We start from the raw sequence: 69,804 nt of genomic DNA on the forward strand, positions 1-69,804 counted from the left end.
AGCGATTCTGCGAAGCAATGTGAACACTTCTGCTTCCCAGGCACAGAGAAGGTGCAGCAAGGAATTCTCTGCCTGCCTTTCCCCAGTGCTCTGCAAGCTCTCCAGGACAACATAGAATCTGGGGCTCTGTGCTTTCTTTCCTTCTGAACAAGTGTTACTGTTTTCTGCACAAAAGCGATTCTTGCGAAGCAATGTGAACACTTCTGCTTCCCAGGCACAGAGAAGGTGCTAGCAGGGAATTCTCTGCCTGCCTTTCCCCAGTGCTCTGCAAGCTCTCCAGGACAACATAAAATCTGGGGCTCTCTGCTTTCTTTCGTTCTGAACAAGTGTTACTGTTTTCTGCACAAAAGCGATTCTGCGAAGCAATGTGAACACATCTGCTTCCCAGGCACAGAGAAGGTGCTAGCAAGGAATTCTCTGCCTGCCTTTCCCCAGTGCTCTGCAAGCTCTCCAGGACAACATAGAATCTGGGGCTCTGTGCTTTCTTTCGTTCTGAACAAGTGTTACTGTTTTCTGCACAAAAGCGATTCTGCGAAGCAATGTGAACAGGCACAGAGAAGGTGCTAGCAGGGAATTCTCTGCCTGCCTTTCCCCAGTGCTCTGCAAGCTCTCCAGGACAACATAAAATCTGGGGCTCTGTGCTTTCTTTCGTTCTGAACAAGTGTTAGTGTTTTCTGCACAAAAGCGATTCTTGCGAAGCAATGTGAACACTTCTGCTTCCCAGGCACAGAGAAGGTGCTAGCAAGGAATTCTATGCCTGCCTTTCCCCAGTGCTCTGCAAGCTCTCCAGGACAACATAAAATCTGGGGCTCTGTGCTTTCTTTCCTTCTGAACAAGTGTTACTGTTTTCTGCACAAAAGCGATTATGCGAAGCAATGTGAACAGGCACAGAGAAGGTGCTAGCAGGTAATTCTCTGCCTGCCTTTCCCCAGTGCTCTGCAAGCTCTCCAGGACAACATAAAATCTGGGGCTCTGTGCTTTCTTTCCTTCTGAACAAGTGTTACTGTTTTCTGCACAAAAGCGATTCTGCGAAGCAATGTGAACACTTCTGCTTCCCAGGCACAGAGAAGGTGCTAGCAAGGAATTCTATGCCTGCCTTTCCCCAGTGCTCTGCAAGCTCTCCAGGACAACATAAAATCTGGGGCTCTCTGCTTTCTTTCCTTCTGAACAAGTGTTACTGTTTTCTGCACAAAAGCGATTCTGCGAAGCAATGTGAACACTTCTGCTTCCCAGGCACAGAGAAGGTGCTAGCAAGGAATTCTCTGCCTGCCTTTCCCCAGTGCTCTGCAAGCTCTCCAGGACAACATAAAATCTGGGGCTCTCTGCTTTCTTTCGTTCTGAACAAGTGTTACTGTTTTCTGCACAAAAGCGATTCTGCGAAGCAATGTGAACACATCTGCTTCCCAGGCACAGAGAAGGTGCTAGCAAGGAATTCTCTGCCTGCCTTTCCCCAGTGCTCTGCAAGCTCTCCAGGACAACATAGAATCTGGGGCTCTGTGCTTTCTTTCGTTCTGAACAACTGTTACTGTTTTCTGCACAAAAGCGATTCTGCGAAGCAATGTGAACAGGCACAGAGAAGGTGCTAGCAGGGAATTCTCTGCCTGCCTTTCCCCAGTGCTCTGCAAGCTCTCCAGGACAACATAAAATCTGGGGCTCTGTGCTTTCTTTCGTTCTGAACAAGTGTTACTGTTTTCTGCACAAAAGCGATTCTTGCGAAGCAATGTGAACACTTCTGCTTCCCAGGCACAGAGAAGGTGCTATCAGGGAATTCTGTGCCCGCCTTTCCCCAGTGCTCTGCAAGGTCTCCAGGACAACAGCAAATCTGGGGCTCTGTGCTTTCTTTCCTTCTGAACAAGTGTTAGTGTTTTCTGCACAAAAGCGATTCTGCGAAGCAATGTGAACAGGCACAGAGAAGGTGCTAGCAGGGAATTCTCTGCCTGCCTTTCCCCAGTGCTCTGCAAGCTCTCCAGGACAACATAAAATCTGAGGCTCTGTGCTTTCTTTCCTTCTGAACAAGTGTTACTGTTTTCTGCACAAAAGCGATTCTTGCGAAGCAATGTGAACACTTCTGCTTCCCAGGCACAGAGAAGGTGCTAGCAAGGAATTCTATGCCTGCCTTTCCCCAGTGCTCTGCAAGCTCTCCAGGACAACATAAAATCTGGGGCTCTGTGCTTTCTTTCGTTCTGAACAAGTGTTACTGTTTTCTGCACAAAAGCGATTCTGCGTAGCAATGTGAACACTTCTGCTTCCCAGGCACAGAGAAGGTGCTAGCAAGGAATTCTCTGCCTGCCTTTCCCCAGTGCTCTGCAAGCTCTCCAGGACAACATAAAATCTGGGGCTCTGTGCTTTCTTTCCTTCTGAACAAGTGTTACTGTTTTCTGCACAAAAGCGATTCTGCGAAGCAATGTGAACACTTCTGCTTCCCAGGCACAGAGAAGGTGCTAGCAGGTAATTCTCTGCCTACCTTTCCCCAGTGCTCTGCAAGCTCTCCAGGACAACATAGAATCTGGGGCTCTGTGCTTTCTTTCGTTCTGAACAAGTGTTACTGTTTTCTGCACAAAAGCGATTCTGCGAAGCAATGTGAACAGGCACAGAGAAGGTGCTAGCAGGGAATTCTCTGCCTGCCTTTCCCCAGTGCTCTGCAAGCTCTCCAGGACAACATAAAATCTGGGGCTCTGTGCTTTCTTTCGTTCTGAACAAGTGTTAGTGTTTTCTGCACAAAAGCGATTCTTGCGAAGCAATGTGAACACTTCTGCTTCCCAGGCACAGAGAAGGTGCTAGCAAGGAATTCTCTGCCAGCCTTTCCCCAGTGCTCTGCAAGCTCTCCAGGACAACATAGAATCTGGGGCTCTCTGCTTTCTTTCGTTCTGAACAAGTGTTACTGTTTTCTGCACAAAAGCGATTCTGCGAAGCAATGTGAACACATCTGCTTCCCAGGCACAGAGAAGGTGCTAGCAAGGAATTCTCTGCCTGCCTTTCCCCAGTGCTCTGCAAGCTCTCCAGGACAACATAGAATCTGGGGCTCTGTGCTTTCTTTCGTTCTGAACAAGTGTTACTGTTTTCTGCACAAAAGCGATTCTGCGAAGCAATGTGAACAGGCACAGAGAAGGTGCTAGCAGGGAATTCTCTGCCTGCCTTTCTCCAGTGCTCTGCAAGCTCTCCAGGACAACATAAAATCTGGGGCTCTGTGCTTTCTTTCGTTCTGAACAAGTGTTAGTGTTTTCTGCACAAAAGCGATTCTTGCGAAGCAATGTGAACACTTCTGCTTCCCAGGCACAGAGAAGGTGCTAGCAGGGAATTCTCTGCCAGCCTTTCCCCAGTGCTCTGCAAGCTCTCCAGGACAACATAGAATCTGGGGCTCTCTGCTTTCTTTCGTTCTGAACAAGTGTTACTGTTTTCTGCACAAAAGCGATTCTGCGAAGCAATGTGAACAGGCACAGAGAAGGTGCTAGCAGGGAATTCTCTGCCTGCCTTTCCCCAGTGCTCTGCAAGCTCTCCAGGACAACATAAAATCTGGGGCTCTCTGCTTTCTTTCGTTCTGAACAAGTGTTACTGTTTTCTGCACAAAAGCGATTCTTGCGAAGCAATGTGAACACTTCTGCTTCCCAGGCACAGAGAAGGTGCTAGCAAGGAATTCTATGCCTGCCTTTCCCCAGTGCTCTGCAAGCTCTCCAGGACAACATAAAATCTGGGGCTCTCTGCTTTCTTTCCTTCTGAACAAGTGTTACTGTTTTCTGCACAAAAGCGATTCTGCGAAGCAATGTGAACACTTCTGCTTCCCAGGCACAGAGAAGGTGCAGCAAGGAATTCTCTGCCTGCCTTTCCCCAGTGCTCTGCAAGCTCTCCAGGACAACATAGAATCTGGGGCTCTGTGCTTTCTTTCGTTCTGAACAACTGTTACTGTTTTCTGCACAAAAGCGATTCTGCGAAGCAATGTGAACAGGCACAGAGAAGGTGCTAGCAGGGAATTCTCTGCCTGCCTTTCCCCAGTGCTCTGCAAGCTCTCCAGGACAACATAAAATCTGGGGCTCTGTGCTTTCTTTCGTTCTGAACAAGTGTTACTATTTTCTGCACAAAAGCGATTCTTGCGAAGCAATGTGAACACTTCTGCTTCCCAGGCACAGAGAAGGTGCTAGCAAGGAATTCTCTGCCTGCCTTTCCCCAGTGCTCTGCAAGCTTTCCAGGACAACATAGAATCTGGGGCTCTCTGCTTTCTTTCGTTCTGAACAAGTGTTAGTGTTTTCTGCACAAAAGCGATTCTGCGAAGCAATGTGAACAAGCACAGAGAAGGTGCTAGCAAGGAATTCTCTGCCTGCCTTTCCCCAGTGCTCTGCAAGCTCTCCAGGACAACATAGAATCTGGGGCTCTGTGCTTTCTTTCCTTCTGAACAAGTGTTACTGTTTTCTGCACAAAATCGATTCTTGCGAAGCAATGTGAACACTTCTGCTTCCCAGGCACAGAGAAGGTGCTAGCAGGGAATTCTCTGCCTGCCTTTCCCCAGTGCTCTGCAAGCTCTCCAGGACAACATAAAATCTGGGGCTCTCTGCTTTCTTTCGTTCTGAACAAGTGTTACTGTTTTCTGCACAAAAGCGATTCTGCGAAGCAATGTGAACACTTCTGCTTCCCAGGCACAGAGAAGGTGCTAGCAAGGAATTCTCTGCCAGCCTTTCCCCAGTGCTCTGCAAGCTCTCCAGGACAACATAGAATCTGGGGCTCTCTGCTTTCTTTCGTTCTGAACAAGTGTTACTGTTTTCTGCACAAAAGCGATTCTGCGAAGCAATGTGAACAGGCACAGAGAAGGTGCTAGCAGGGAATTCTCTGCCTGCCTTTCCCCAGTGCTCTGCAAGCTCTCCAGGACAACATAGAATCTGGGGCTCTCTGCTTTCTTTCGTTCTGAACAAGTGTTACTGTTTTCTGCACAAAAGCGATTCCGCGAAGCAATGTGAACACATTTGCTTCCCAGGCACAGAGAAGGTGCTAGCAGGGAATTCTCTGCCTGCCTTTCCCCAGTGCTCTGCAAGCTCTCCAGGACAACATAGAATCTGGGGCTCTGTGCTTTCTTTCCTTCTGAACAAGTGTTACTGTTTTCTGCACAAAAGCGATTCTGCGAAGCAATGTGAACACTTCTGCTTCCCAGGCACAGAGAAGGTGCTAGCATGGAATTCTCTGCCTGCCTTTCCCCAGTGCTCTGCAAGCTCTCCAGGACAACATAAAATCTGGGGCTCTGTGCTTTCTTTCCTTCTGAACAAGTGTTACTGTTTTCTGCACAAAAGCGATTCTGCGAAGCAATGTGAACACTTCTGCTTCCCAGGCACAGAGAAGGTGCTAGCAGGTAATTCTCTGCCTGCCTTTCCCCAGTGCTCTGCAAGCTCTCCAGGACAACATAGAATCTGGGGCTCTCTGCTTTCTTTCGTTCTGAACAAGTGTTACTGTTTTCTGCACAAAAGCGATTCTGCGAAGCAATGTGAACAGGCACAGAGAAGGTGCTAGCAGGGAAATCTCTGCCTGCCTTTCCCCAGTGCTCTGCAAGCTCTCCAGGACAACATAAAATCTGGGGCTCTGTGCTTTCTTTCGTTCTGAACAAGTGTTACTGTTTTCTGCACAAAAGCGATTCTTGCGAAGCAATGTGAACACTTCTGCTTCCCAGGCACAGAGAAGGTGCTAGCAAGGAATTCTCTGCCAGCCTTTCCCCAGTGCTCTGCAAGCTCTCCAGGACAACATAGAATCTGGGGCTCTCTGCTTTCTTTCGTTCTGAACAAGTGTTACTGTTTTCTGCACAAAAGCGATTCTGCGAAGCAATGTGAACAGGCACAGAGAAGGTGTTAGCAGGGAATTCTCTGCCTGCCTTTCCCCAGTGCTCTGCAGGCTCTCCAGGACAACATAGAATCTGGGGCTCTATGCTTTCTTTCGTTCTGAACAAGTGTTACTGTTTTCTGCACAAAATCGATTCTGCGAAGCAATGTGAACACTTCTGCTTCCCAGGCACAGAGAAGGTGCTAGCAAGGAATTCTCTGCCTGCCTTTCCCCAGTGCTCTGCAAGCTCTCCAGGACAACATAGAATCTGGGGCTCTGTGCTTTCTTTCCTTCTGAACAAGTGTTACTGTTTTTTGCACAAAATCGATTCTTGCGAAGCAATGTGAACACTTCTGCTTCCCAGGCACAGAGAAGGTGCTAGCAGGGAATTCTCTGCCTGCCTTTCCCCAGTGCTCTGCAAGCTCTCCAGGACAACATAAAATCTGGGGCTCTCTGCTTTCTTTCGTTCTGAACAAGTGTTACTGTTTTCTGCACAAAAGCGATTCTGCGAAGCAATGTGAACACTTCTGCTTCCCAGGCACAGAGAAGGTGCTAGCAAGGAATTCTCTGCCAGCCTTTCCCCAGTGCTCTGCAAGCTCTCCAGGACAACATAGAATCTGGGGCTCTCTGCTTTCTTTCGTTCTGAACAAGTGTTACTGTTTTCTGCACAAAAGCGATTCTGCGAAGCAATGTGAACAGGCACAGAGAAGGTGCTAGCAGGGAATTCTCTGCCTGCCTTTCCCCAGTGCTCTGCAAGCTCTCCAGGACAACATAGAATCTGGGGCTCTCTGCTTTCTTTCGTTCTGAACAAGTGTTACTGTTTTCTGCACAAAAGCGATTCCGCGAAGCAATGTGAACACATTTGCTTCCCAGGCACAGAGAAGGTGCTAGCAGGGAATTCTCTGCCTGCCTTTCCCCAGTGCTCTGCAAGCTCTCCAGGACAACATAGAATCTGGGGCTCTGTGCTTTCTTTCCTTCTGAACAAGTGTTACTGTTTTCTGCACAAAAGCGATTCTGCGAAGCAATGTGAACACTTCTGCTTCCCAGGCACAGAGAAGGTGCTAGCATGGAATTCTCTGCCTGCCTTTCCCCAGTGCTCTGCAAGCTCTCCAGGACAACATAAAATCTGGGGCTCTGTGCTTTCTTTCCTTCTGAACAAGTGTTACTGTTTTCTGCACAAAAGCGATTCTGCGAAGCAATGTGAACACTTCTGCTTCCCAGGCACAGAGAAGGTGCTAGCAGGTAATTCTCTGCCTGCCTTTCCCCAGTGCTCTGCAAGCTCTCCAGGACAACATAGAATCTGGGGCTCTCTGCTTTCTTTCGTTCTGAACAAGTGTTACTGTTTTCTGCACAAAAGCGATTCTGCGAAGCAATGTGAACAGGCACAGAGAAGGTGCTAGCAGGGAAATCTCTGCCTGCCTTTCCCCAGTGCTCTGCAAGCTCTCCAGGACAACATAAAATCTGGGGCTCTGTGCTTTCTTTCGTTCTGAACAAGTGTTACTGTTTTCTGCACAAAAGCGATTCTTGCGAAGCAATGTGAACACTTCTGCTTCCCAGGCACAGAGAAGGTGCTAGCAAGGAATTCTCTGCCAGCCTTTCCCCAGTGCTCTGCAAGCTCTCCAGGACAACATAGAATCTGGGGCTCTCTGCTTTCTTTCGTTCTGAACAAGTGTTACTGTTTTCTGCACAAAAGCGATTCTGCGAAGCAATGTGAACACTTCTGCTTCCCAGGCACTGAGAAGGTGCTAGCAGGGAATTCTCTGCCTGCCTTTCCCCAGTGCTCTGCAAGCTCTCCAGGACAACATAAAATCTGGGGCTCTCTGCTTTCTTTCGTTCTGAACAAGTGTTACTGTTTTCTGCACAAAAGCGATTCTGCGAAGCAATGTGAACACATCTGCTTCCCAGGCACAGAGAAGGTGCTAGCAAGGAATTCTCTGCCTGCCTTTCCCCAGTGCTCTGCAAGCTCTCCAGGACAACATAGAATCTGGGGCTCTGTGCTTTCTTTCGTTCTGAACAAGTGTTACTGTTTTCTGCACAAAAGCGATTCTGCGAAGCAATGTGAACAGGCACAGAGAAGGTGCTAGCAGGGAATTCTATGCCTGCCTTTCCCCAGTGCTCTGCAAGCTCTCCAGGACAACATAAAATCTGGGGCTCTGTGCTTTCTTTCGTTCTGAACAAGTGTTAGTGTTTTCTGCACAAAAGCGATTCTTGCGAAGCAATGTGAACACTTCTGCTTCCCAGGCACAGAGAAGGTGCTAGCAGGGAATTCTCTGCCAGCCTTTCCCCAGTGCTCTGCAAGCTCTCCAGGACAACATAGAATCTGGGGCTCTCTGCTTTCTTTCGTTCTGAACAAGTGTTACTGTTTTCTGCACAAAAGCGATTCTGCGAAGCAATGTGAACAGGCACAGAGAAGGTGCTAGCAGGGAATTCTCTGCCTGCCTTTCCCCAGTGCTCTGCAAGCTCTCCAGGACAACATAAAATCTGGGGCTCTCTGCTTTCTTTCGTTCTGAACAAGTGTTACTGTTTTCTGCACAAAAGCGATTCTTGCGAAGCAATGTGAACACTTCTGCTTCCCAGGCACAGAGAAGGTGCTAGCAAGGAATTCTATGCCTGCCTTTCCCCAGTGCTCTGCAAGCTCTCCAGGACAACATAAAATCTGGGGCTCTCTGCTTTCTTTCCTTCTGAACAAGTGTTACTGTTTTCTGCACAAAAGCGATTCTGCGAAGCAATGTGAACACTTCTGCTTCCCAGGCACAGAGAAGGTGCAGCAAGGAATTCTCTGCCTGCCTTTCCCCAGTGCTCTGCAAGCTCTCCAGGACAACATAGAATCTGGGGCTCTGTGCTTTCTTTCGTTCTGAACAACTGTTACTGTTTTCTGCACAAAAGCGATTCTGCGAAGCAATGTGAACAGGCACAGAGAAGGTGCTAGCAAGGAATTCTCTGCCTGCCTTTCCCCAGTGCTCTGCAAGCTCTCCAGGACAACATAAAATCTGGGGCTCTGTGCTTTCTTTCGTTCTGAACAAGTGTTACTGTTTTCTGCACAAAAGCGATTCTTGCGAAGCAATGTGAACACTTCTGCTTCCCAGGCACAGAGAAGGTGCTAGCAAGGAATTCTCTGCCTGCCTTTCCCCAGTGCTCTGCAAGCTCTCCAGGACAACATAGAATCTGGGGCTCTCTGCTTTCTTTCGTTCTGAACAAGTGTTACTGTTTTCTGCACAAAAGCGATTATGCGAAGCAATGTGAACAGGCACAGAGAAGGTGCTAGCAGGGAATTCTCTGCCTGCCTTTCCCCAGTGCTCTGCAAGCTCTCCAGGACAACATAAAATCTGAGGCTCTCTGCTTTCTTTCCTTCTGAACAAGTGTTACTGTTTTCTGCACAAAAGCGATTCTGCGAAGCAATGTGAACACTTCTGCTTCCCAGGCACAGAGAAGGTGCTAGCAGGTAATTCTCTGCCTGCCTTTCCCCAGTGCTCTGCAAGCTCTCCAGGACAACATAGAATCTGGGGCTCTGTGCTTTCTTTCGTTCTGAACAAGTGTTACTGTTTTCTGCACAAAAGCGATTCTGCGAAGCAATGTGAACAGGCACAGAGAAGGTGCTAGCAGGGAATTCTCTGCCTGCCTTTCCCCAGTGCTCTGCAAGCTCTCCAGGACAACATAGAATCTGGGGCTCTGTGCTTTCTTTCCTTCTGAACAAGTGTTACTGTTTTCTGCACAAAAGCGATTCTTGCGAAGCAATGTGAACACTTCTGCTTCCCAGGCACAGAGAAGGTGCTAGCAGGGAATTCTCTGCCTGCCTTTCCCCAGTGCTCTGCAAGCTCTCCAGGACAACATAAAATCTGGGGCTCTCTGCTTTCTTTCGTTCTGAACAAGTGTTACTGTTTTCTGCACAAAAGCGATTCTTGCGAAGCAATGTGAACACTTCTGCTTCCCAGGCACAGAGAAGGTGCTAGCAAGGAATTCTATGCCTGCCTTTCCCCAGTGCTCTGCAAGCTCTCCAGGACAACATAAAATCTGGGGCTCTCTGCTTTCTTTCGTTCTGAACAAGTGTTACTGTTTTCTGCACAAAAGCGATTCTGCAAAGCAATGTGAACACTTCTGCTTCCCAGGCACAGAGAAGGTGCTAGCAAGGAATTCTCTGCCTGCCTTTCCCCAGTGCTCTGCAAGCTCTCCAGGACAACATAAAATCTGGGGCTCTCTGCTTTCTTTCGTTCTGAACAAGTGTTACTGTTTTCTGCACAAAAGCGATTCTGCGAAGCAATGTGAACACTTCTGCTTCCCAGGCACAGAGAAGGTGCTAGCAAGGAATTCTCTGCCTGCCTTTCCCCAGTGCTCTGCAAGCTCTCCAGGACAACATAGAATCTGGGGCTCTCTGCTTTCTTTCGTTCTGAACAAGTGTTACTGTTTTCTGCACAAAAGCGATTCTGCGAAGCAATGTGAACAGGCACAGAGAAGGTGCTAGCAGGGAATTCTCTGCCTGCCTTTCCCCAGTGCTCTGCAAGCTCTCCAGGACAACATAAAATCTGGGGCTCTCTGCTTTCTTTCGTTCTGAACAAGTGTTACTGTTTTCTGCACAAAAGCGATTCTTGCGAAGCAATGTGAACACTTCTGCTTCCCAGGCACAGAGAAGGTGCTAGCAAGGAATTCTATGCCTGCCTTTCCCCAGTGCTCTGCAAGCTCTCCAGGACAACATAAAATCTGGGGCTCTCTGCTTTCTTTCGTTCTGAACAAGTGTTACTGTTTTCTGCACAAAAGCGATTCTGCAAAGCAATGTGAACACTTCTGCTTCCCAGGCACAGAGAAGGTGCTAGCAAGGAATTCTCTGCCTGCCTTTCCCCAGTGCTCTGCAAGCTCTCCAGGACAACATAGAATCTGGGGCTCTCTGCTTTCTTTCGTTCTGAACAAGTGTTACTGTTTTCTGCACAAAAGCGATTCTGCGAAGCAATGTGAACACTTCTGCTTCCCAGGCACAGAGAAGGTGCTAGCAAGGAATTCTCTGCCTGCCTTTCCCCAGTGCTCTGCAAGCTCTCCAGGACAACATAGAATCTGGGGCTCTGTGCTTTCTTTCGTTCTGAACAAGTGTTACTGTTTTCTGCACAAAAGCGATTCTGCGAAGCAATGTGAACAGGCACAGAGAAGGTGCTAGCAGGGAATTCTCTGCCTGCCTTTCCCCAGTGCTCTGCAAGCTCTCCAGGACAACATAGAATCTGGGGCTCTGTGCTTTCTTTCCTTCTGAACAAGTGTTACTGTTTTCTGCACAAAAGCGATTCTGCGAAGCAATGTGAACACTTCTGCTTCCCAGGCACAGAGAAGGTGCTAGCAGGTAATTCTCTGCCTGCCTTTATCCAGTGCTCTGCAAGCTCTCCAGGACAACATAGAATCTGGGGCTCTGTGCTTTCTTTCGTTCTGAACAAGTGTTACTGTTTTCTGCACAAAAGCGATTCTGCGAAGCAATGTGAACAGGCACAGAGAAGGTGCTAGCAGGGAATTCTCTGCCTGCCTTTCCCCAGTGCTCTGCAAGCTCTCCAGGACAACATAAAATCTGGGGCTCTCTGCTTTCTTTCCTTCTGAACAAGTGTTACTGTTTTCTGCACAAAAGCGATTCTTGCGAAGCAATGTGAACACTTCTGCTTCCCAGGCACAGAGAAGGTGCTAGCAAGGAATTCTCTGCCAGCCTTTCCCCAGTGCTCTGCAAGCTCTCCAGGACAACATAGAATCTGGGGCTCTCTGCTTTCTTTCGTTCTGAACAAGTGTTACTGTTTTCTGCACAAAAGCGATTCTGCGAAGAAATGTGAACACTTCTGCTTCCCAGGCACTGAGAAGGTGCTAGCAGGGAATTCTCTGCCTGCCTTTCCCCAGTGCTCTGCAAGCTCTCCAGGACAACATAGAATCTGGGGCTCTGTGCTTTCTTTCCTTCTGAACAAGTGTTACTGTTTTCTGCACAAAAGCGATTCTTGCGAAGCAATGTGAACACTTCTGCTTCCCAGGCACAGAGAAGGTGCTAGCAGGGAATTCTCTGCCTGCCTTTCCCCAGTGCTCTGCAAGCTCTCCAGGACAACATAAAATCTGGGGCTCTCTGCTTTCTTTCGTTCTGAACAAGTGTTACTGTTTTCTGCACAAAAGCGATTCTGCGAAGCAATGTGAACACATCTGCTTCCCAGGCACAGAGAAGGTGCTAGCAAGGAATTCTCTGCCTGCCTTTCCCCAGTGCTCTGCAAGCTCTCCAGGACAACATAGAATCTGGGGCTCTGTGCTTTCTTTCGTTCTGAACAAGTGTTACTGTTTTCTGCACAAAAGCGATTCTGCGAAGCAATGTGAACAGGCACAGAGAAGGTGCTAGCAGGGAATTCTCTGCCTGCCTTTCCCCAGTGCTCTGCAAGCTCTCCAGGACAACATAAAATCTGGGGCTCTGTGCTTTCTTTCGTTCTGAACAAGTGTTAGTGTTTTCTGCACAAAAGCGATTCTTGCGAAGCAATGTGAACACTTCTGCTTCCCAGGCACAGAGAAGGTGCTAGCAAGGAATTCTATGCCTGCCTTTCCCCAGTGCTCTGCAAGCTCTCCAGGACAACATAAAATCTGGGGCTCTGTGCTTTCTTTCCTTCTGAACAAGTGTTACTGTTTTCTGCACAAAAGCGATTATGCGAAGCAATGTGAACAGGCACAGAGAAGGTGCTAGCAGGTAATTCTCTGCCTGCCTTTCCCCAGTGCTCTGCAAGCTCTCCAGGACAACATAAAATCTGGGGCTCTGTGCTTTCTTTCCTTCTGAACAAGTGTTACTGTTTTCTGCACAAAAGCGATTCTGCGAAGCAATGTGAACACTTCTGCTTCCCAGGCACAGAGAAGGTGCTAGCAAGGAATTCTATGCCTGCCTTTCCCCAGTGCTCTGCAAGCTCTCCAGGACAACATAAAATCTGGGGCTCTCTGCTTTCTTTCCTTCTGAACAAGTGTTACTGTTTTCTGCACAAAAGCGATTCTGCGAAGCAATGTGAACACTTCTGCTTCCCAGGCACAGAGAAGGTGCTAGCAAGGAATTCTCTGCCTGCCTTTCCCCAGTGCTCTGCAAGCTCTCCAGGACAACATAAAATCTGGGGCTCTCTGCTTTCTTTCGTTCTGAACAAGTGTTACTGTTTTCTGCACAAAAGCGATTCTGCGAAGCAATGTGAACACATCTGCTTCCCAGGCACAGAGAAGGTGCTAGCAAGGAATTCTCTGCCTGCCTTTCCCCAGTGCTCTGCAAGCTCTCCAGGACAACATAGAATCTGGGGCTCTGTGCTTTCTTTCGTTCTGAACAACTGTTACTGTTTTCTGCACAAAAGCGATTCTGCGAAGCAATGTGAACAGGCACAGAGAAGGTGCTAGCAGGGAATTCTCTGCCTGCCTTTCCCCAGTGCTCTGCAAGCTCTCCAGGACAACATAAAATCTGGGGCTCTGTGCTTTCTTTCGTTCTGAACAAGTGTTACTGTTTTCTGCACAAAAGCGATTCTTGCGAAGCAATGTGAACACTTCTGCTTCCCAGGCACAGAGAAGGTGCTATCAGGGAATTCTGTGCCCGCCTTTCCCCAGTGCTCTGCAAGGTCTCCAGGACAACAGCAAATCTGGGGCTCTGTGCTTTCTTTCCTTCTGAACAAGTGTTAGTGTTTTCTGCACAAAAGCGATTCTGCGAAGCAATGTGAACAGGCACAGAGAAGGTGCTAGCAGGGAATTCTCTGCCTGCCTTTCCCCAGTGCTCTGCAAGCTCTCCAGGACAACATAAAATCTGAGGCTCTGTGCTTTCTTTCCTTCTGAACAAGTGTTACTGTTTTCTGCACAAAAGCGATTCTTGCGAATCAATGTGAACACTTCTGCTTCCCAGGCACAGAGAAGGTGCTAGCAAGGAATTCTATGCCTGCCTTTCCCCAGTGCTCTGCAAGCTCTCCAGGACAACATAAAATCTGGGGCTCTGTGCTTTCTTTCGTTCTGAACAAGTGTTACTGTTTTCTGCACAAAAGCGATTCTGCGTAGCAATGTGAACACTTCTGCTTCCCAGGCACAGAGAAGGTGCTAGCAAGGAATTCTCTGCCTGCCTTTCCCCAGTGCTCTGCAAGCTCTCCAGGACAACATAAAATCTGGGGCTCTGTGCTTTCTTTCCTTCTGAACAAGTGTTACTGTTTTCTGCACAAAAGCGATTCTGCGAAGCAATGTGAACACTTCTGCTTCCCAGGCACAGAGAAGGTGCTAGCAGGTAATTCTCTGCCTGCCTTTCCCCAGTGCTCTGCAAGCTCTCCAGGACAACATAGAATCTGGGGCTCTGTGCTTTCTTTCGTTCTGAACAAGTGTTACTGTTTTCTGCACAAAAGCGATTCTGCGAAGCAATGTGAACAGGCACAGAGAAGGTGCTAGCAGGGAATTCTCTGCCTGCCTTTCCCCAGTGCTCTGCAAGCTCTCCAGGACAACATAAAATCTGGGGCTCTGTGCTTTCTTTCGTTCTGAACAAGTGTTAGTGTTTTCTGCACAAAAGCGATTCTTGCGAAGCAATGTGAACACTTCTGCTTCCCAGGCACAGAGAAGGTGCTAGCAAGGAATTCTCTGCCAGCCTTTCCCCAGTGCTCTGCAAGCTCTCCAGGACAACATAGAATCTGGGGCTCTCTGCTTTCTTTCGTTCTGAACAAGTGTTACTGTTTTCTGCACAAAAGCGATTCTGCGAAGCAATGTGAACACTTCTGCTTCCCAGGCACTGAGAAGGTGCTAGCAGGGAATTCTCTGCCTGCCTTTCCCCAGTGCTCTGCAAGCTCTCCAGGACAACATAGAATCTGGGGCTCTGTGCTTTCTTTCCTTCTGAACAAGTGTTACTGTTTTCTGCACAAAAGCGATTCTTGCGAAGCAATGTGAACACTTCTGCTTCCCAGGCACAGAGAAGGTGCTAGCAGGGAATTCTCTGCCTGCCTTTCCCCAGTGCTCTGCAAGCTCTCCAGGACAACATAAAATCTGGGGCTCTCTGCTTTCTTTCGTTCTGAACAAGTGTTACTGTTTTCTGCACAAAAGCGATTCTGCGAAGCAATGTGAACACATCTGCTTCCCAGGCACAGAGAAGGTGCTAGCAAGGAATTCTCTGCCTGCCTTTCCCCAGTGCTCTGCAAGCTCTCCAGGACAACATAGAATCTGGGGCTCTGTGCTTTCTTTCGTTCTGAACAAGTGTTACTGTTTTCTGCACAAAAGCGATTCTGCGAAGCAATGTGAACAGGCACAGAGAAGGTGCTAGCAGGGAATTCTCTGCCTGCCTTTCCCCAGTGCTCTGCAAGCTCTCCAGGACAACATAAAATCTGGGGCTCTGTGCTTTCTTTCGTTCTGAACAAGTGTTAGTGTTTTCTGCACAAAAGCGATTCTTGCGAAGCAATGTGAACACTTCTGCTTCCCAGGCACAGAGAAGGTGCTAGCAGGGAATTCTCTGCCAGCCTTTCCCCAGTGCTCTGCAAGCTCTCCAGGACAACATAGAATCTGGGGCTCTCTGCTTTCTTTCGTTCTGAACAAGTGTTACTGTTTTCTGCACAAAAGCGATTCTGCGAAGCAATGTGAACAGGCACAGAGAAGGTGCTAGCAGGGAATTCTCTGCCTGCCTTTCCCCAGTGCTCTGCAAGCTCTCCAGGACAACATAAAATCTGGGGCTCTCTGCTTTCTTTCGTTCTGAACAAGTGTTACTGTTTTCTGCACAAAAGCGATTCTTGCGAAGCAATGTGAACACTTCTGCTTCCCAGGCACAGAGAAGGTGCTAGCAAGGAAATCTATGCCTGCCTTTCCCCAGTGCTCTGCAAGCTCTCCAGGACAACATAAAATCTGGGGCTCTCTGCTTTCTTTCCTTCTGAACAAGTGTTACTGTTTTCTGCACAAAAGCGATTCTGCGAAGCAATGTGAACACTTCTGCTTCCCAGGCACAGAGAAGGTGCAGCAAGGAATTCTCTGCCTGCCTTTCCCCAGTGCTCCGCAAGCTCTCCAGGACAACATAGAATCTGGGGCTCTGTGCTTTCTTTCGTTCTGAACAACTGTTACTGTTTTCTGCACAAAAGCGATTCTGCGAAGCAATGTGAACAGGCACAGAGAAGGTGCTAGCAGGGAATTCTCTGCCTGCCTTTCCCCAGTGCTCTGCAAGCTCTCCAGGACAACATAAAATCTGGGGCTCTGTGCTTTCTTTCGTTCTGAACAAGTGTTACTGTTTTCTGCACAAAAGCGATTCTTGCGAAGCAATGTGAACACTTCTGCTTCCCAGGCACAGAGAAGGTGCTAGCAAGGAATTCTCTGCCTGCCTTTCCCCAGTGCTCTGCAAGCTCTCCAGGACAACATAGAATCTGGGGCTCTCTGCTTTCTTTCGTTCTGAACAAGTGTTACTGTTTTCTGCACAAAAGCGATTATGCGAAGCAATGTGAACAGGCACAGAGAAGGTGCTAGCAGGGAATTCTCTGCCTGCCTTTCCCCAGTGCTCTGCAAGCTCTCCAGGACAACATAAAATCTGGGGCTCTGTGCTTTCTTTCCTTCTGAACAAGTGTTACTGTTTTCTGCACAAAAGCGATTCTTGCGAAGCAATGTGAACACTTCTGCTTCCCAGGCACAGAGAAGGTGCTAGCAAGGAATTCTATGCCTGCCTTTCCCCAGTGCTCTGCAAGCTCTCCAGGACAACATAAAATCTGGGGCTCTGTGCTTTCTTTCGTTCTGAACAAGTGTTACTGTTTTCTGCACAAAAGCGATTCTGCGAAGCAATGTGAACACTTCTGCTTCCCAGGCACAGAGAAGGTGCTAGCAAGGAATTCTCTGCCTGCCTTTCCCCAGTGCTCTGCAAGCTCTCCAGGACAACATAGAATCTGGGGCTCTGTGCTTTCTTTCCTTCTGAACAAGTGTTACTGTTTTCTGCACAAAAGCGATTCTGCGAAGCAATGTGAACACTTCTGCTTCCCAGGCACAGAGAAGGTGCTAGCAGGTAATTCTCTGCCTGCCTTTCCCCAGTGCTCTGCAAGCTCTCCAGGACAACATAGAATCTGGGGCTCTGTGCTTTCTTTCGTTCTGAACAAGTGTTACTGTTTTCTGCACAAAAGCGATTCTGCGAAGCAATGTGAACAGGCACAGAGAAGGTGCTAGCAGGGAATTCTCTGCCTGCCTTTCCCCAGTGCTCTGCAAGCTCTCCAGGACAACATAAAATCTGGGGCTCTGTGCTTTCTTTCGTTCTGAACAAGTGTTAGTGTTTTCTGCACAAAAGCGATTCTTGCGAAGCAATGTGAACACTTCTGCTTCCCAGGCACAGAGAAGGTGCTAGCAAGGAATTCTCTGCCAGCCTTTCCCCAGTGCTCTGCAAGCTCTCCAGGACAACATAGAATCTGGGGCTCTCTGCTTTCTTTCGTTCTGAACAAGTGTTACTGTTTTCTGCACAAAAGCGATTCTGCGAAGCAATGTGAACACTTCTGCTTCCCAGGCACTGAGAAGGTGCTAGCAGGGAATTCTCTGCCTGCCTTTCCCCAGTGCTCTGCAAGCTCTCCAGGACAACATAGAATCTGGGGCTCTGTGCTTTCTTTCCTTCTGAACAAGTGTTACTGTTTTCTGCACAAAAGCGATTCTTGCGAAGCAATGTGAACACTTCTGCTTCCCAGGCACAGAGAAGGTGCTAGCAGGGAATTCTCTGCCTGCCTTTCCCCAGTGCTCTGCAAGCTCTCCAGGACAACATAAAATCTGGGGCTCTCTGCTTTCTTTCGTTCTGAACAAGTGTTACTGTTTTCTGCACAAAAGCGATTCTGCGAAGCAATGTGAACACATCTGCTTCCCAGGCACAGAGAAGGTGCTAGCAAGGAATTCTCTGCCTGCCTTTCCCCAGTGCTCTGCAAGCTCTCCAGGACAACATAGAATCTGGGGCTCTGTGCTTTCTTTCGTTCTGAACAAGTGTTACTGTTTTCTGCACAAAAGCGATTCTGCGAAGCAATGTGAACAGGCACAGAGAAGGTGCTAGCAGGGAATTCTCTGCCTGCCTTTCCCCAGTGCTCTGCAAGCTCTCCAGGACAACATAAAATCTGGGGCTCTGTGCTTTCTTTCGTTCTGAACAAGTGTTAGTGTTTTCTGCACAAAAGCGATTCTTGCGAAGCAATGTGAACACTTCTGCTTCCCAGGCACAGAGAAGGTGCTAGCAGGGAATTCTCTGCCAGCCTTTCCCCAGTGCTCTGCAAGCTCTCCAGGACAACATAGAATCTGGGGCTCTCTGCTTTCTTTCGTTCTGAACAAGTGTTACTGTTTTCTGCACAAAAGCGATTATGCGAAGCAATGTGAACAGGCACAGAGAAGGTGCTAGCAGGTAATTCTCTGCCTGCCTTTCCCCAGTGCTCTGCAAGCTCTCCAGGACAACATAGAATCTGGGGCTCTGTGCTTTCTTTCGTTCTGAACAAGTGTTACTGTTTTCTGCACAAAAGCGATTCTGCGAAGCAATGTGAACAGGCACAGAGAAGGTGCTAGCAGGGAATTCTCTGCCTGCCTTTCCCCAGTGCTCTGCAAGCTCTCCAGGACAACATAGAATCTGGGGCTCTGTGCTTTCTTTCCTTCTGAACAAGTGTTACTGTTTTCTGCACAAAAGCGATTCTGCGAAGCAATGTGAACACTTCTGCTTCCCAGGCACAGAGAAGGTGCTAGCAGGTAATTCTCTGCCTGCCTTTATCCAGTGCTCTGCAAGCTCTCCAGGACAACATAGAATCTGGGGCTCTGTGCTTTCTTTCGTTCTGAACAAGTGTTACTGTTTTCTGCACAAAAGCGATTCTGCGAAGCAATGTGAACAGGCACAGAGAAGGTGCTAGCAGGGAATTCTCTGCCTGCCTTTCCCCAGTGCTCTGCAAGCTCTCCAGGACAACATAAAATCTGGGGCTCTGTGCTTTCTTTCGTTCTGAACAAGTGTTAGTGTTTTCTGCACAAAAGCGATTCTTGCGAAGCAATGTGAACACTTCTGCTTCCCAGGCACAGAGAAGGTGCTAGCAAGGAATTCTCTGCCAGCCTTTCCCCAGTGCTCTGCAAGCTCTCCAGGACAACATAGAATCTGGGGCTCTCTGCTTTCTTTCGTTCTGAACAAGTGTTACTGTTTTCTGCACAAAAGCGATTCTGCGAAGAAATGTGAACACTTCTGCTTCCCAGGCACTGAGAAGGTGCTAGCAGGGAATTCTCTGCCTGCCTTTCCCCAGTGCTCTGCAAGCTCTCCAGGACAACATAGAATCTGGGGCTCTGTGCTTTCTTTCCTTCTGAACAAGTGTTACTGTTTTCTGCACAAAAGCGATTCTTGCGAAGCAATGTGAACACTTCTGCTTCCCAGGCACAGAGAAGGTGCTAGCAGGGAATTCTCTGCCTGCCTTTCCCCAGTGCTCTGCAAGCTCTCCAGGACAACATAAAATCTGGGGCTCTCTGCTTTCTTTCGTTCTGAACAAGTGTTACTGTTTTCTGCACAAAAGCGATTCTGCGAAGCAATGTGAACACATCTGCTTCCCAGGCACAGAGAAGGTGCTAGCAAGGAATTCTCTGCCTGCCTTTCCCCAGTGCTCTGCAAGCTCTCCAGGACAACATAGAATCTGGGGCTCTGTGCTTTCTTTCGTTCTGAACAAGTGTTACTGTTTTCTGCACAAAAGCGATTCTGCGAAGCAATGTGAACAGGCACAGAGAAGGTGCTAGCAGGGAATTCTCTGCCTGCCTTTCCCCAGTGCTCTGCAAGCTCTCCAGGACAACATAAAATCTGGGGCTCTGTGCTTTCTTTCGTTCTGAACAAGTGTTAGTGTTTTCTGCACAAAAGCGATTCTTGCGAAGCAATGTGAACACTTCTGCTTCCCAGGCACAGAGAAGGTGCTAGCAAGGAATTCTATGCCTGCCTTTCCCCAGTGCTCTGCAAGCTCTCCAGGACAACATAAAATCTGGGGCTCTGTGCTTTCTTTCCTTCTGAACAAGTGTTACTGTTTTCTGCACAAAAGCGATTATGCGAAGCAATGTGAACAGGCACAGAGAAGGTGCTAGCAGGTAATTCTCTGCCTGCCTTTCCCCAGTGCTCTGCAAGCTCTCCAGGACAACATAAAATCTGGGGCTCTCTGCTTTCTTTCCTTCTGAACAAGTGTTACTGTTTTCTGCACAAAAGCGATTCTGCGAAGCAATGTGAACACTTCTGCTTCCCAGGCACAGAGAAGGTGCTAGCAAGGAATTCTCTGCCTGCCTTTCCCCAGTGCTCTGCAAGCTCTCCAGGACAACATAAAATCTGGGGCTCTCTGCTTTCTTTCGTTCTGAACAAGTGTTACTGTTTTCTGCACAAAAGCGATTCTGCGAAGCAATGTGAACACATCTGCTTCCCAGGCACAGAGAAGGTGCTAGCAAGGAATTCTCTGCCTGCCTTTCCCCAGTGCTCTGCAAGCTCTCCAGGACAACATAGAATCTGGGGCTCTGTGCTTTCTTTCGTTCTGAACAACTGTTACTGTTTTCTGCACAAAAGCGATTCTGCGAAGCAATGTGAACAGGCACAGAGAAGGTGCTAGCAGGGAATTCTCTGCCTGCCTTTCCCCAGTGCTCTGCAAGCTCTCCAGGACAACATAAAATCTGGGGCTCTGTGCTTTCTTTCGTTCTGAACAAGTGTTACTGTTTTCTGCACAAAAGCGATTCTTGCGAAGCAATGTGAACACTTCTGCTTCCCAGGCACAGAGAAGGTGCTATCAGGGAATTCTGTGCCCGCCTTTCCCCAGTGCTCTGCAAGGTCTCCAGGACAACAGCAAATCTGGGGCTCTGTGCTTTCTTTCCTTCTGAACAAGTGTTACTGTTTTCTGCACAAAAGCGATTCTTGCGAAGCAATGTGAACACTTCTGCTTCCCAGGCACAGAGAAGGTGCTAGCAAGGAATTCTATGCCTGCCTTTCCCCAGTGCTCTGCAAGCTCTCCAGGACAACATAAAATCTGGGGCTCTGTGCTTTCTTTCGTTCTGAACAAGTGTTACTGTTTTCTGCACAAAAGCGATTCTGCGTAGCAATGTGAACACTTCTGCTTCCCAGGCACAGAGAAGGTGCTAGCAAGGAATTCTCTGCCTGCCTTTCCCCAGTGCTCTGCAAGCTCTCCAGGACAACATAGAATCTGGGGCTCTGTGCTTTCTTTCCTTCTGAACAAGTGTTACTGTTTTCTGCACAAAAGCGATTCTGCGAAGCAATGTGAACACTTCTGCTTCCCAGGCACAGAGAAGGTGCTAGCAGGTAATTCTCTGCCTGCCTTTCCCCAGTGCTCTGCAAGCTCTCCAGGACAACATAGAATCTGGGGCTCTGTGCTTTCTTTCGTTCTGAACAAGTGTTACTGTTTTCTGCACAAAAGCGATTCTGCGAAGCAATGTGAACAGGCACAGAGAAGGTGCTAGCAGGGAATTCTCTGCCTGCCTTTCCCCAGTGCTCTGCAAGCTCTCCAGGACAACATAAAATCTGGGGCTCTGTGCTTTCTTTCGTTCTGAACAAGTGTTACTGTTTTCTGCACAAAAGCGATTCTTGCGAAGCAATGTGAACACTTCTGCTTCCCAGGCACAGAGAAGGTGCTAGCAAGGAATTCTCTGCCAGCCTTTCCCCAGTGCTCTGCAAGCTCTCCAGGACAACATAGAATCTGGGGCTCTCTGCTTTCTTTCGTTCTGAACAAGTGTTACTGTTTTCTGCACAAAAGCGATTCTGCGAAGCAATGTGAACACTTCTGCTTCCCAGGCACTGAGAAGGTGCTAGCAGGGAATTCTCTGCCTGCCTTTCCCCAGTGCTCTGCAAGCTCTCCAGGACAACATAGAATCTGGGGCTCTGTGCTTTCTTTCCTTCTGAACAAGTGTTACTGTTTTCTGCACAAAAGCGATTCTTGCGAAGCAATGTGAACACTTCTGCTTCCCAGGCACAGAGAAGGTGCTAGCAGGGAATTCTCTGCCTGCCTTTCCCCAGTGCTCTGCAAGCTCTCCAGGACAACATAAAATCTGGGGCTCTCTGCTTTCTTTCGTTCTGAACAAGTGTTACTGTTTTCTGCACAAAAGCGATTCTGCGAAGCAATGTGAACACATCTGCTTCCCAGGCACAGAGAAGGTGCTAGCAAGGAATTCTCTGCCTGCCTTTCCCCAGTGCTCTGCAAGCTCTCCAGGACAACATAGAATCTGGGGCTCTGTGCTTTCTTTCGTTCTGAACAAGTGTTACTGTTTTCTGCACAAAAGCGATTCTGCGAAGCAATGTGAACAGGCACAGAGAAGGTGCTAGCAGGGAATTCTCTGCCTGCCTTTCCCCAGTGCTCTGCAAGCTCTCCAGGACAACATAAAATCTGGGGCTCTGTGCTTTCTTTCGTTCTGAACAAGTGTTAGTGTTTTCTGCACAAAAGCGATTCTTGCGAAGCAATGTGAACACTTCTGCTTCCCAGGCACAGAGAAGGTGCTAGCAGGGAATTCTCTGCCAGCCTTTCCCCAGTGCTCTGCAAGCTCTCCAGGACAACATAGAATCTGGGGCTCTCTGCTTTCTTTCGTTCTGAACAAGTGTTACTGTTTTCTGCACAAAAGCGATTATGCGAAGCAATGTGAACAGGCACAGAGAAGGTGCTAGCAGGTAATTCTCTGCCTGCCTTTCCCCAGTGCTCTGCAAGCTCTCCAGGACAACATAAAATCTGGGGCTCTCTGCTTTCTTTCCTTCTGAACAAGTGTTACTGTTTTCTGCACAAAAGCGATTCTTGCGAAGCAATGTGAACACTTCTGCTTCCCAGGCACAGAGAAGGTGCTAGCAAGGAATTCTATGCCTGCCTTTCCCCAGTGCTCTGCAAGCTCTCCAGGACAACATAAAATCTGGGGCTCTGTGCTTTCTTTCCTTCTGAACAAGTGTTACTGTTTTCTGCACAAAAGCGATTATGCGAAGCAATGTGAACAGGCACAGAGAAGGTGCTAGCAGGTAATTCTCTGCCTGCCTTTCCCCAGTGCTCTGCAAGCTCTCCAGGACAACATAAAATCTGGGGCTCTCTGCTTTCTTTCGTTCTGAACAAGTGTTACTGTTTTCTGCACAAAAGCGATTCTTGCGAAGCAATGTGAACACTTCTGCTTCCCAGGCACAGAGAAGGTGCTAGCAAGGAATTCTATGCCTGCCTTTCCCCAGTGCTCTGCAAGCTCTCCAGGACAACATAAAATCTGGGGCTCTGTGCTTTCTTTCCTTCTGAACAAGTGTTACTGTTTTCTGCACAAAAGCGATTCTGCGAAGCAATGTGAACAGGCACAGAGAAGGTGCTAGCAGGGAATTCTCTGCCTGCCTTTCCCCAGTGCTCTGCAAGCTCTCCAGGACAACATAAAATCTGGGGCTCTGTGCTTTCTTTCGTTCTGAACAAGTGTTACTGTTTTCTGCACAAAAGCGATTCTTGCGAAGCAATGTGAACACTTCTGCTTCCCAGGCACAGAGAAGGTGCTAGCAAGGAATTCTCTGCCTGCCTTTCCCCAGTGCTCTGCAAGCTCTCCAGGACAACATAGAATCTGGGGCTCTCTGCTTTCTTTCGTTCTGAACAAGTGTTACTGTTTTCTGCACAAAAGCGATTATGCGAAGCAATGTGAACAGGCACAGAGAAGGTGCTAGCAGGGAATTCTCTGCCTGCCTTTCCCCAGTGCTCTGCAAGCTCTCCAGGACAACATAAAATTTGAGGCTCTCTGCTTTCTTTCCTTCTGAACAAGTGTTACTGTTTTCTGCACAAAAGCGATTCTTGCGAAGCAATGTGAACACTTCTGCTTCCCAGGCACAGAGAAGGTGCTAGCAAGGAATTCTATGCCTGCCTTTCCCCAGTGCTCTGCAAGCTCTCCAGGACAACATAAAATCTGGGGCTCTGTGCTTTCTTTCGTTCTGAACAAGTGTTACTGTTTTCTGCACAAAAGCGATTCTGCGAAGCAATGTGAACACTTCTGCATCCCAGGCACAGAGAAGGTGCTAGCAAGGAATTCTCTGCCTGCCTTTCCCCAGTGCTCTGCAAGCTCTCCAGGACAACATAGAATCTGGGGCTCTCTGCTTTCTTTCCTTCTGAACAAGTGTTACTGTTTTCTGCACAAAAGCGATTCTGCGAAGCAATGTGAACACTTCTGCTTCCCAGGCACAGAGAAGGTGCTAGCAAGGAATTCTCTGCCAGCCTTTCCCCAGTGCTCTGCAAGCTCTCCAGGACAACATAGAATCTGGGGCTCTCTGCTTTCTTTCGTTCTGAACAAGTGTTACTGTTTTCTGCACAAAAGCGATTCTGCGAAGCAATGTGAACAGGCACAGAGAAGGTGCTAGCAGGGAATTCTCTGCCTGCCTTTCCCCAGTGCTCTGCAAGCTCTCCAGGACAACATAAAATCTGGGGCTCTGTGCTTTCTTTCGTTCTGAACAAGTGTTACTGTTTTCTGCACAAAAGCGATTCTTGCGAAGCAATGTGAACACTTCTGCTTCCCAGGCACAGAGAAGGTGCTAGCAAGGAATTCTCTGCCTGCCTTTCCCCAGTGCTCTGCAAGCTCTCCAGGACAACATAGAATCTGGGGCTCTCTGCTTTCTTTCGTTCTGAACAAGTGTTACTGTTTTCTGCACAAAAGCGATTATGCGAAGCAATGTGAACAGGCACAGAGAAGGTGCTAGCAGGGAATTCTCTGCCTGCCTTTCCCCAGTGCTCTGCAAGCTCTCCAGGACAACATAAAATCTGAGGCTCTCTGCTTTCTTTCCTTCTGAACAAGTGTTACTGTTTTCTGCACAAAAGCGATTCTTGCGAAGCAATGTGAACACTTCTGCTTCCCAGGCACAGAGAAGGTGCTAGCAAGGAATTCTATGCCTGCCTTTCCCCAGTGCTCTGCAAGCTCTCCAGGACAACATAGAATCTGGGGCTCTCTGCTTTCTTTCGTTCTGAACAAGTGTTACTGTTTTCTGCACAAAAGCGATTCTGCGAAGCAATGTGAACACTTCTGCATCCCAGGCACAGAGAAGGTGCTAGCAAGGAATTCTCTGCCTGCCTTTCCCCAGTGCTCTGCAAGCTCTCCAGGACAACATAGAATCTGGGGCTCTCTGCTTTCTTTCCTTCTGAACAAGTGTTAGTGTTTTCTGCACAAAAGCGATTCTGCGAAGCAATGTGAACACTTCTGCTTCCCAGGCACAGAGAAGGTGCTAGCAAGGAATTCTCTGCCAGCCTTTCCCCAGTGCTCTGCAAGCTCTCCAGGACAACATAGAATCTGGGGCTCTCTGCTTTCTTTCGTTCTGAACAAGTGTTACTGTTTTCTGCACAAAAGCGATTCTGCGAAGCAATGTGAACAGGCACAGAGAAGGTGCTAGCAGGGAATTCTCTGCCTGCCTTTCCCCAGTGCTCTGCAGGCTCTCCAGGACAACATAGAATCTGGGGCTCTGTGCTTTCTTTCGTTCTGAACAAGTGTTACTGTTTTCTGCACAAAAGCGATTCTGCGAAGCAATGTGAACACATCTGCTTCCCAGGCACAGAGAAGGTGCTAGCAAGGAATTCTCTGCCTGCCTTTCCCCAGTGCTCTGCAAGCTCTCCAGGACAACATAGAATCTGGGGCTCTGTGCTTTCTTTCGTTCTGAACAAGTGTTACTGTTTTCTGCACAAAAGCGATTCTGCGAAGCAATGTGAACAGGCACAGAGAAGGTGCTAGCAGGGAATTCTCTGCCTGCCTTTCCCCAGTGCTCTGCAAGCTCTCCAGGACAACATAAAATCTGGGGCTCTGTGCTTTCTTTCCTTCTGAACAAGTGTTACTGTTTTCTGCACAAAAGCGATTCTGCGAAGCAATGTGAACAGGCACAGAGAAGGTGCTAGCAGGGAATTCTCTGCCTGCCTTTCCCCAGTGCTCTGCAGGCTCTCCAGGACAACATAGAATCTGGGGCTCTCTGCTTTCTTTCGTTCTGAACAAGTGTTACTGTTTTCTGCACAAAAGCGATTCTGCGAAGCAATGTGAACACTTCTGCTTCCCAGGCACTGAGAAGGTGCTAGCAGGGAATTCTCTGCCTGCCTTTCCCCAGTGCTCTGCAAGCTCTCCAGGACAACATAGAATCTGGGGCTCTGTGCTTTCTTTCGTTCTGAACAAGTGTTACTGTTTTCTGCACAAAAGCGATTCTTGCGAAGCAATGTGAACACTTCTGCTTCCCAGGCACAGAGAAGGTGCTAGCAGGGAATTCTCTGCCTGCCTTTCCCCAGTGCTCTGCAAGCTCTCCAGGACAACATAAAATCTGGGGCTCTCTGCTTTCTTTCGTTCTGAACAAGTGTTACTGTTTTCTGCACAAAAGCGATTCTGCGAAGCAATGTGAACACATCTGCTTCCCAGGCACAGAGAAGGTGCTAGCAAGGAATTCTCTGCCTGCCTTTCCCCAGTGCTCTGCAAGCTCTCCAGGACAACATAGAATCTGGGGCTCTCTGCTTTCTTTCGTTCTGAACAAGTGTTACTGTTTTCTGCACAAAAGCGATTCTGCGAAGCAATGTGAACAGGCACAGAGAAGGTGCTAGCAGGGAATTCTCTGCCTGCCTTTCCCCAGTGCTCTGCAAGCTCTCCAGGACAACATAAAATCTGGGGCTCTGTGCTTTCTTTCCTTCTGAACAAGTGTTACTGTTTTCTGCACAAAAGCGATTCTTGCGAAGCAATGTGAACACTTCTGCTTCCCAGGCACAGAGAAGGTGCTAGCAGGGAATTCTCTGCCTGCCTTTCCCCAGTGCTCTGCAAGCTCTCCAGGACAACATAGAATCTGGGGCTCTCTGCTTTCTTTCGTTCTGAACAAGTGTTACTGTTTTCTGCACAAAAGCGATTCTGCGAAGCAATGTGAACACTTCTGCTTCCCAGGCACAGAGAAGGTGCTAGCAAGGAATTCTCTGCCAGCCTTTCCCCAGTGCTCTGCAAGCTCTCCAGGACAACATAGAATCTGGGGCTCTCTGCTTTCTTTCGTTCTGAACAAGTGTTACTGTTTTCTGCACAAAAGCGATTATGCGAAGCAATGTGAACAGGCACAGAGAAGGTGCTAGCAGGGAATTCTCTGCCTGCCTTTCCCCAGTGCTCTGCAAGCTCTCCAGGACAACATAAAATCTGAGGCTCTCTGCTTTCTTTCCTTCTGAACAAGTGTTACTGTTTTCTGCACAAAAGCGATTCTTGCGAAGCAATGTGAACACTTCTGCTTCCCAGGCACAGAGAAGGTGCTAGCAAGGAATTCTATGCCTGCCTTTCCCCAGTGCTCTGCAAGCTCTCCAGGACAACATAGAATCTGGGGCTCTCTGCTTTCTTTCGTTCTGAACAAGTGTTACTGTTTTCTGCACAAAAGCGATTCTGCGAAGCAATGTGAACACTTCTGCATCCCAGGCACAGAGAAGGTGCTAGCAAGGAATTCTCTGCCTGCCTTTCCCCAGTGCTCTGCAAGCTCTCCAGGACAACATAGAATCTGGGGCTCTCTGCTTTCTTTCCTTCTGAACAAGTGTTAGTGTTTTCTGCACAAAAGCGATTCTGCGAAGCAATGTGAACACTTCTGCTTCCCAGGCACAGAGAAGGTGCTAGCAAGGAATTCTCTGCCAGCCTTTCCCCAGTGCTCTGCAAGCTCTCCAGGACAACATAGAATCTGGGGCTCTCTGCTTTCTTTCGTTCTGAACAAGTGTTACTGTTTTCTGCACAAAAGCGATTCTGCGAAGCAATGTGAACAGGCACAGAGAAGGTGCTAGCAGGGAATTCTCTGCCTGCCTTTCCCCAGTGCTCTGCAGGCTCTCCAGGACAACATAGAATCTGGGGCTCTGTGCTTTCTTTCGTTCTGAACAAGTGTTACTGTTTTCTGCACAAAAGCGATTCTGCGAAGCAATGTGAACACATCTGCTTCCCAGGCACAGAGAAGGTGCTAGCAAGGAATTCTCTGCCTGCCTTTCCCCAGTGCTCTGCAAGCTCTCCAGGACAACATAGAATCTGGGGCTCTGTGCTTTCTTTCGTTCTGAACAAGTGTTACTGTTTTCTGCACAAAAGCGATTCTGCGAAGCAATGTGAACAGGCACAGAGAAGGTGCTAGCAGGGAATTCTCTGCCTGCCTTTCCCCAGTGCTCTGCAAGCTCTCCAGGACAACATAAAATCTGGGGCTCTGTGCTTTCTTTCCTTCTGAACAAGTGTTACTGTTTTCTGCACAAAAGCGATTCTGCGAAGCAATGTGAACAGGCACAGAGAAGGTGCTAGCAGGGAATTCTCTGCCTGCCTTTCCCCAGTGCTCTGCAGGCTCTCCAGGACAACATAGAATCTGGGGCTCTCTGCTTTCTTTCGTTCTGAACAAGTGTTACTGTTTTCTGCACAAAAGCGATTCTGCGAAGCAATGTGAACACTTCTGCTTCCCAGGCACTGAGAAGGTGCTAGCAGGGAATTCTCTGCCTGCCTTTCCCCAGTGCTCTGCAAGCTCTCCAGGACAACATAGAATCTGGGGCTCTGTGCTTTCTTTCGTTCTGAACAAGTGTTACTGTTTTCTGCACAAAAGCGATTCTTGCGAAGCAATGTGAACACTTCTGCTTCCCAGGCACAGAGAAGGTGCTAGCAGGGAATTCTCTGCCTGCCTTTCCCCAGTGCTCTGCAAGCTCTCCAGGACAACATAAAATCTGGGGCTCTCTGCTTTCTTTCGTTCTGAACAAGTGTTACTGTTTTCTGCACAAAAGCGATTCTGCGAAGCAATGTGAACACATCTGCTTCCCAGGCACAGAGAAGGTGCTAGCAAGGAATTCTCTGCCTGCCTTTCCCCAGTGCTCTGCAAGCTCTCCAGGACAACATAGAATCTGGGGCTCTCTGCTTTCTTTCGTTCTGAACAAGTATTACTGTTTTCTGCACAAAAGCGATTCTGCGAAGCAATGTGAACAGGCACAGAGAAGGTGCTAGCAGGGAATTCTCTGCCTGCCTTTCCCCAGTGCTCTGCAAGCTCTCCAGGACAACATAAAATCTGGGGCTCTGTGCTTTCTTTCCTTCTGAACAAGTGTTACTGTTTTCTGCACAAAAGCGATTCTTGCGAAGCAATGTGAACACTTCTGCTTCCCAGGCACAGAGAAGGTGCTAGCAGGGAATTCTCTGCCTGCCTTTCCCCAGTGCTCTGCAAGCTCTCCAGGACAACATAAAATCTGGGGCTCTCTGCTTTCTTTCGTTCTGAACAAGTGTTACTTTTTTCTGCACAAAAGCGATTCTTGCGAAGCAATGTGAACACTTCTGCTTCCCAGGCACAGAGAAGGTGCTAGCAAGGAATTCTCTGCCTGCCTTTCCCCAGTGCTCTGCAAGCTCTCCAGGACAACATAAAATCTGGGGCTCTGTGCTTTCTTTCCTTCTGAACAAGTGTTACTGTTTTCTGCACAAAAGCGATTCTGCGAAGCAATGTGAACACTTCTGCTTCCCAGGCACAGAGAAGGTGCTAGCAAGGAATTCTCTGCCTGCCTTTCCCCAGTGCTCTGCAAGCTCTCCAGGACAACATAAAATCTGGGGCTCTCTGCTTTCTTTCGTTCTGAACAAGTGTTACTGTTTTCTGCACAAAAGCGATTCTGCGAAGCAATGTGAACACATCTGCTTCCCAGGCACAGAGAAGGTGCTAGCAAGGAATTCTCTGCCTGCCTTTCCCCAGTGCTCTGCAAGCTCTCCAGGACAACATAGAATCTGGGGCTCTGTGCTTTCTTTCGTTCTGAACAACTGTTACTGTTTTCTGCACAAAAGCGATTCTGCGAAGCAATGTGAACAGGCACAGAGAAGGTGCTAGCAGGGAATTCTCTGCCTGCCATTCCCCAGTGCTCTGCAAGCTCTCCAGGACAACATAAAATCTGGGGCTCTGTGCTTTCTTTCGTTCTGAACAAGTGTTACTGTTTTCTGCACAAAAGCGATTCTTGCGAAGCAATGTGAACACTTCTGCTTCCCAGGCACAGAGAAGGTGCTAGCAAGGAATTCTCTGCCTGCCTTTCCCCAGTGCTCTGCAAGCTCTCCAGGACAACATAGAATCTGGGGCTCTCTGCTTTCTTTCGTTCTGAACAAGTGTTACTGTTTTCTGCACAAAAGCGATTCTGCGAAGCAATGTGAACAGGCACAGAGAAGGTGCTAGCAGGGAATTCTCTGCCTGCCTTTCCCCAGTGCTCTGCAAGCTCTCCAGGACAACATAAAATCTGAGGCTCTCTGCTTTCTTTCCTTCTGAACAAGTGTTACTGTTTTCTGCACAAAAGCGATTCTTGCGAAGCAATGTGAACACTTCTGCTTCCCAGGCACAGAGAAGGTGCTAGCAAGGAATTCTCTGCCTGCCTTTCCCCAGTGCTCTGCAAGCTCTCCAGGACAACATAGAATCTGGGGCTCTCTGCTTTCTTTCGTTCTGAACAAGTGTTACTGTTTTCTGCACAAAAGAGATTATGCGAAGCAATGTGAACAGGCACAGAGAAGGTGCTAGCAGGGAATTCTCTGCCTGCCTTTCCCCAGTGCTCTGCAAGCTCTCCAGGACAACATAAAATCTGAGGCTCTCTGCTTTCTTTCCTTCTGAACAAGTGTTACTGTTTTCTGCACAAAAGCGATTCTTGCGAAGCAATGTGAACACTTCTGCTTCCCAGGCACAGAGAAGGTGCTAGCAAGGAATTCTATGCCTGCCTTTCCCCAGTGCTCTGCAAGCTCTCCAGGACAACATAGAATCTGGGGCTCTCTGCTTTCTTTCCTTCTGAACAAGTGTTACTGTTTTCTGCACAAAAGCGATTCTGCGAAGCAATGTGAACACTTCTGCTTCCCAGGCACAGAGAAGGTGCTAGCAAGGAATTCTCTGCCAGCCTTTCCCCAGTGCTCTGCAAGCTCTCCAGGACAACATAGAATCTGGGGCTCTCTGCTTTCTTTCGTTCTGAACAAGTGTTACTGTTTTCTGCACAAAAGCGATTCTGCGAAGCAATGTGAACAGGCACAGAGAAGGTGCTAGCAGGGAATTCTCTGCCTGCCTTTCCCCAGTGCTCTGCAGGCTCTCCAGGACAACATAGAATCTGGGGCTCTGTGCTTTCTTTCGTTCTGAACAAGTGTTACTGTTTTCTGCACAAAAGCGATTCTGCGAAGCAATGTGAACACATCTGCTTCCCAGGCACAGAGAAGGTGCTAGCAAGGAATTCTCTGCCTGCCTTTCCCCAGTGCTCTGCAAGCTCTCCAGGACAACATAAAATCTGGGGCTCTCTGCTTTCTTTCCTTCTGAACAAGTGTTACTGTTTTCTGCACAAAAGCGATTCTGCGAAGCAATGTGAACACTTCTGCTTCCCAGGCACAGAGAAGGTGCTAGCAAGGAATTCTCTGCCTGCCTTTCCCCAGTGCTCTGCAAGCTCTCCAGGACAACATAGAATCTGGGGCTCTGTGCTTTCTTTCGTTCTGAACAAGTGTTACTGTTTTCTGCACAAAAGCGATTCTGCGAAGCAATGTGAACACATCTGCTTCCCAGGCACAGAGAAGGTGCTAGCAAGGAATTCTCTGCCTGCCTTTCCCCAGTGCTCTGCAAGCTCTCCAGGACAACATAGAATCTGGGGCTCTGTGCTCTCTTTCGTTCTGAACAAGTGTTACTGTTTTCCGCACAAAAGCGATTCTGCGAAGCAATGTGAACAGGCACAGAGAAGGTGCTAGCAGGGAATTCTCTGCCTGCCTTTCCCCAGTGCTCTGCAAGCTCTCCAGGACAACATAAAATCTGGGGCTCTGTGCTTTCTTTCGTTCTGAACAAGTGTTAGTGTTTTCTGCACAAAAGCGATTCTTGCGAAGCAATGTGAACACTTCTGCTTCCCAGGCACAGAGAAGGTGCTAGCAAGGAATTCTCTGCCTGCCTTTCCCCAGTGCTCTGCAAGCTCTCCAGGACAACATAAAATCTGGGGCTCTCTGCTTTCTTTCGTTCTGAACAAGTGTTACTGTTTTCTGCACAAAAGCGATTCTGCGAAGCAATGTGAACACATCTGCTTCCCAGGCACAGAGAAGGTGCTAGCAAGGAATTCTCTGCCTGCCTTTCCCCAGTGCTCTGCAAGCTCTCCAGGACAACATAAAATCTGGGGCTCTCTGCTTTCTTTCCTTCTGAACAAGTGTTACTGTTTTCTGCACAAAAGCGATTCTGCGAAGCAATGTGAACACTTCTGCTTCCCAGGCACAGAGAAGGTGCTAGCAAGGAATTCTATGCCTGCCTTTCCCCAGTGCTCTGCAAGCTCTCCAGGACAACATAAAATCTGGGGCTCTGTGCTTTCTTTCGTTCTGAACAAGTGTTACTGTTTTCTGCACAAAAGCGATTCTGCGAAGCAATGTGAACACTTCTGCTTCCCAGGCACAGAGAAGGTGCTAGCAAGGAAATCTCTGCCTGCCTTTCCCCAGTGCTCTGCAAGCTCTCCAGGACAACATAAAATCTGGGGCTCTCTGCTTTCTTTCCTTCTGAACAAGTGTTACTGTTTTCTGCACAAAAGCGATTCTGCGAAGCAATGTGAACACTTCTGCTTCCCAGGCACAGAGAAGGTGCTAGCAAGGAATTCTCTGCCTGCCTTTCCCCAGTGCTCTGCAAGCTCTCCAGGACAACATAAAATCTGGGGCTCTGTGCTTTCTTTCGTTCTGAAGAAGTGTTACTGTTTTCTGCACAAAAGCGATTCTGCGAAGCAATGTGAACAGGCACAGAGAAGGTGCTAGCAGGGAAATCTCTGCCTGCCTTTCCCCAGTGCTCTGCAAGCTCTCCAGGACAACATAAAATCTGGGGCTCTGTGCTTTCTTTCCTTCTGAACAAGTGTTAGTGTTTTCTGCACAAAAGCGATTCTTGCGAAGCAATGTGAACACTTCTGCTTCCCAGGCACAGAGAAGGTGCTAGCAGGGAATTCTCCGCCTGCCTTTCCCCAGTGCTCTGCAAGCTCTCCAGGACAACATAGAGTCTGGGGCTCTCTGCTTTCTTTCGTTCTGAACAAGTGTTACTGTTTTCTGCACAAAAGCGATTCTGCGAAGCAATGTGAACACTTCTGCTTCCCAGGCACAGAGAAGGTGCTAGCAAGGAATTCTCTGCCAGCCTTTCCCCAGTGCTCTGCAAGCTCTCCAGGACAACATAGAATCTGGGGCTCTCTGCTTTCTTTCGTTCTGAACAAGTGTTACTGTTTTCTGCACAAAAGCGATTCTGCGAAGCAATGTGAACAGGCACAGAGAAGGTGCTAGCAGGGAATTCTCTGCCTGCCTTTCCCCAGTGCTCTGCAGGTCTCCAGGACAACATAGAATCTGGGGCTCTATGCTTTCTTTCGTTCTGAACAAGTGTTACTGTTTTCTGCACAAAAGCGATTCTTGCGAAGCAATGTGAACACCTCTGCTTCCCAGGCACAGAGAAGGTGCTAGCAGGGAATTCTCTGCCTGCCTTTCCCCAGTGCTCTGCAAGCTCTCCAGGACAACATAGAATCTGGGGCTCTGTGCTTTCTTTCCTTCTGAACAAGTGTTACTGTTTTCTGCACAAAAGCGATTCTTGCGAAGCAATGTGAACACTTCTGCTTCCCAGGCACAGAGAAGGTGCTAGCAAGGAATTCTCTGCCTGCCTTTCCCCAGTGCTCTGCAAGCTCTCCAGGACAACATAAAATCTGGGGCTCTCTGCTTTCTTTCGTTCTGAACAAGTGTTACTGTTTTCTGCACAAAAGCGATTCTGCGAAGCAATGTGAACACATCTGCTTCCCAGGCACAGAGAAGGTGCTAGCAAGGAATTCTCTGCCTGCCTTTCCCCAGTGCTCTGCAAGCTCTCCAGGACAACATAGAATCTGGGGCTCTGTGCTTTCTTTCGTTCTGAACAAGTGTTACTGTTTTCTGCACAAAAGCGATTCTGCGAAGCAATGTGAACAGGCACAGAGAAGGTGCTAGCAGGGAATTCTCTGCCTGCCTTTCCCCAGTGCTCTGCAAGCTCTCCAGGACAACATAAAATCTGGGGCTCTCTGCTTTCTTTCGTTCTGAACAAGTGTTACTGTTTTCTGCACAAAAGCGATTCTGCGAAGCAATGTGAACACATCTGCTTCCCAGGCACAGAGAAGGTGCTAGCAAGGAATTCTCTGCCTGCCTTTCCCCAGTGCTCTGCAAGCTCTCCAGGACAACATAGAATCTGGGGCTCTCTGCTTTCTTTCGTTCTGAACAAGTGTTACTGTTTTCTGCACAAAAGCGATTCTGCGAAGCAATGTGAACACTTCTGCTTCCCAGGCACAGAGAAGGTGCTAGCAAGGAATTCTCTGCCAGCCTTTCCCCAGTGCTCTGCAAGCTCTCCAGGACAACATAGAATCTGGGGCTCTCTGCTTTCTTTCGTTCTGAACAAGTGTTACTGTTTTCTGCACAAAAGCGATTCTGCGAAGCAATGTGAAGAGGCACAGAGAAGGTGCTAGCAGGGAATTCTCTCCCTGCCTTTCCCCAGTGCTCTGCAAGCTCTCCAGGACAACATAGAATCTGGGGCTCTCTGCTTTCTTTCGTTCTGAACAAGTGTTACTGTTTTCTGCACAAAAGCGATTCTGCGAAGCAATGTGAACACTTCTGCTTCCCAGGCACAGAGAAGGTGCTAGCAAGGAAATCTCTGCCTGCCTTTCCCCAGTGCTCTGCAAGCTCTCCAGGACAACATAAAATCTGGGGCTCTCTGCTTTCTTTCCTTCTGAACAAGTGTTACTGTTTTCTGCACAAAAGCGATTCTGCGAAGCAATGTGAACACTTCTGCTTCCCAGGCACAGAGAAGGTGCTAGCAAGGAATTCTCTGCCTGCCTTTCCCCAGTGCTCTGCAAGCTCTCCAGGACAACATAGAATCTGGGGCTCTGTGCTTTCTTTCGTTCTGAACAAGTGTTACTGTTTTCTGCACAAAAGCGATTCTGCGAAGCAATGTGAACAGGCACAGAGAAGGTGCTAGCAGGGAAATCTCTGCCTGCCTTTCCCCAGTGCTCTGCAAGCTCTCCAGGACAACATAAAATCTGGGGCTCTGTGCTTTCTTTCCTTCTGAACAAGTGTTAGTGTTTTCTGCACAAAAGCGATTCTTGCGAAGCAATGTGAACACTTCTGCTTCCCAGGCACAGAGAAGGTGCTAGCAGGGAATTCTCCGCCTGCCTTTCCCCAGTGCTCTGCAAGCTCTCCAGGACAACATAGAGTCTGGGGCTCTCTGCTTTCTTTCGTTCTGAACAAGTGTTACTGTTTTCTGCACAAAAGCGATTCTGCGAAGCAATGTGAACACTTCTGCTTCCCAGGCACAGAGAAGGTGCTAGCAAGGAATTCTCTGCCAGCCTTTCCCCAGTGCTCTGCAAGCTCTCCAGGACAACATAGAATCTGGGGCTCTCTGCTTTCTTTCGTTCTGAACAAGTGTTACTGTTTTCTGCACAAAAGCGATTCTGCGAAGCAATGTGAACAGGCACAGAGAAGGTGCTAGCAGGGAATTCTCTGCCTGCCTTTCCCCAGTGCTCTGCAGGTCTCCAGGACAACATAGAATCTGGGGCTCTATGCTTTCTTTCGTTCTGAACAAGTGTTACTGTTTTCTGCACAAAAGCGATTCTTGCGAAGCAATGTGAACACCTCTGCTTCCCAGGCACAGAGAAGGTGCTAGCAGGGAATTCTCTGCCTGCCTTTCCCCAGTGCTCTGCAAGCTCTCCAGGACAACATAGAATCTGGGGCTCTGTGCTTTCTTTCCTTCTGAACAAGTGTTACTGTTTTCTGCACAAAAGCGATTCTTGCGAAGCAATGTGAACACTTCTGCTTCCCAGGCACAGAGAAGGTGCTAGCAAGGAATTCTCTGCCTGCCTTTCCCCAGTGCTCTGCAAGCTCTCCAGGACAACATAAAATCTGGGGCTCTCTGCTTTCTTTCGTTCTGAACAAGTGTTACTGTTTTCTGCACAAAAGCGATTCTGCGAAGCAATGTGAACACATCTGCTTCCCAGGCACAGAGAAGGTGCTAGCAAGGAATTCTCTGCCTGCCTTTCCCCAGTGCTCTGCAAGCTCTTAGGACAACATAGAATCTGGGGCTCTGTGCTTTCTTTCGTTCTGAACAAGTGTTACTGTTTTCTGCACAAAAGCGATTCTGCGAAGCAATGTGAACAGGCACAGAGAAGGTGCTAGCAGGGAATTCTCTGCCTGCCTTTCCCCAGTGCTCTGCAAGCTCTCCAGGACAACATAAAATCTGGGGCTCTCTGCTTTCTTTCGTTCTGAACAAGTGTTACTGTTTTCTGCACAAAAGCGATTCTGCGAAGCAATGTGAACACATCTGCTTCCCAGGCACAGAGAAGGTGCTAGCAAGGAATTCTCTGCCTGCCTTTCCCCAGTGCTCTGCAAGCTCTCCAGGACAACATAGAATCTGGGGCTCTCTGCTTTCTTTCGTTCTGAACAAGTGTTACTGTTTTCTGCACAAAAGCGATTCTGCGAAGCAATGTGAACACTTCTGCTTCCCAGGCACAGAGAAGGTGCTAGCAGGGAATTCTCTGCCTGCCTTTCCCCAGTGCTCTGCAAGCTCTCCAGGACAACATAGAATCTGGGGCTCTGTGCTTTCTTTCCTTCTGAACAAGTGTTACTGTTTTCTGCACAAAAGCGATTCTTGCGAAGCAATGTGAACACTTCTGCTTCCCAGGCACAGAGAAGGTGCTAGCAAGGAATTCTATGCCTGCCTTTCCCCAGTGCTCTGCAAGCTCTCCAGGACAACATAAAATCTGGGGCTCTCTGCTTTCTTTCCTTCTGAACAAGTGTTACTGTTTTCTGCACAAAAGCGATTCTGCGAAGCAATGTGAACACTTCTGCTTCCCAGGCACAGAGAAGGTGCTAGCAAGGAATTCTATGCCTGCCTTTCCCCAGTGCTCTGCAAGCTCTCCAGGACAACATAGAATCTGGGGCTCTGTGCTTTCTTTCCTTCTGAACAAGTGTTACTGTTTTCTGCACAAAAGCGATTCTGCGAAGCAATGTGAACACTTCTGCTTCCCAGGCACAGAGAAGGTGCTAGCAGGTAATTCTCTGCCTGCCTTTCCCCAGTGCTCTGCAAGCTCTCCAGGACAACATAGAATCTGGGGCTCTCTGCTTTCTTTCCTTCTGAACAAGTGTTACTGTTTTCTGCACAAAAGCGATTCTTGCGAAGCAATGTGAACACTTCTGCTTCCCAGGCACAGAGAAGGTGCTAGCAAGGAATTCTCTGCCTGCCTTTCCCCAGTGCTCTGCAAGCTCTCCAGGACAACATAGAATCTGGGGCTCTGTGCTCTCTTTCGTTCTGAACAAGTGTTACTGTTTTCTGCACAAAAGCGATTCTGCGAAGCAATGTGAACACTTCTGCTTCCCAGGCACAGAGAAGGTGCTAGCAGGTAATTCTCTGCCTGCCTTTCCCCAGTGCTCTGCAAGCTCTCCAGGACAACATAGAATCTGGGGCTCTGTGCTCTCTTTCGTTCTGAACAAGTGTTACTGTTTTCTGCACAAAAGCGATTCTGCGAAGCAATGTGAACAGGCACAGAGAAGGTGCTAGCAGGGAATTCTCTGCCTGCCTTTCCCCAGTGCTCTGCAAGCTCTCCAGGACAACATAAAATCTGGGGCTCTCTGCTTTCTTTCGTTCTGAACAAGTGTTACTGTTTTCTGCACAAAAGCGATTCTTGCGAAGCAATGTGAACACTTCTGCTTCCCAGGCACAGAGAACGTGCTAGCAAGGAATTCTATGCCTGCCTTTCCCCAGTGCTCTGCAAGCTCTCCAGGACAACATAAAATCTGGGGCTCTCTGCTTTCTTTCGTTCTGAACAAGTGTTACTGTTTTCTGCACAAAAGCGATTCTGCGAAGCAATGTGAACACTTCTGCTTCCCAGGCACAGAGAAGGTGCTAGCAAGGAATTCTCTGCCTGCCTTTCCCCAGTGCTCTGCAAGCTCTCCAGGACAACATAGAATCTGGGGCTCTGTGCTTTCTTTCCTTCTGAACAAGTGTTACTGTTTTCTGCACAAAAGCGATTCTGCGAAGCAATGTGAACACTTCTGCTTCCCAGGCACAGAGAAGGTGCTAGCAAGGAAATCTCTGCCTGCCTTTCCCCAGTGCTCTGCAAGCTCTCCAGGACAACATAAAATCTGGGGCTCTCTGCTTTCTTTCCTTCTGAACAAGTGTTACTGTTTTCTGCACAAAAGCGATTCTGCGAAGCAATGTGAACACTTCTGCTTCCCAGGCACAGAGAAGGTGCTAGCAAGGAATTCTCTGCCTGCCTTTCCCCAGTGCTCTGCAAGCTCTCCAGGACAACATAGAATCTGGGGCTCTGTGCTTTCTTTCGTTCTGAACAAGTGTTACTGTTTTCTGCACAAAAGCGATTCTGCGAAGCAATGTGAACAGGCACAGAGAAGGTGCTAGCAGGGAAATCTCTGCCTGCCTTTCCCCAGTGCTCTGCAAGCTCTCCAGGACAACGTAAAATCTGGGGCTCTGTGCTTTCTTTCCTTCTGAACAAGTGTTAGTGTTTTCTGCACAAAAGCGATTCTTGCGAAGCAATGTGAACACTTCTGCTTCCCAGGCACAGAGAAGGTGCTAGCAGGGAATTCTCCGCCTGCCTTTCCCCAGTGCTCTGCAAGCTCTCCAGGACAACATAGAGTCTGGGGCTCTCTGCTTTCTTTCGTTCTGAACAAGTGTTACTGTTTTCTGCACAAAAGCGATTCTGCGAAGCAATGTGAACACTTCTGCTTCCCAGGCACAGAGAAGGTGCTAGCAAGGAATTCTCTGCCAGCCTTTCCCCAGTGCTCTGCAAGCTCTCCAGGACAACATAGAATCTGGGGCTCTCTGCTTTCTTTCGTTCTGAACAAGTGTTACTGTTTTCTGCACAAAAGCGATTCTGCGAAGCAATGTGAACAGGCACAGAGAAGGTGCTAGCAGGGAATTCTCTGCCTGCCTTTCCCCAGTGCTCTGCAGGTCTCCAGGACAACATAGAATCTGGGGCTCTATGCTTTCTTTCGTTCTGAACAAGTGTTACTGTTTTCTGCACAAAAGCGATTCTTGCGAAGCAATGTGAACACCTCTGCTTCCCAGGCACAGAGAAGGTGCTAGCAGGGAATTCTCTGCCTGCCTTTCCCCAGTGCTCTGCAAGCTCTCCAGGACAACATAGAATCTGGGGCTCTGTGCTTTCTTTCCTTCTGAACAAGTGTTACTGTTTTCTGCACAAAAGCGATTCTTGCGAAGCAATGTGAACACTTCTGCTTCCCAGGCACAGAGAAGGTGCTAGCAAGGAATTCTCTGCCTGCCTTTCCCCAGTGCTCTGCAAGCTCTCCAGGACAACATAAAATCTGGGGCTCTCTGCTTTCTTTCGTTCTGAACAAGTGTTACTGTTTTCTGCACAAAAGCGATTCTGCGAAGCAATGTGAACACATCTGCTTCCCAGGCACAGAGAAGGTGCTAGCAAGGAATTCTCTGCCTGCCTTTCCCCAGTGCTCTGCAAGCTCTCCAGGACAACATAGAATCTGGGGCTCTGTGCTTTCTTTCGTTCTGAACAAGTGTTACTGTTTTCTGCACAAAAGCGATTCTGCGAAGCAATGTGAACAGGCACAGAGAAGGTGCTAGCAGGGAATTCTCTGCCTGCCTTTCCCCAGTGCTCTGCAAGCTCTCCAGGACAACATAAAATCTGGGGCTCTCTGCTTTCTTTCGTTCTGAACAAGTGTTACTGTTTTCTGCACAAAAGCGATTCTGCGAAGCAATGTGAACACATCTGCTTCCCAGGCACAGAGAAGGTGCTAGCAAGGAATTCTCTGCCTGCCTTTCCCCAGTGCTCTGCAAGCTCTCCAGGACAACATAGAATCTGGGGCTCTCTGCTTTCTTTCGTTCTGAACAAGTGTTACTGTTTTCTGCACAAAAGCGATTCTGCGAAGCAATGTGAACACTTCTGCTTCCCAGGCACAGAGAAGGTGCTAGCAGGGAATTCTCTGCCTGCCTTTCCCCAGTGCTCTGCAAGCTCTCCAGGACAACATAGAATCTGGGGCTCTGTGCTTTCTTTCCTTCTGAACAAGTGTTACTGTTTTCTGCACAAAAGCGATTCTTGCGAAGCAATGTGAACACTTCTGCTTCCCAGGCACAGAGAAGGTGCTAGCAAGGAATTCTATGCCTGCCTTTCCCCAGTGCTCTGCAAGCTCTCCAGGACAACATAAAATCTGGGGCTCTCTGCTTTCTTTCCTTCTGAACAAGTGTTACTGTTTTCTGCACAAAAGCGATTCTGCGAAGCAATGTGAACACTTCTGCTTCCCAGGCACAGAGAAGGTGCTAGCAAGGAATTCTCTGCCTGCCTTTCCCCAGTGCTCTGCAAGCTCTCCAGGACAACATAGAATCTGGGGCTCTGTGCTTTCTTTCCTTCTGAACAAGTGTTACTGTTTTCTGCACAAAAGCGATTCTGCGAAGCAATGTGAACACTTCTGCTTCCCAGGCACAGGGAAGGTGCTAGCAGGTAATTCTCTGCCTGCCTTTCCCCAGTGCTCTGCAAGCTCTCCAGGACAACATAGAATCTGGGGCTCTCTGCTTTCTTTCCTTCTGAACAAGTGTTACTGTTTTCTGCACAAAAGCGATTCTTGCGAAGCAATGTGAACACTTCTGCTTCCCAGGCACAGAGAAGGTGCTAGCAAGGAATTCTCTGCCTGCCTTTCCCCAGTGCTCTGCAAGCTCTCCAGGACAACATAGAATCTGGGGCTCTGTGCTTTCTTTCGTTCTGAACAAGTGTTACTGTTTTCTGCACAAAAGCGATTCTGCGAAGCAATGTGAACACTTCTGCTTCCCAGGCACAGAGAAGGTGCTAGCAGGTAATTCTCTGCCTGCCTTTCCCCAGTGCTCTGCAAGCTCTCCAGGACAACATAGAATCTGGGGCTCTGTGCTCTCTTTCGTTCTGAACAAGTGTTACTGTTTTCTGCACAAAAGCGATTCTGCGAAGCAATGTGAACAGGCACAGAGAAGGTGCTAGCAGGGAATTCTCTGCCTGCCTTTCCCCAGTGCTCTGCAAGCTCTCCAGGACAACATAAAATCTGGGGCTCTCTGCTTTCTTTCCTTCTGAACAAGTGTTACTGTTTTCTGCACAAAAGCGATTCTTGCGAAGCAATGTGAACACTTCTGCTTCCCAGGCACAGAGAAGGTGCTAGCAGGGAATTCTATGCCTGCCTTTCCCCAGTGCTCTGCAAGCTCTCCAGGACAACATAAAATCTGGGGCTCTCTGCTTTCTTTCGTTCTGAACAAGTGTTACTGTTTTCTGCACAAAAGCGATTCTGCGAAGCAATGTGAACACTTCTGCTTCCCAGGCACAGAGAAGGTGCTAGCAAGGAATTCTCTGCCTGCCTTTCCCCAGTGCTCTGCAAGCTCTCCAGGACAACATAGAATCTGGGGCTCTGTGCTTTCTTTCCTTCTGAACAAGTGTTAGTGTTTTCTGCACAAAAGTGATTCTGCGAAGCAATGTGAACAGGCACAGAGAAGGTGCTAGCAGGGAATTCTCTGCCTGCCTTTCCCCAGTGCTCTGCAAGCTCTCCAGGACAACATAAAATCTGGGGCTCTGTGCTTTCTTTCCTTCTGAACAAGTGTTACTGTTTTCTGCACAAAAGCGATTCTGCGAAGCAATGTGAACACTTCTGCTTCCCAGGCACAGAGAAGGTGCTAGCAAGGAATTCTCTGCCTGCCTTTCCCCAGTGCTCTGCAAGCTCTCCAGGACAACATAAAATCTGGGGCTCTCTGCTTTCTTTCGTTCTGAACAAGTGTTACTGTTTTCTGCACAAAAGCGATTCTGCGAAGCAATGTGAACACTTCTGCTTCCCAGGCACAGAGAAGGTGCTAGCAAGGAATTCTCTGCCTGCCTTTCCCCAGTGCTCTGCAAGCTCTCCAGGACAACATAGAATCTGGGGCTCTGTGCTTTCTTTCGTTCTGAACAAGTGTTACTGTTTTCTGCACAAAAGCGATTCTGCGAAGCAATCTGAACAGGCACAGAGAAGGTGCTAGCAGGGAATTCTCTGCCTGCCTTTCCCCAGTGCTCTGCAAGCTCTCCAGGACAACATAAAATCTGGGGCTCTGTGCTTTCTTTCGTTCTGAACAAGTGTTAGTGATTTCTGCACAAAAGCGATTCTTGCGAAGCAATGTGAACACTTCTGCTTCCCAGGCACAGAGAAGGTGCTAGCAGGGAATTCTCTGCCTGCCTTTCCCCAGTGCTCTGCAAGCTCTCCAGGACAACATAGAATCTGGGGCTCTCTGCTTTCTTTCGTTCTGAACAAGTGTTACTGTTTTCTGCACAAAAGCGATTCTGCGAAGCAATGTGAACACTTCTGCTTCCCAGGCACAGAGAAGGTGCTAGCAAGGAATTCTATGCCTGCCTTTCCCCAGTGCTCTGCAAGCTCTCCAGGACAACATAGAATCTGGGGCTCTCTGCTTTCTTTCGTTCTGAACAAGTGTTACTGTTTTCTGCACAAAAGCGATTCTGCGAAGCAATGTGAAGAGGCACAGAGAAGGTGCTAGCAGGGAATTCTCTCCCTGCCTTTCCCCAGTGCTCTGCAAGCTCTCCAGGACAACATAGAATCTGGGGCTCTCTGCTTTCTTTCGTTCTGAACAAGTGTTACTGTTTTCTGCACAAAAGCGATTCTGCGAAGCAATGTGAACACATCTGCTTCCCAGGCACAGAGAAGGTGCTAGCAGGGAATTCTCTGCCTGCCTTTCCCCAGTGCTCTGCAAGCTCTCCAGGACAACATAAAATCTGGGGCTCTGTGCTTTCTTTCGTTCTGAACAAGTGTTACTGTTTTCTGCACAAAAGCGATTCTGCGAAGCAATGTGAACACTTCTGCTTCCCAGGCACAGAGAAGGTGCTAGCAAGGAAATCTCTGCCTGCCTTTCCCCAGTGCTCTGCAAGCTCTCCAGGACAACATAAAATCTGGGGCTCTCTGCTTTCTTTCCTTCTGAACAAGTGTTAGTGTTTTCTGCACAAAAGCGATTCTGCGAAGCAATGTGAACACTTCTGCTTCCCAGGCACAGAGAAGGTGCTAGCAAGGAATTCTCTGCCTGCCTTTCCCCAGTGCTCTGCAAGCTCTCCAGGACAACATAGAATCTGGGGCTCTGTGCTTTCTTTCGTTCTGAACAAGTGTTACTGTTTTCTGCACAAAAGCGATTCTGCGAAGCAATGTGAACAGGCACAGAGAAGGTGCTAGCAGGGAAATCTCTGCCTGCCTTTCCCCAGTGCTCTGCAAGCTCTCCAGGACAACATAAAATCTGGGGCTCTGTGCTTTCTTTCCTTCTGAACAAGTGTTAGTGTTTTCTGCACAAAAGCGATTCTTGCGAAGCAATGTGAACACTTCTGCTTCCCAGGCACAGAGAAGGTGCTAGCAGGGAATTCTCCGCCTGCCTTTCCCCAGTGCTCTGCAAGCTCTCCAGGACAACATAGAGTCTGGGGCTCTCTGCTTTCTTTCGTTCTGAACAAGTGTTACTGTTTTCTGCACAAAAGCGATTCTGCGAAGCAATGTGAACACTTCTGCTTCCCAGGCACAGAGAAGGTGCTAGCAAGGAATTCTCTGCCAGCCTTTCCCCAGTGCTCTGCAAGCTCTCCAGGACAACATAGAATCTGGGGCTCTCTGCTTTCTTTCGTTCTGAACAAGTGTTACTGTTTTCTGCACAAAAGCGATTCTGCGAAGCAATGTGAACAGGCACAGAGAAGGTGCTAGCAGGGAATTCTCTGCCTGCCTTTCCCCAGTGCTCTGCAGGTCTCCAGGACAACATAGAATCTGGGGCTCTATGCTTTCTTTCGTTCTGAACAAGTGTTACTGTTTTCTGCACAAAAGCGATTCTTGCGAAGCAATGTGAACACCTCTGCTTCCCAGGCACAGAGAAGGTGCTAGCAGGGAATTCTCTGCCTGCCTTTCCCCAGTGCTCTGCAAGCTCTCCAGGACAACATAGAATCTGGGGCTCTGTGCTTTCTTTCCTTCTGAACAAGTGTTACTGTTTTCTGCACAAAAGCGATTCTTGCGAAGCAATGTGAACACTTCTGCTTCCCAGGCACAGAGAAGGTGCTAGCAAGGAATTCTCTGCCTGCCTTTCCCCAGTGCTCTGCAAGCTCTCCAGGACAACATAAAATCTGGGGCTCTCTGCTTTCTTTCGTTCTGAACAAGTGTTACTGTTTTCTGCACAAAAGCGATTCTGCGAAGCAATGTGAACACATCTGCTTCCCAGGCACAGAGAAGGTGCTAGCAAGGAATTCTCTGCCTGCCTTTCCCCAGTGCTCTGCAAGCTCTCCAGGACAACATAGAATCTGGGGCTCTGTGCTTTCTTTCGTTCTGAACAAGTGTTACTGTTTTCTGCACAAAAGCGATTCTGCGAAGCAATGTGAACAGGCACAGAGAAGGTGCTAGCAGGGAATTCTCTGCCTGCCTTTCCCCAGTGCTCTGCAAGCTCTCCAGGACAACATAAAATCTGGGGCTCTCTGCTTTCTTTCGTTCTGAACAAGTGTTACTGTTTTCTGCACAAAAGCGATTCTGCGAAGCAATGTGAACACATCTGCTTCCCAGGCACAGAGAAGGTGCTAGCAAGGAATTCTCTGCCTGCCTTTCCCCAGTGCTCTGCAAGCTCTCCAGGACAACATAGAATCTGGGGCTCTCTGCTTTCTTTCGTTCTGAACAAGTGTTACTGTTTTCTGCACAAAAGCGATTCTGCGAAGCAATGTGAACACTTCTGCTTCCCAGGCACAGAGAAGGTGCTAGCAGGGAATTCTCTGCCTGCCTTTCCCCAGTGCTCTGCAAGCTCTCCAGGACAACATAGAATCTGGGGCTCTGTGCTTTCTTTCCTTCTGAACAAGTGTTACTGTTTTCTGCACAAAAGCGATTCTTGCGAAGCAATGTGAACACTTCTGCTTCCCAGGCACAGAGAAGGTGCTAGCAAGGAATTCTATGCCTGCCTTTCCCCAGTGCTCTGCAAGCTCTCCAGGACAACATAAAATCTGGGGCTCTCTGCTTTCTTTCCTTCTGAACAAGTGTTACTGTTTTCTGCACAAAAGCGATTCTGCGAAGCAATGTGAACACTTCTGCTTCCCAGGCACAGAGAAGGTGCTAGCAAGGAATTCTCTGCCTGCCTTTCCCCAGTGCTCTGCAAGCTCTCCAGGACAACATAGAATCTGGGGCTCTGTGCTTTCTTTCCTTCTGAACAAGTGTTACTGTTTTCTGCACAAAAGCGATTCTGCGAAGCAATGTGAACACTTCTGCTTCCCAGGCACAGGGAAGGTGCTAGCAGGTAATTCTCTGCCTGCCTTTCCCCAGTGCTCTGCAAGCTCTCCAGGACAACATAGAATCTGGGGCTCTCTGCTTTCTTTCCTTCTGAACAAGTGTTACTGTTTTCTGCACAAAAGCGATTCTTGCGAAGCAATGTGAACACTTCTGCTTCCCAGGCACAGAGAAGGTGCTAGCAAGGAATTCTCTGCCTGCCTTTCCCCAGTGCTCTGCAAGCTCTCCAGGACAACATAGAATCTGGGGCTCTGTGCTCTCTTTCGTTCTGAACAAGTGTTACTGTTTTCTGCACAAAAGCGATTCTGCGAAGCAATGTGAACACTTCTGCTTCCCAGGCACAGAGAAGGTGCTAGCAGGTAATTCTCTGCCTGCCTTTCCCCAGTGCTCTGCAAGCTCTCCAGGACAACATAGAATCTGGGGCTCTGTGCTCTCTTTCGTTCTGAACAAGTGTTACTGTTTTCTGCACAAAAGCGATTCTGCGAAGCAATGTGAACAGGCACAGAGAAGGTGCTAGCAGGGAATTCTCTGCCTGCCTTTCCCCAGTGCTCTGCAAGCTCTCCAGGACAACATAAAATCTGGGGCTCTCTGCTTTCTTTCCTTCTGAACAAGTGTTACTGTTTTCTGCACAAAAGCGATTCTTGCGAAGCAATGTGAACACTTCTGCTTCCCAGGCACAGAGAAGGTGCTAGCAGGGAATTCTCTGCCTGCCTTTCCCCAGTGCTCTGCAAGCTCTCCAGGACAACATAAAATCTGGGGCTCTCTGCTTTCTTTCGTTCTGAACAAGTGTTACTGTTTTCTGCACAAAAGCGATTCTGCGAAGCAATGTGAACACTTCTGCTTCCCAGGCACAGAGAAGGTGCTAGCAAGGAATTCTCTGCCTGCCTTTCCCCAGTGCTCTGCAAGCTCTCCAGGACAACATAGAATCTGGGGCTCTGTGCTTTCTTTCCTTCTGAACAAGTGTTAGTGTTTTCTGCACAAAAGTGATTCTGCGAAGCAATGTGAACAGGCACAGAGAAGGTGCTAGCAGGGAATTCTCTGCCTGCCTTTCCCCAGTGCTCTGCAAGCTCTCCAGGACAACATAAAATCTGGGGCTCTGTGCTTTCTTTCCTTCTGAACAAGTGTTACTGTTTTCTGCACAAAAGCGATTCTGCGAAGCAATGTGAACACTTCTGCTTCCCAGGCACAGAGAAGGTGCTAGCAAGGAATTCTCTGCCTGCCTTTCCCCAGTGCTCTGCAAGCTCTCCAGGACAACATAAAATCTGGGGCTCTCTGCTTTCTTTCGTTCTGAACAAGTGTTACTGTTTTCTGCACAAAAGCGATTCTGCGAAGCAATGTGAACACTTCTGCTTCCCAGGCACAGAGAAGGTGCTAGCAAGGAATTCTCTGCCTGCCTTTCCCCAGTGCTCTGCAAGCTCTCCAGGACAACATAGAATCTGGGGCTCTGTGCTTTCTTTCGTTCTGAACAAGTGTTACTGTTTTCTGCACAAAAGCGATTCTGCGAAGCAATCTGAACAGGCACAGAGAAGGTGCTAGCAGGGAATTCTCTGCCTGCCTTTCCCCAGTGCTCTGCAAGCTCTCCAGGACAACATAAAATCTGGGGCTCTGTGCTTTCTTTCGTTCTGAACAAGTGTTAGTGATTTCTGCACAAAAGCGATTCTTGCGAAGCAATGTGAACACTTCTGCTTCCCAGGCACAGAGAAGGTGCTAGCAGGGAATTCTCTGCCTGCCTTTCCCCAGTGCTCTGCAAGCTCTCCAGGACAACATAGAATCTGGGGCTCTCTGCTTTCTTTCGTTCTGAACAAGTGTTACTGTTTTCTGCACAAAAGCGATTCTGCGAAGCAATGTGAACACTTCTGCTTCCCAGGCACAGAGAAGGTGCTAGCAAGGAATTCTATGCCTGCCTTTCCCCAGTGCTCTGCAAGCTCTCCAGGACAACATAGAATCTGGGGCTCTCTGCTTTCTTTCGTTCTGAACAAGTGTTACTGTTTTCTGCACAAAAGCGATTCTGCGAAGCAATGTGAAGAGGCACAGAGAAGGTGCTAGCAGGGAATTCTCTCCCTGCCTTTCCCCAGTGCTCTGCAAGCTCTCCAGGACAACATAGAATCTGGGGCTCTCTGCTTTCTTTCGTTCTGAACAAGTGTTACTGTTTTCTGCACAAAAGCGATTCTGCGAAGCAATGTGAACACATCTGCTTCCCAGGCACAGAGAAGGTGCTAGCAGGGAATTCTCTGCCTGCCTTTCCCCAGTGCTCTGCAAGCTCTCCAGGACAACATAAAATCTGGGGCTCTGTGCTTTCTTTCGTTCTGAACAAGTGTTACTGTTTTCTGCACAAAAGCGATTCTGCGAAGCAATGTGAACACTTCTGCTTCCCAGGCACAGAGAAGGTGCTAGCAAGGAAATCTCTGCCTGCCTTTCCCCAGTGCTCTGCAAGCTCTCCAGGACAACATAAAATCTGGGGCTCTCTGCTTTCTTTCCTTCTGAACAAGTGTTAGTGTTTTCTGCACAAAAGCGATTCTGCGAAGCAATGTGAACACTTCTGCTTCCCAGGCACAGAGAAGGTGCTAGCAAGGAATTCTCTGCCTGCCTTTCCCCAGTGCTCTGCAAGCTCTCCAGGACAACATAGAATCTGGGGCTCTGTGCTTTCTTTCGTTCTGAACAAGTGTTACTGTTTTCTGCACAAAAGCGATTCTGCGAAGCAATGTGAACAGGCACAGAGAAGGTGCTAGCAGGGAAATCTCTGCCTGCCTTTCCCCAGTGCTCTGCAAGCTCTCCAGGACAACATAAAATCTGGGGCTCTGTGCTTTCTTTCCTTCTGAACAAGTGTTAGTGTTTTCTGCACAAAAGCGATTCTTGCGAAGCAATGTGAACACTTCTGCTTCCCAGGCACAGAGAAGGTGCTAGCAGGGAATTCTCCGCCTGCCTTTCCCCAGTGCTCTGCAAGCTCTCCAGGACAACATAGAGTCTGGGGCTCTCTGCTTTCTTTCGTTCTGAACAAGTGTTACTGTTTTCTGCACAAAAGCGATTCTGCGAAGCAATGTGAACACTTCTGCTTCCCAGGCACAGAGAAGGTGCTAGCAAGGAATTCTCTGCCAGCCTTTCCCCAGTGCTCTGCAAGCTCTCCAGGACAACATAGAATCTGGGGCTCTCTGCTTTCTTTCGTTCTGAACAAGTGTTACTGTTTTCTGCACAAAAGCGATTCTGCGAAGCAATGTGAACAGGCACAGAGAAGGTGCTAGCAGGGAATTCTCTGCCTGCCTTTCCCCAGTGCTCTGCAGGTCTCCAGGACAACATAGAATCTGGGGCTCTATGCTTTCTTTCGTTCTGAACAAGTGTTACTGTTTTCTGCACAAAAGCGATTCTTGCGAAGCAATGTGAACACCTCTGCTTCCCAGGCACAGAGAAGGTGCTAGCAGGGAATTCTCTGCCTGCCTTTCCCCAGTGCTCTGCAAGCTCTCCAGGACAACATAGAATCTGGGGCTCTGTGCTTTCTTTCCTTCTGAACAAGTGTTACTGTTTTCTGCACAAAAGCGATTCGGCGAAGCAATGTGAACACTTCTGCTTCCCAGGCACAGAGAAGGTGCTAGCAAGGAATTCTCTGCCTGCCTTTCCCCAGTGCTCTGCAAGCTCTCCAGGACAACATAAAATCTGGGGCTCTCTGCTTTCTTTCGTTCTGAACAAGTGTTACTGTTTTCTGCACAAAAGCGATTCTGCGAAGCAATGTGAACACATCTGCTTCCCAGGCACAGAGAAGGTGCTAGCAAGGAATTCTCTGCCTGCCTTTCCCCAGTGCTCTGCAAGCTCTCCAGGACAACATAGAATCTGGGGCTCTGTGCTTTCTTTCGTTCTGAACAAGTGTTACTGTTTTCTGCACAAAAGCGATTCTGCGAAGCAATGTGAACAGGCACAGAGAAGGTGCTAGCAGGGAATTCTCTGCCTGCCTTTCCCCAGTGCTCTGCAAGCTCTCCAGGACAACATAAAATCTGGGGCTCTCTGCTTTCTTTCGTTCTGAACAAGTGTTACTGTTTTCTGCACAAAAGCGATTCTGCGAAGCAATGTGAACACATCTGCTTCCCAGGCACAGAGAAGGTGCTAGCAAGGAATTCTCTGCCTGCCTTTCCCCAGTGCTCTGCAAGCTCTCCAGGACAACATAGAATCTGGGGCTCTATGCTTTCTTTCGTTCTGAACAAGTGTTACTGTTTTCTGCACAAAAGCGATTCTGCGAAGCAATGTGAACACTTCTGCTTCCCAGGCACAGAGAAGGTGCTAGCAGGGAATTCTCTGCCTGCCTTTCCCCAGTGCTCTGCAAGCTCTCCAGGACAACATAGAATCTGGGGCTCTGTGCTTTCTTTCCTTCTGAACAAGTGTTACTGTTTTCTGCACAAAAGCGATTCTTGCGAAGCAATGTGAACACTTCTGCTTCCCAGGCACAGAGAAGGTGCTAGCAAGGAATTCTATGCCTGCCTTTCCCCAGTGCTCTGCAAGCTCTCCAGGACAACATAAAATCTGGGGCTCTCTGCTTTGTTTCCTTCTGAACAAGTGTTACTGTTTTCTGCACAAAAGCGATTCTGCGAAGCAATGTGAACACTTCTGCTTCCCAGGCACAGAGAAGGTGCTAGCAAGGAATTCTATGCCTGCCTTTCCCCAGTGCTCTGCAAGCTCTCCAGGACAACATAGAATCTGGGGCTCTGTGCTTTCTTTCCTTCTGAACAAGTGTTACTGTTTTCTGCACAAAAGCGATTCTGCGAAGCAATGTGAACACTTCTGCTTCCCAGGCACAGAGAAGGTGCTAGCAGGTAATTCTCTGCCTGCCTTTCCCCAGTGCTCTGCAAGCTCTCCAGGACAACATAGAATCTGGGGCTCTCTGCTTTCTTTCCTTCTGAACAAGTGTTACTGTTTTCTGCACAAAAGCGATTCTTGCGAAGCAATGTGAACACTTCTGCTTCCCAGGCACAGAGAAGGTGCTAGCAAGGAATTCTCTGCCTGCCTTTCCCCAGTGCTCTGCAAGCTCTCCAGGACAACATAGAATCTGGGGCTCTGTGCTCTCTTTCGTTCTGAACAAGTGTTACTGTTTTCTGCACAAAAGCGATTCTGCGAAGCAATGTGAACACTTCTGCTTCCCAGGCACAGAGAAGGTGCTAGCAGGTAATTCTCTGCCTGCCTTTCCCCAGTGCTCTGCAAGCTCTCCAGGACAACATAGAATCTGGGGCTCTGTGCTCTCTTTCGTTCTGAACAAGTGTTACTGTTTTCTGCACAAAAGCGATTCTGCGAAGCAATGTGAACAGGCACAGAGAAGGTGCTAGCAGGGAAATCTCTGCCTGCCTTTCCCCAGTGCTCTGCAAGCTCTCCAGGACAACATAAAATCTGGGGCTCTGTGCTTTCTTTCCTTCTGAACAAGTGTTAGTGTTTTCTGCACAAAAGCGATTCTTGCGAAGCAATGTGAACACTTCTGCTTCCCAGGCACAGAGAAGGTGCTAGCAGGGAATTCTCCGCCTGCCTTTCCCCAGTGCTCTGCAAGCTCTCCAGGACAACATAGAGTCTGGGGCTCTCTGCTTTCTTTCGTTCTGAACAAGTGTTACTGTTTTCTGCACAAAAGCGATTCTGCGAAGCAATGTGAACACTTCTGCTTCCCAGGCACAGAGAAGGTGCTAGCAAGGAATTCTCTGCCAGCCTTTCCCCAGTGCTCTGCAAGCTCTCCAGGACAACATAGAATCTGGGGCTCTCTGCTTTCTTTCGTTCTGAACAAGTGTTACTGTTTTCTGCACAAAAGCGATTCTGCGAAGCAATGTGAACAGGCACAGAGAAGGTGCTAGCAGGGAATTCTCTGCCTGCCTTTCCCCAGTGCTCTGCAGGTCTCCAGGACAACATAGAATCTGGGGCTCTATGCTTTCTTTCGTTCTGAACAAGTGTTACTGTTTTCTGCACAAAAGCGATTCTTGCGAAGCAATGTGAACACCTCTGCTTCCCAGGCACAGAGAAGGTGCTAGCAGGGAATTCTCTGCCTGCCTTTCCCCAGTGCTCTGCAAGCTCTCCAGGACAACATAGAATCTGGGGCTCTGTGCTTTCTTTCCTTCTGAACAAGTGTTACTGTTTTCTGCACAAAAGCGATTCGGCGAAGCAATGTGAACACTTCTGCTTCCCAGGCACAGAGAAGGTGCTAGCAAGGAATTCTCTGCCTGCCTTTCCCCAGTGCTCTGCAAGCTCTCCAGGACAACATAAAATCTGGGGCTCTCTGCTTTCTTTCGTTCTGAACAAGTGTTACTGTTTTCTGCACAAAAGCGATTCTGCGAAGCAATGTGAACACATCTGCTTCCCAGGCACAGAGAAGGTGCTAGCAAGGAATTCTCTGCCTGCCTTTCCCCAGTGCTCTGCAAGCTCTCCAGGACAACATAGAATCTGGGGCTCTGTGCTTTCTTTCGTTCTGAACAAGTGTTACTGTTTTCTGCACAAAAGCGATTCTGCGAAGCAATGTGAACAGGCACAGAGAAGGTGCTAGCAGGGAATTCTCTGCCTGCCTTTCCCCAGTGCTCTGCAAGCTCTCCAGGACAACATAAAATCTGGGGCTCTCTGCTTTCTTTCGTTCTGAACAAGTGTTACTGTTTTCTGCACAAAAGCGATTCTGCGAAGCAATGTGAACACATCTGCTTCCCAGGCACAGAGAAGGTGCTAGCAAGGAATTCTCTGCCTGCCTTTCCCCAGTGCTCTGCAAGCTCTCCAGGACAACATAGAATCTGGGGCTCTATGCTTTCTTTCGTTCTGAACAAGTGTTACTGTTTTCTGCACAAAAGCGATTCTGCGAAGCAATGTGAACACTTCTGCTTCCCAGGCACAGAGAAGGTGCTAGCAGGGAATTCTCTGCCTGCCTTTCCCCAGTGCTCTGCAAGCTCTCCAGGACAACATAGAATCTGGGGCTCTCTGCTTTGTTTCCTTCTGAACAAGTGTTACTGTTTTCTGCACAAAAGCGATTCTTGCGAAGCAATGTGAACACTTCTGCTTCCCAGGCACAGAGAAGGTGCTAGCAAGGAATTCTATGCCTGCCTTTCCCCAGTGCTCTGCAAGCTCTCCAGGACAACATAAAATCTGGGGCTCTCTGCTTTGTTTCCTTCTGAACAAGTGTTACTGTTTTCTGCACAAAAGCGATTCTGCGAAGCAATGTGAACACTTCTGCTTCCCAGGCACAGAGAAGGTGCTAGCAAGGAATTCTATGCCTGCCTTTCCCCAGTGCTCTGCAAGCTCTCCAGGACAACATAGAATCTGGGGCTCTGTGCTTTCTTTCCTTCTGAACAAGTGTTACTGTTTTCTGCACAAAAGCGATTCTTGCGAAGCAATGTGAACACTTCTGCTTCCCAGGCACAGAGAAGGTGCTAGCAAGGAATTCTCTGCCTGCCTTTCCCCAGTGCTCTGCAAGCTCTCCAGGACAACATAGAATCTGGGGCTCTGTGCTCTCTTTCGTTCTGAACAAGTGTTACTGTTTTCTGCACAAAAGCGATTCTGCGAAGCAATGTGAACACTTCTGCTTCCCAGGCACAGAGAAGGTGCTAGCAGGTAATTCTCTGCCTGCCTTTCCCCAGTGCTCTGCAAGCTCTCCAGGACAACATAGAATCTGGGGCTCTGTGCTCTCTTTCGTTCTGAACAAGTGTTACTGTTTTCTGCACAAAAGCGATTCTGCGAAGCAATGTGAACAGGCACAGAGAAGGTGCTAGCAGGGAATTCTCTGCCTGCCTTTCCCCAGTGCTCTGCAAGCTCTCCAGGACAACATAAAATCTGGGGCTCTCTGCTTTCTTTCGTTCTGAACAAGTGTTACTGTTTTCTGCACAAAAGCGATTCTTGCGAAGCAATGTGAACACTTCTGCTTCCCAGGCACAGAGAAGGTGCTAGCAAGGAATTCTATGCCTGCCTTTCCCCAGTGCTCTGCAAGCTCTCCAGGACAACATAAAATCTGGGGCTCTCTGCTTTCTTTCGTTCTGAACAAGTGTTACTGTTTTCTGCACAAAAGCGATTCTGCGAAGCAATGTGAACACTTCTGCTTCCCAGGCACAGAGAAGGTGCTAGCAAGGAAATCTGTGCCTGCCTTTCCCCAGTGCTCTGCAAGCTCTCCAGGACAACATAGAATCTGGGGCTCTGTGCTTTCTTTCCTTCTGAACAAGTGTTAGTGTTTTCTGCACAAAAGCGATTCTGCGAAGCAATGTGAACAGGCACAGAGAAGGTGCTAGCAGGGAATTCTCTGCCTGCCTTTCCCCAGTGCTCTGCAAGCTCTCCAGGACAACATAGAATCTGGGGCTCTCTGCTTTCTTTCGTTCTGAACAAGTGTTACTTTTTTCTGCGCAAAAGCGATTCTTGCGAAGCAATGTGAACACTTCTGCTTCCCAGGCACAGAGAAGGTGCTAGCAAGGAATTCTATGCCTGCCTTTCCCCAGTGCTCTGCAAGCTCTCCAGGACAACATAAAATCTGGGGCTCTGTGCTTTCTTTCCTTCTGAACAAGTGTTACTGTTTTCTGCACAAAAGCGATTCTGCGAAGCAATGTGAACACTTCTGCTTCCCAGGCACAGAGAAGGTGCTAGCAAGGAATTCTCTGCCTGCCTTTCCCCAGTGCTCTGCAAGCTCTCCAGGACAACATAAAATCTGGGGCTCTCTGCTTTCTTTCGTTCTGAACAAGTGTTACTGTTTTCTGCACAAAAGCGATTCTGCGAAGCAATGTGAACAGGCACAGAGAAGGTGCTAGCAGGGAATTCTCTGCCTGCCTTTCCCCAGTGCTCTGCAAGCTCTCCAGGACAACATAAAATCTGGGGCTCTGTGCTTTCTTTCGTTCTGAACAAGTGTTAGTGTTTTCTGCACAAAAGCGATTCTTGCGAAGCAATGTGAACACTTCTGCTTCCCAGGCACAGAGAAGGTGCTAGCAGGGAATTCTCTGCCTGCCTTTCCCCAGTGCTCTGCAAGCTCTCCAGGACAACATAGAATCTGGGGCTCTCTGCTTTCTTTCGTTCTGAACAAGTGTTACTGTTTTCTGCACAAAAGCGATTCTGCGAAGCAATGTGAACACTTCTGCTTCCCAGGCACAGAGAAGGTGCTAGCAAGGAATTCTCTGCCAGCCTTTCCCCAGTGCTCTGCAAGCTCTCCAGGACAACATAGAATCTGGGGCTCTCTGCTTTCTTTCGTTCTGAACAAGTGTTACTGTTTTCTGCACAAAAGCGATTCTGCGAAGCAATGTGAAGAGGCACAGAGAAGGTGCTAGCAGGGAATTCTCTCCCTGCCTTTCCCCAGTGCTCTGCAAGCTCTCCAGGACAACATAGAATCTGGGGCTCTCTGCTTTCTTTCCTTCTGAACAAGTGTTACTGTTTTCTGCACAAAAGCGATTCTGCGAAGCAATGTGAACACATCTGCTTCCCAGGCACAGAGAAGGTGCTAGCAGGGAATTCTCTGCCTGCCTTTCCCCAGTGCTCTGCAAGCTCTCCAGGACAACATAGAATCTGGGGCTCTGTGCTTTCTTTCGTTCTGAACAAGTGTTACTGTTTTCTGCACAAAAGCGATTCTGCGAAGCAATGTGAACACTTCTGCTTCCCAGGCACAGAGAAGGTGCTAGCAAGGAAATCTCTGCCTGCCTTTCCCCAGTGCTCTGCAAGCTCTCCAGGACAACATAAAATCTGGGGCTCTCTGCTTTCTTTCCTTCTGAACAAGTGTTACTGTTTTCTGCACAAAAGCGATTCTGCGAAGCAATGTGAACACTTCTGCTTCCCAGGCACAGAGAAGGTGCTAGCAAGGAATTCTCTGCCTGCCTTTCCCCAGTGCTCTGCAAGCTCTCCAGGACAACATAGAATCTGGGGCTCTGTGCTTTCTTTCGTTCTGAACAAGTGTTACTGTTTTCTGCACAAAAGCGATTCTGCGAAGCAATGTGAACAGGCACAGAGAAGGTGCTAGCAGGGAAATCTCTGCCTGCCTTTCCCCAGTGCTCTGCAAGCTCTCCAGGACAACATAAAATCTGGGGCTCTGTGCTTTCTTTCCTTCTGAACAAGTGTTAGTGTTTTCTGCACAAAAGCGATTCTTGCGAAGCAATGTGAACACTTCTGCTTCCCAGGCACAGAGAAGGTGCTAGCAGGGAATTCTCTGCCTGCCTTTCCCCAGTGCTCTGCAAGCTCTCCAGGACAACATAGAATCTGGGGCTCTCTGCTTTCTTTCGTTCTGAACAAGTGTTACTGTTTTCTGCACAAAAGCGATTCTGCGAAGCAATGTGAACAGGCACAGAGAAGGTGCTAGCAGGGAATTCTCTGCCTGCCTTTCCCCAGTGCTCTGCAGGTCTCCAGGACAACATAGAATCTGGGGCTCTATGCTTTCTTTCGTTCTGAACAAGTGTTACTGTTTTCTACACAAAAGCGATTCTTGCGAAGCAATGTGAACACCTCTGCTTCCCAGGCACAGAGAAGGTGCTAGCAGGGAATTCTCTGCCTGCCTTTCCCCAGTGCTCTGCAAGCTCTCCAGGACAACATAGAATCTGGGGCTCTGTGCTTTCTTTCCTTCTGAACAAGTGTTACTGTTTTCTGCACAAAAGCGATTCTTGCGAAGCAATGTGAACACTTCTGCTTCCCAGGCACAGAGAAGGTGCTAGCAAGGAATTCTATGCCTGCCTTTCCCCAGTGCTCTGCAAGCTCTCCAGGACAACATAAAATCTGGGGCTCTCTGCTTTCTTTCGTTCTGAACAAGTGTTACTGTTTTCTGCACAAAAGCGATTCTGCGAAGCAATGTGAACACATCTGCTTCCCAGGCACAGAGAAGGTGCTAGCAAGGAATTCTCTGCCTGCCTTTCCCCAGTGCTCTGCAAGCTCTCCAGGACAACATAGAATCTGGGGCTCTGTGCTTTCTTTCCTTCTGAACAAGTGTTACTGTTTTCTGCACAAAAGCGATTCTGCGAAGCAATGTGAACAGGCACAGAGAAGGTGCTAGCAGGGAATTCTCTGCCTGCCTTTCCCAGTGCTCTGCAAGCTCTCCAGGACAACATAAAATCTGGGGCTCTCTGCTTTCTTTCGTTCTGAACAAGTGTTACTGTTTTCTGCACAAAAGCGATTCTGCGAAGCAATGTGAACACTTCTGCTTCCCAGGCACAGAGAAGGTGCTAGCAGGGAATTCTCTGCCTGCCTTTCCCCAGTGCTCTGCAAGCTCTCCAGGACAACATAGAATCTGGGGCTCTGTGCTTTCTTTCCTTCTGAACAAGTGTTACTGTTTTCTGCACAAAAGCGATTCTTGCGAAGCAATGTGAACACTTCTGCTTCCCAGGCACAGAGAAGGTGCTAGCAAGGAATTCTATGCCTGCCTTTCCCCAGTGCTCTGCAAGCTCTCCAGGACAACATAAAATCTGGGGCTCTCTGCTTTCTTTCCTTCTGAACAAGTGTTACTGTTTTCTGCACAAAAGCGATTCTGCGAAGCAATGTGAACACTTCTGCTTCCCAGGCACAGAGAAGGTGCTAGCAGGTAATTCTCTGCCTGCCTTTCCCCAGTGCTCTGCAAGCTCTCCAGGACAACATAGAATCTGGGGCTCTCTGCTTTCTTTCCTTCTGAACAAGTGTTACTGTTTTCTGCACAAAAGCGATTCTGCGAAGCAATGTGAACACTTCTGCTTCCCAGGCACAGAGAAGGTGCTAGCAGGGAATTCTCTGCCTGCCTTTCCCCAGTGCTCTGCAAGCTCTCCAGGACAACATAGAATCTGGGGCTCTGTGCTTTCTTTCCTTCTGAACAAGTGTTACTGTTTTCTGCACAAAAGCGATTCTTGCGAAGCAATGTGAACACTTCTGCTTCCCAGGCACAGAGAAGGTGCTAGCAAGGAATTCTCTGCCTGCCTTTCCCCAGTGCTCTGCAAGCTCTCCAGGACAACATAAAATCTGGGGCTCTCTGCTTTCTTTCCTTCTGAACAAGTGTTACTGTTTTCTGCACAAAAGCGATTCTGCGAAGCAATGTGAACACTTCTGCTTCCCAGGCACAGAGAAGGTGCTAGCAAGGAATTCTATGCCTGCCTTTCCCCAGTGCTCTGCAAGCTCTCCAGGACAACATAGAATCTGGGGCTCTGTGCTTTCTTTCCTTCTGAACAAGTGTTACTGTTTTCTGCACAAAAGCGATTCTGCGAAGCAATGTGAACACTTCTGCTTCCCAGGCACAGAGAAGGTCCTAGCAGGTAATTCTCTGCCTGCCTTTCCCCAGTGCTCTGCAAGCTCTCCAGGACAACATAGAATCTGGGGCTCTCTGCTTTCTTTCCTTCTGAACAAGTGTTACTGTTTTCTGCACAAAAGCGATTCTGCGAAGCAATGTGAACACTTCTGCTTCCCAGGCACAGAGAAGGTGCTAGCAGGTAATTCTCTGCCAGCCTTTCCCCAGTGCTCTGCAAGCTCTCCAGGACAACATAGAATCTGGGGCTCTGTGCTCTCTTTCGTTCTGAACAAGTGTTACTGTTTTCTGCACAAAAGCGATTCTGCGAAGCAATGTGAACACTTCTGCTTCCCAGGCACAGAGAAGGTGCTAGCAGGTAATTCTCTGCCTGCCTTTCCCCAGTGCTCTGCAAGCTCTCCAGGACAACATAGAATCTGGGGCTCTGTGCTCTCTTTCGTTCTGAACAAGTGTTACTGTTTTCTGCACAAAAGCGATTCTGCGAAGCAATGTGAACAGGCACAGAGAAGGTGCTAGCAGGGAATTCTCTGCCTGCCTTTCCCCAGTGCTCTGCAAGCTCTCCAGGACAACATAAAATCTGGGGCTCTCTGCTTTCTTTCCTTCTGAACAAGTGTTACTGTTTTCTGCACAAAAGCGATTCTTGCGAAGCAATGTGAACACTTCTGCTTCCCAGGCACAGAGAAGGTGCTAGCAAGGAATTCTATGCCTGCCTTTCCCCAGTGCTCTGCAAGCTTTCCAGGACAACATAGAATCTGGGGCTCTGTGCTTTCTTTCCATCTGAACAAGTGTTAGTGTTTTCTGCACAAAAGCGATTCTGCGAAGCAATGTGAACAGGCACAGAGAAGGTGCTAGCAGGGAATTCTCTGCCTGCCTTTCCCCAGTGCTCTGCAAGCTCTCCAGGACAACATAGAATCTGGGGCTCTCTGCTTTCTTTCGTTCTGAACAAGTTTTACTGTTTTCTGCACAAAAGCGATTCTGCGAAGCAATGTGAACACATCTGCTTCCCAGGCACAGAGAAGGTGCTAGCAGGGAATTCTCTGCCTGCCTTTCCCCAGTACTCTGCAAGCTCTCCAGGACAACATAGAATCTGGGGCTCTGTGCTTTCTTTCGTTCTGAACAAGTGTTACTGTTTTCTGCACAAAAGCGATTCTGCGAAGCATTGTGAACAGGCACAGAGAAGGTGCTAGCAGGGAATTCTCTGCCTGCCTTTCCCCAGTGCTCTGCAAGCTCTCCAGGACAACATAGAATCTGGGGCTCTGTGCTCTCTTTCGTTCTGAACAAGTGTTACTGTTTTCTGCACAAAAGCGATTCTGCGAAGCAATGTGAACACTTCTGCTTCCCAGGCACAGAGAAGGTGCTAGCAGGTAATTCTCTGCCTGCCTTTCCCCAGTGCTCTGCAAGCTCTCCAGGACAACATAGAATCTGGGGCTCTGTGCTCTCTTTCGTTCTGAACAAGTGTTACTGTTTTCTGCACAAAAGCGATTCTGCGAAGCAATGTGAACAGGCACAGAGAAGGTGCTAGCAGGGAATTCTCTGCCTGCCTTTCCCCAGTGCTCTGCAAGCTCTCCAGGACAACATAAAATCTGGGGCTCTCTGCTTTCTTTCCTTCTGAACAAGTGTTACTGTTTTCTGCACAAAAGCGATTCTTGCGAAGCAATGTGAACACTTCTGCTTCCCAGGCACAGAGAAGGTGCTAGCAAGGAATTCTCTGCCTGCCTTTCCCCAGTGCTCTGCAAGCTCTCCAGGACAACATAGAATCTGGGGCTCTGTGCTCTCTTTCGTTCTGAACAAGTGTTACTGTTTTCTGCACAAAAGCGATTCTGCGAAGCAATGTGAACACTTCTGCTTCCCAGGCACAGAGAAGGTGCTAGCAAGGAATTCTCTGCCTGCCTTTCCCCAGTGCTCTGCAAGCTCTCCAGGACAACATAGAATCTGGGGCTCTGTGCTCTCTTTCGTTCTGAACAAGTGTTACTGTTTTCTGCACAAAAGCGATTCTGCGAAGCAATGTGAACACTTCTGCTTCCCAGGCACAGAGAAGGTGCTAGCAGGTAATTCTCTGCCTGCCTTTCCCCAGTGCTCTGCAAGCTCTCCAGGACAACATAGAATCTGGGGCTCTGTGCTCTCTTTCGTTCTGAACAAGTGTTACTGTTTTCTGCACAAAAGCGATTCTGCGAAGCAATGTGAACAGGCACAGAGAAGGTGCTAGCAGGGAATTCTCTGCCTGCCTTTCCCCAGTGCTCTGCAAGCTCTCCAGGACAACATAAAATCTGGGGCTCTCTGCTTTCTTTCCTTCTGAACAAGTGTTACTGTTTTCTGCACAAAAGCGATTCTTGCGAAGCAATGTGAACACTTCTGCTTCCCAGGCACAGAGAAGGTGCTAGCAAGGAATTCTATGCCTGCCTTTCCCCAGTGCTCTGCAAGCTCTCCAGGACAACATAAAATCTGGGGCTCTGTGCTTTCTTAAATTCTGAACAAGTGTTACTGTTTTCTGCACAAAAGCGATTCTGCGAAGCAATGTGAACACTTCTGCTTCCCAGGCACAGAGAAGGTGCTAGCAAGGAATTCTCTGCCTGCCTTTCCCCAGTGCTCTGCAAGCTCCCCAGGACAACATAGAATCTGGGGCTCTGTGCTTTCTTTCCTTCTGAACAAGTGTTAGTGTTTTCCGCACAAAAGCGATTCTGCGAAGCAATGTGAACAGGCACAGAGAAGGTGCTAGCAAGGAATTCTCTGCCTGCCTTTCCCCAGTGCTCTGCAAGCTCTCCAGGACAACATAGAATCTGGGGCTCTCTGCTTTCTTTCGTTCTGAACAAGTGTTACTGTTTTCTGCACAAAAGCGATTCTGCGAAGCAATGTGAACACTTCTGCTTCCCAGGCACAGAGAAGGTGCTAGCAGGGAATTCTCTGCCTGCCTTTCCCCAGTGCTCTGCAAGCTCTCCAGGACAACATAGAATCTGGGGCTCTGTGCTTTCTTTCCTTCTGAACAAGTGTTACTGTTTTCTGCACAAAAGCGATTCTTGCGAAGCAATGTGAACACTTCTGCTTCCCAGGCACAGAGAAGGTGCTAGCAAGGAATTCTATGCCTGCCTTTCCCCAGTGCTCTGCAAGCTCTCCAGGACAACATAAAATCTGGGGCTCTGTGCTTTCTTTCGTTCTGAACAAGTGTTAGTGTTTTCTGCACAAAAGCGATTCTGCGAAGCAATGTGAACACTTCTGCTTCCCAGGCACAGAGAAGGTGCTAGCAAGGAATTCTCTGCCTGCCTTTCCCCAGTGCTCTGCAAGCTCTCCAGGACAACATAGAATCTGGGGCTCTCTGCTCTCTTTCGTTCTGAACAAGTGTTAGTGTTTTCTGCACAAAAGCGATTCTGCGAAGCAATGTGAACACTTCTGCTTCCCAGGCACAGAGAAGGTGCTAGCAAGGAATTCTCTGCCAGCCTTTCCCCAGTGCTCTGCAAGCTCTCCAGGACAACATAGAATCTGGGGCTCTCTGCTTTCTTTCGTTCTGAACAAGTGTTACTGTTTTCTGCACAAAAGAGATTATGCGAAGCAATGTGAACAGGCACAGAGAAGGTGCTAGCAGGGAATTCTCTGCCTGCCTTTCCCCAGTGCTCTGCAAGCTCTCCAGGACAACATAAAATCTGAGGCTCTCTGCTTTCTTTCCTTCTGAACAAGTGTTACTGTTTTCTGCACAAAAGCGATTCTTGCGAAGCAATGTGAACACTTCTGCTTCCCAGGCACAGAGAAGGTGCTAGCAAGGAATTCTATGCCTGCCTTTCCCCAGTGCTCTGCAAGCTCTCCAGGACAACATAGAATCTGGGGCTCTGTGCTTTCTTTCGTTCTGAACAAGTGTTACTGTTTTCTGCACAAAAGCGATTCTGCGAAGCAATGTGAACACTTCTGCATCCCAGGCACAGAGAAGGTGCTAGCAAGGAATTCTCTGCCTGCCTTTCCCCAGTGCTCTGCAAGCTCTCCAGGACAACATAGAATCTGGGGCTCTCTGCTTTCTTTCGTTCTGAACAAGTGTTACTGTTTTCTGCACAAAAGCGATTCTGCGAAGCAATGTGAACAGGCACAGAGAAGGTGCTAGCAGGGAATTCTCTGCCTGCCTTTCCCCAGTGCTCTGCAGGCTCTCCAGGACAACATAGAATCTGGGGCTCTGTGCTTTCTTTCGTTCTGAACAAGTGTTACTGTTTTCTGCACAAAAGCGATTCTGCGAAGCAATGTGAACACTTCTGCTTCCCAGGCACAGAGAAGGTGCTAGCAAGGAATTCTCTGCCTGCCTTTCCCCAGTGCTCTGCAAGCTCTCCAGGACAACATAAAATCTGGGGCTCTCTGCTTTCTTTCGTTCTGAACAAGTGTTACTGTTTTCTGCACAAAAGCGATTCTGCGAAGCAATGTGAACACATCTGCTTCCCAGGCACAGAGAAGGTGCTAGCAAGGAATTCTCTGCCTGCCTTTCCCCAGTGCTCTGCAAGCTCTCCAGGACAACATAGAATCTGGGGCTCTCTGCTTTCTTTCCTTCTGAACAAGTGTTACTGTTTTCTGCACAAAAGCGATTCTGCGAAGCAATGTGAACACTTCTGCTTCCCAGGCACAGAGAAGGTGCTAGCAAGGAATTCTATGCCTGCCTTTCCCCAGTGCTCTGCAAGCTCTCCAGGACAACATAGAATCTGGGGCTCTCTGCTTTCTTTCGTTCTGAACAAGTGTTACTGTTTTCTGCACAAAAGCGATTCTGCGAAGCAATGTGAACAGGCACAGAGAAGGTGCTAGCAGGGAATTCTCTGCCTGCCTTTCCCCAGTGCTCTGCAAGCTCTCCAGGACAACATAAAATCTGGGGCTCTGTGCTTTCTTTCGTTCTGAACAAGTGTTAGTGTTTTCTGCACAAAAGCGATTCTTGCGAAGCAATGTGAACACTTCTGCTTCCCAGGCACAGAGAAGGTGCTAGCAGGGAATTCTCTGCCTGCCTTTCCCCAGTGCTCTGCAAGCTCTCCAGGACAACATAGAATCTGGGGCTCTCTGCTTTCTTTCGTTCTGAACAAGTGTTACTGTTTTCTGCACAAAAGCGATTCTGCGAAGCAATGTGAACACTTCTGCTTCCCAGGCACAGAGAAGGTGCTAGCAAGGAATTCTCTGCCAGCCTTTCCCCAGTGCTCTGCAAGCTCTCCAGGACAACATAGAATCTGGGGCTCTCTGCTTTCTTTCGTTCTGAACAAGTGTTACTGTTTTCTGCACAAAAGCGATTCTGCGAAGCAATGTGAAGAGGCACAGAGAAGGTGCTAGCAGGGAATTCTCTGCCTGCCTTTCCCCAGTGCTCTGCAAGCTCTCCAGGACAACATAGAATCTGGGGCTCTCTGCTTTCTTTCCTTCTGAACAAGTGTTACTGTTTTCTGCACAAAAGCGATTCTGCGAAGCAATGTGAACACATCTGCTTCCCAGGCACAGAGAAGGTGCTAGCAGGGAATTCTCTGCCTGCCTTTCCCCAGTGCTCTGCAAGCTCTCCAGGACAACATAAAATCTGGGGCTCTGTGCTTTCTTTCGTTCTGAACAAGTGTTACTGTTTTCTGCACAAAAGCGATTCTGCGAAGCAATGTGAACACTTCTGCTTCCCAGGCACAGAGAAGGTGCTAGCAAGGAAATCTCTGCCTGCCTTTCCCCAGTGCTCTGCAAGCTCTCCAGGACAACATAAAATCTGGGGCTCTCTGCTTTCTTTCCTTCTGAACAAGTGTTACTGTTTTCTGCACAAAAGCGATTCTGCGAAGCAATGTGAACACATCTGCTTCCCAGGCACAGAGAAGGTGCTAGCAGGGAATTCTCTGCCTGCCTTTCCCCAGTACTCTGCAAGCTCTCCAGGACAACATAGAATCTGGGGCTCTGTGCTTTCTTTCGTTCTGAACAAGTGTTACTGTTTTCTGCACAAAAGCGATTCTGCGAAGCATTGTGAACAGGCACAGAGAAGGTGCTAGCAGGGAATTCTCTGCCTGCCTTTCCCCAGTGCTCTGCAAGCTCTCCAGGACAACATAGAATCTGGGGCTCTGTGCTCTCTTTCGTTCTGAACAAGTGTTACTGTTTTCTGCACAAAAGCGATTCTGCGAAGCAATGTGAACACTTCTGCTTCCCAGGCACAGAGAAGGTGCTAGCAGGTAATTCTCTGCCTGCCTTTCCCCAGTGCTCTGCAAGCTCTCCAGGACAACATAGAATCTGGGGCTCTGTGCTCTCTTTCGTTCTGAACAAGTGTTACTGTTTTCTGCACAAAAGCGATTCTGCGAAGCAATGTGAACAGGCACAGAGAAGGTGCTAGCAGGGAATTCTCTGCCTGCCTTTCCCCAGTGCTCTGCAAGCTCTCCAGGACAACATAAAATCTGGGGCTCTCTGCTTTCTTTCCTTCTGAACAAGTGTTACTGTTTTCTGCACAAAAGCGATTCTTGCGAAGCAATGTGAACACTTCTGCTTCCCAGGCACAGAGAAGGTGCTAGCAAGGAATTCTCTGCCTGCCTTTCCCCAGTGCTCTGCAAGCTCTCCAGGACAACATAGAATCTGGGGCTCTGTGCTCTCTTTCGTTCTGAACAAGTGTTACTGTTTTCTGCACAAAAGCGATTCTGCGAAGCAATGTGAACACTTCTGCTTCCCAGGCACAGAGAAGGTGCTAGCAAGGAATTCTCTGCCTGCCTTTCCCCAGTGCTCTGCAAGCTCTCCAGGACAACATAGAATCTGGGGCTCTGTGCTCTCTTTCGTTCTGAACAAGTGTTACTGTTTTCTGCACAAAAGCGATTCTGCGAAGCAATGTGAACACTTCTGCTTCCCAGGCACAGAGAAGGTGCTAGCAGGTAATTCTCTGCCTGCCTTTCCCCAGTGCTCTGCAAGCTCTCCAGGACAACATAGAATCTGGGGCTCTGTGCTCTCTTTCGTTCTGAACAAGTGTTACTGTTTTCTGCACAAAAGCGATTCTGCGAAGCAATGTGAACAGGCACAGAGAAGGTGCTAGCAGGGAATTCTCTGCCTGCCTTTCCCCAGTGCTCTGCAAGCTCTCCAGGACAACATAAAATCTGGGGCTCTCTGCTTTCTTTCCTTCTGAACAAGTGTTACTGTTTTCTGCACAAAAGCGATTCTTGCGAAGCAATGTGAACACTTCTGCTTCCCAGGCACAGAGAAGGTGCTAGCAAGGAATTCTATGCCTGCCTTTCCCCAGTGCTCTGCAAGCTCTCCAGGACAACATAAAATCTGGGGCTCTGTGCTTTCTTAAATTCTGAACAAGTGTTACTGTTTTCTGCACAAAAGCGATTCTGCGAAGCAATGTGAACACTTCTGCTTCCCAGGCACAGAGAAGGTGCTAGCAAGGAATTCTCTGCCTGCCTTTCCCCAGTGCTCTGCAAGCTCCCCAGGACAACATAGAATCTGGGGCTCTGTGCTTTCTTTCCTTCTGAACAAGTGTTAGTGTTTTCCGCACAAAAGCGATTCTGCGAAGCAATGTGAACAGGCACAGAGAAGGTGCTAGCAAGGAATTCTCTGCCTGCCTTTCCCCAGTGCTCTGCAAGCTCTCCAGGACAACATAGAATCTGGGGCTCTCTGCTTTCTTTCGTTCTGAACAAGTGTTACTGTTTTCTGCACAAAAGCGATTCTGCGAAGCAATGTGAACACTTCTGCTTCCCAGGCACAGAGAAGGTGCTAGCAGGGAATTCTCTGCCTGCCTTTCCCCAGTGCTCTGCAAGCTCTCCAGGACAACATAGAATCTGGGGCTCTGTGCTTTCTTTCCTTCTGAACAAGTGTTACTGTTTTCTGCACAAAAGCGATTCTTGCGAAGCAATGTGAACACTTCTGCTTCCCAGGCACAGAGAAGGTGCTAGCAAGGAATTCTATGCCTGCCTTTCCCCAGTGCTCTGCAAGCTCTCCAGGACAACATAAAATCTGGGGCTCTGTGCTTTCTTTCGTTCTGAACAAGTGTTAGTGTTTTCTGCACAAAAGCGATTCTGCGAAGCAATGTGAACACTTCTGCTTCCCAGGCACAGAGAAGGTGCTAGCAAGGAATTCTCTGCCTGCCTTTCCCCAGTGCTCTGCAAGCTCTCCAGGACAACATAGAATCTGGGGCTCTCTGCTCTCTTTCGTTCTGAACAAGTGTTAGTGTTTTCTGCACAAAAGCGATTCTGCGAAGCAATGTGAACACTTCTGCTTCCCAGGCACAGAGAAGGTGCTAGCAAGGAATTCTCTGCCAGCCTTTCCCCAGTGCTCTGCAAGCTCTCCAGGACAACATAGAATCTGGGGCTCTCTGCTTTCTTTCGTTCTGAACAAGTGTTACTGTTTTCTGCACAAAAGAGATTATGCGAAGCAATGTGAACAGCCACAGAGAAGGTGCTAGCAGGGAATTCTCTGCCTGCCTTTCCCCAGTGCTCTGCAAGCTCTCCAGGACAACATAAAATCTGAGGCTCTCTGCTTTCTTTCCTTCTGAACAAGTGTTACTGTTTTCTGCACAAAAGCGATTCTTGCGCAGCAATGTGAACACTTCTGCTTCCCAGGCACAGAGAAGGTGCTAGCAAGGAATTCTATGCCTGCCTTTCCCCAGTGCTCTGCAAGCTCTCCAGGACAACATAGAATCTGGGGCTCTGTGCTTTCTTTCGTTCTGAACAAGTGTTACTGTTTTCTGCACAAAAGCGATTCTGCGAAGCAATGTGAACACTTCTGCATCCCAGGCACAGAGAAGGTGCTAGCAAGGAATTCTCTGCCTGCCTTTCCCCAGTGCTCTGCAAGCTCTCCAGGACAACATAGAATCTGGGGCTCTCTGCTTTCTTTCGTTCTGAACAAGTGTTACTGTTTTCTGCACAAAAGCGATTCTGCGAAGCAATGTGAACAGGCACAGAGAAGGTGCTAGCAGGGAATTCTCTGCCTGCCTTTCCCCAGTGCTCTGCAGGCTCTCCAGGACAACATAGAATCTGGGGCTCTGTGCTTTCTTTCGTTCTGAACAAGTGTTACTGTTTTCTGCACAAAAGCGATTCTGCGAAGCAATGTGAACACTTCTGCTTCCCAGGCACAGAGAAGGTGCTAGCAAGGAATTCTCTGCCTGCCTTTCCCCAGTGCTCTGCAAGCTCTCCAGGACAACATAAAATCTGGGGCTCTCTGCTTTCTTTCGTTCTGAACAAGTGTTACTGTTTTCTGCACAAAAGCGATTCTGCGAAGCAATGTGAACACATCTGCTTCCCAGGCACAGAGAAGGTGCTAGCAAGGAATTCTCTGCCTGCCTTTCCCCAGTGCTCTGCAAGCTCTCCAGGACAACATAGAATCTGGGGCTCTCTGCTTTCTTTCCTTCTGAACAAGTGTTACTGTTTTCTGCACAAAAGCGATTCTGCGAAGCAATGTGAACACTTCTGCTTCCCAGGCACAGAGAAGGTGCTAGCAAGGAATTCTATGCCTGCCTTTCCCCAGTGCTCTGCAAGCTCTCCAGGACAACATAGAATCTGGGGCTCTCTGCTTTCTTTCGTTCTGAACAAGTGTTACTGTTTTCTGCACAAAAGCGATTCTGCGAAGCAATGTGAACAGGCACAGAGAAGGTGCTAGCAGGGAATTCTCTGCCTGCCTTTCCCCAGTGCTCTGCAAGCTCTCCAGGACAACATAAAATCTGGGGCTCTGTGCTTTCTTTCGTTCTGAACAAGTGTTAGTGTTTTCTGCACAAAAGCGATTCTGCGAAGCAATGTGAACACTTCTGCTTCCCAGGCACAGAGAAGGTGCTAGCAGGGAATTCTCTGCCTGCCTTTCCCCAGTGCTCTGCAAGCTCTCCAGGACAACATAGAATCTGGGGCTCTCTGCTTTCTTTCGTTCTGAACAAGTGTTACTGTTTTCTGCACAAAAGCGATTCTGCGAAGCAATGTGAACACTTCTGCTTCCCAGGCACAGAGAAGGTGCTAGCAAGGAATTCTCTGCCAGCCTTTCCCCAGTGCTCTGCAAGCTCTCCAGGACAACATAGAATCTGGGGCTCTCTGCTTTCTTTCGTTCTGAACAAGTGTTACTGTTTTCTGCACAAAAGCGATTCTGCGAAGCAATGTGAAGAGGCACAGAGAAGGTGCTAGCAGGGAATTCTCTCCCTGCCTTTCCCCAGTGCTCTGCAAGCTCTCCAGGACAACATAGAATCTGGGGCTCTCTGCTTTCTTTCCTTCTGAACAAGTGTTACTGTTTTCTGCACAAAAGCGATTCTGCGAAGCAATGTGAACACATCTGCTTCCCAGGCACAGAGAAGGTGCTAGCAGGGAATTCTCTGCCTGCCTTTCCCCAGTGCTCTGCAAGCTCTCCAGGACAACATAAAATCTGGGGCTCTGTGCTTTCTTTCGTTCTGAACAAGTGTTACTGTTTTCTGCACAAAAGCGATTCTGCGAAGCAATGTGAACACTTCTGCTTCCCAGGCACAGAGAAGGTGCTAGCAAGGAAATCTCTGCCTGCCTTTCCCCAGTGCTCTGCAAGCTCTCCAGGACAACATAAAATCTGGGGCTCTCTGCTTTCTTTCCTTCTGAACAAGTGTTACTGTTTTCTGCACAAAAGCGATTCTGCGAAGCAATGTGAACACTTCTGCTTCCCAGGCACAGAGAAGGTGCTAGCAAGGAATTCTCTGCCTGCCTTTCCCCAGTGCTCTGCAAGCTCTCCAGGACAACATAGAATCTGGGGCTCTGTGCTTTCTTTCGTTCTGAACAAGTGTTACTGTTTTCTGCACAAAAGCGATTCTGCGAAGCAATGTGAACAGGCACAGAGAAGGTGCTAGCAGGGAAATCTCTGCCTGCCTTTCCCCAGTGCTCTGCAAGCTCTCCAGGACAACATAAAATCTGGGGCTCTGTGCTTTCTTTCCTTCTGAACAAGTGTTAGTGTTTTCTGCACAAAAGCGATTCTTGCGAAGCAATGTGAACACTTCTGCTTCCCAGGCACAGAGAAGGTGCTAGCAGGGAATTCTCTGCCAGCCTTTCCCCAGTGCTCTGCAAGCTCTCCAGGACAACATAGAATCTGGGGCTCTCTGCTTTCTTTCGTTCTGAACAAGTGTTACTGTTTTCTGCACAAAAGCGATTCTGCGAAGCAATGTGAACAGGCACAGAGAAGGTGCTAGCAGGGAATTCTCTGCCTGCCTTTCCCCAGTGCTCTGCAGGTCTCCAGGACAACATAGAATCTGGGGCTCTATGCTTTCTTTCGTTCTGAACAAGTGTTACTGTTTTCTACACAAAAGCGATTCTTGCGAAGCAATGTGAACACCTCTGCTTCCCAGGCACAGAGAAGGTGCTAGCAGGGAATTCTCTGCCTGCCTTTCCCCAGTGCTCTGCAAGCTCTGCAGAACAACATAGAATCTGGGGCTCTGTGCTTTCTTTCCTTCTGAACAAGTGTTACTGTTTTCTGCACAAAAGCGATTCTTGCGAAGCAATGTGAACACTTCTGCTTCCCAGGCACAGAGAAGGTGCTAGCAAGGAATTCTATGCCTGCCTTTCCCCAGTGCTCTGCAAGCTCTCCAGGACAACATAAAATCTGGGGCTCTCTGCTTTCTTTCGTTCTGAACAAGTGTTACTGTTTTCTGCACAAAAGCGATTCTGCGAAGCAATGTGAACACATCTGCTTCCCAGGCACAGAGAAGGTGCTAGCAAGGAATTCTCTGCCTGCCTTTCCCCAGTGCTCTGCAAGCTCTCCAGGACAACATAGAATCTGGGGCTCTGTGCTTTCTTTCCTTCTGAACAAGTGTTACTGTTTTCTGCACAAAAGCGATTCTGCGAAGCAATGTGAACAGGCACAGAGAAGGTGCTAGCAGGGAATTCTCTGCCTGCCTTTCCCCAGTGCTCTGCAAGCTCTCCAGGACAACATAAAATCTGGGGCTCTCTGCTTTCTTTCGTTCTGAACAAGTGTTACTGTTTTCTGCACAAAAGCGATTCTGCGAAGCAATGTGAACACTTCTGCTTCCCAGGCACAGAGAAGGTGCTAGCAGGGAATTCTCTGCCTGCCTTTCCCCAGTGCTCTGCAAGCTCTCCAGGACAACATAGAATCTGGGGCTCTGTGCTTTCTTTCCTTCTGAACAAGTGTTACTGTTTTCTGCACAAAAGCGATTCTTGCGAAGCAATGTGAACACTTCTGCTTCCCAGGCACAGAGAAGGTGCTAGCAAGGAATTCTATGCCTGCCTTTCCCCAGTGCTCTGCAAGCTCTCCAGGACAACATAAAATCTGGGGCTCTCTGCTTTCTTTCCTTCTGAACAAGTGTTACTGTTTTCTGCACAAAAGCGATTCTGCGAAGCAATGTGAACACTTCTGCTTCCCAGGCACAGAGAAGGTGCTAGCAGGTAATTCTCTGCCTGCCTTTCCCCAGTGCTCTGCAAGCTCTCCAGGACAACATAGAATCTGGGGCTCTGTGCTCTCTTTCGTTCTGAACAAGTGTTACTGTTTTCTGCACAAAAGCGATTCTGCGAAGCAATGTGAACACTTCTGCTTCCCAGGCACAGAGAAGGTGCTAGCAGGGAATTCTCTGCCTGCCTTTCCCCAGTGCTCTGCAAGCTCTCCAGGACAACATAGAATCTGGGGCTCTGTGCTTTCTTTCCTTCTGAACAAGTGTTACTGTTTTCTGCACAAAAGCGATTCTTGCGAAGCAATGTGAACACTTCTGCTTCCCAGGCACAGAGAAGGTGCTAGCAAGGAATTCTCTGCCTGCCTTTCCCCAGTGCTCTGCAAGCTCTCCAGGACAACATAAAATCTGGGGCTCTCTGCTTTCTTTCCTTCTGAACAAGTGTTACTGTTTTCTGCACAAAAGCGATTCTGCGAAGCAATGTGAACACTTCTGCTTCCCAGGCACAGAGAAGGTGCTAGCAAGG

Source organism: Strix aluco, chromosome 35 (genome assembly GCF_031877795.1).
Source record: "Strix aluco isolate bStrAlu1 chromosome 35, bStrAlu1.hap1, whole genome shotgun sequence".
Taxonomy (NCBI): domain Eukaryota; kingdom Metazoa; phylum Chordata; class Aves; order Strigiformes; family Strigidae; genus Strix; species Strix aluco.